Source organism: Leptosomus discolor, chromosome 7 (assembly GCF_034619465.1).
Source record: "Leptosomus discolor isolate bLepDis1 chromosome 7, bLepDis1.hap2, whole genome shotgun sequence".
NCBI lineage: Eukaryota > Metazoa > Chordata > Aves > Leptosomiformes > Leptosomidae > Leptosomus > Leptosomus discolor.
In genome coordinates this window covers 44,175,603-44,247,691 of record NC_141397.1, presented here as the reverse complement: position 1 = coordinate 44,247,691, position 72,089 = coordinate 44,175,603, and positions in this window count along the sequence as shown.

The window sequence follows — 72,089 nt, the reverse complement described above, 5'->3', positions numbered from 1 at the left end:
TAATCTTCTTGGGGATGTTTGGCCACCCCAGGTAAATGTATGGTGGGTTTGACAGTCTATCCTGAACCACAGGAAGGATTCAGCTGAGCAGTGGCTCAAGCAACATAAACTGCTTTTAAGTTTTGGGTGTAATACTTCCCTTCAGTCTGGTCAAAAGTAATTTTCTGCCCCTCAGCTCAGGCCAGTTTTCATCTGTCTTTTCCACAGCTGTATTTAACGTCTCTGCTCAGCTCCTTCTGGTGTTAACTACATTGTAGGGTAGTGGGAAACGGGGCAATTATTTTTGCATACTTTGTGTTATTGCTGTATTTTTCTGGCATGTCTGTAGGTATATGTATATATATATATATAGTCAGGAATCCAACTTGGGTTGTGGCTGGTGATGGCATCTTCAGACTTTTTTTCCTGAATTGAATCATGAGTTGCTGTTAAATAGTTCAAACCTTATTCACATTGATCCTTTTTAGCGTATGAGACCTAAAGAGTCTGAAGAGATCGTACAATATGGCAAGAGGCCATGAGCTCGTCAGTTACTACAGACGGGAGATACCCAGTGCTGGCACATGGTGTCAGCTGTAAAAAATTCTAATAACCCAGCACAGCCCACTCAGGCAGACTGAAATATTTGGGTTTCTCTTTTTCTTTCTTTTTTTTCTTATGGTGTCCTTTTCCAGTTTCACTTAAGAGGCTATGCTATGATAATTGTGTGTTATTGTCGTTTGCCTAATTACAATATTCTGTATTTGGCTTCATGTTTTACAACACCCTCTTCATAAATTATTATATCATGATTCATGTCCTGTTATGTCTGTTGCTTAATTAACTCCAAAGAGTGAAATATGGCTTATATTCAGCACTTTTTGCACAGAAAGTTTGTGAATGCACTGAGCTGCTTGTCTTGGAAGACTGCCTCCTGATGCTAGGTGGCTTGTGGTGTGCTCATTGCAGCTCTTCCAGCTGGGTGTTTCAGGTTTCTCATAATTTGGAGTAATAGGAAAGGTTAGAAAAATGTGGTTATTCTGTGATCTTACTTTCCCAGGTTTACTGTCATAAATCACCGTAAGGGGCCTGTAGCTGCTGCTGAAAAGGGCAATCCAATCTTTTCCTGTCATCACAAAAATGATTGTGCACTGCCTTCCCTGTCTTAGTGCTAGCAGTTGTGTGGCCATACAGGCAAGAGAAAAGGAAGAAAACAAATTAACTTTCAGCTGTATCAGCAAGTTGGTCTGACTTGCCGTATACCAATGATTGCTGGCGGTGACACAAAAAAAGGCAGGAGCATAGACATGAGTATGGGTTCAGATAGGTTTAAGTTGAAGATGAAACCACATCTTAAGAAGCAGCATAAAGGGAGGAAGCATTCATCTTTTGTGCAGATATACTCTATCTTGAAAGAGACTTCTGTGTTGCTTTCATCTTTCTAGTCTATGGACTATTGCATTCAGCCATCTGTTATCACCTTTCTGCATGCAATGTAACATCTTTTCCTTACTTTCCCGTTTTACTCTTTTTTTCCCCCAAGTTAGCTATTTGCAAATAAGAAACATTTTCTGAGATTTCATGTGCAGTTTTTAAAGCTTCCACTTGTGCTGCTTATCTCATATTCCTCAAAACAATGATTTACTCAGCAGAGGGAAGTGCACTAGCTGAGGAATCAGGAGATTGTATGTGAAATCCTTTCAGTTACACTACTATTTCATCCCAGTGTGTTTTTCTTTTTTTTTCTGATGTCTCTTGGTCTTACAAGGTAGGTAGACAGCTGTTAGTAGATTATGAGTAGTAGCCCATTATGTCTTTTTCAGGCTCTCCTCAATCAATTTTAGTGCAAGTACTTACTTACCTGTTAGCTTCATTTTGACTTTTTTTGCTTTACTTGAAGTTTGCTCTGTGTTTCAGGTATTTATAGAGTTATCTGTTTCAGAAAGCTTGTTTTGTTTTGGTTTTGTGGTTTGTTTGTTTGTGTTTGTTTGTTTGTGTGTGTTTATTTATTTTTTCCCCCACAGTGTTATTGGAAAGCAACTCAAGTTTTATGCAGTTATTCTTATTAGAGCTGTGTAGGACAGAATACATTTTGCACGTTTTCCTCAGTTGCAGACCCTTCCTCAGGAAGGTTTTATTTTCATTATTTTCTGAATATTCACTTGATATTGAATGCAGTGGGGGTTTGGGGTTTTTGTTTGTTTGGGGGTTTTTAACAATATCCATCTTACTGACAGACTGATTTATAGTCCTTCTGCTTTTAGGGCAACGTCCTATATAATCTAACAGAAAACCACAACCTTTCTGTGAATTTTCTTAAAGAAGCCTAAGGATTTTCTAATCCTTTCTTAAACATGGTGCATATTTGAGATACAGATGCAGAATCTTTACTAAATGCTTCTATATGAAATACTGTAAACAGCTAACGTGGCCAAGACACAGTATGGTACATCAGTAGGTGTTGTTCGATAAAAGATCGGTCTCCTAATGGGGATATTTTGTTTGAATGTTCAGGTGGTTTCTCTGATGATAAGGATTCAGTGAAAGGCCGCGTGGGTTTTCACTATGTTTATTTTTGGCTTTCTTTTCCTTACACTGACACTCAGCGGTCAGTAATGGTGTGTCATCAGGAGATTGTAGCTTCTGTTAGCTGAAAAATTGCTGTCCCAAATATTCCGCTCTTTGCTTTGGGAGTTCTTATTTCACAGTGGGATCACACTAGAACCAAGACTCAGTGTTCAGACTAAGTCTTGCTACATCGCCAGGTGAAATCTTGTTTAACCACAAAATTTTCCAGCAATGTGATTGATTCCCATGCCAAGAGCTTGCTGTTCTGCCATAGAGAAAAAAGACTGCACTTCCATTTAGAGAAATGAGAATCGTGTAAGACAAGAAAGTTTTGTTTTGTTTTTTATTTTTTTTCCCGTTCATGTCATGTATGCGTCTTAAGATTTTGTCTAACTTAGATGATTCATCTTTACAAAGGCCAGTAAAGAAATGGGAACATCTAGAGGGCAACTCATCCTAGCCTGAAGTCATTGCAGTGAGTTGAAAAAGAAGGGTGTTTGGGAGGGGATAGGAAACATTTTTCTTGTCCAAAAATATAGCAATGTAATTTAGAAATTTGAGGGTTTCAAATTTATAGGTATCTAATTATATTTAGAGAATTGAATACATTTAAATGCAAAGTATTGTTTTACAAGTAATCTAATTATGTCAATTGTAATGCTTTCTTAATTGTTTTAATCTTTTTATTAAACGTATTGCAAAATGGTGAATGTTTTTGATCAAGTAACCATCTGGAAAATTGTGCTCCTCTTTGTTTTCCAGAACCATTTCATCTGTGTGCATTTGGTGGACAGTAGACTCTTTCACAGGATGCTGCAAAACAGACGTAGCAATTCAGTTTTAAGGCAAAAATCACAAATGAGGACTGTTCATTCTTTTCTGGGAATGAGTGAAGAGATTGTAGTGTGGGATGTATCTGTGATCAGTGTTTGAACTGAATATGCCTGTGTGTTCTCTATTACTTTTCTATGATTATTTTTCAAGCTCTAAGCTGATCGAGACAGCTGCATTTTGTCATTTGGATTCCTTTCATAGGTGATCTACAGCTCATGAAATCATTTTCCAATCTCTGATTGCATAACAGTGGCATCTTCCACCATATAAGTTATTAGGTAGGTAACTTGGATATCAAGAGCATTCTGTTATAAAATGTTCCTGCAATTAAGGATGCTTGTGAAAATAAGCACTTGTAAGTGCAGGAGATTTGTCAGACTGGCACAAGAGTAGATCACACAGCATGCATAGTCATCAGTGAATTGTGCCAGGACCGAAATTTTGCTGGTATTTTTCAATTAGGAAAGTTTATAGATGCTTGGAGATGAGGAAATTTAATTTTTTTTATGATAAAAGGTGCAGAAATGTCAAAATTATTCTCTCCAGAGCTAAAGGGGCAGTTTGAATGCTTCTTTCTCGCTACACATCCTTTACGGGCTGTATTTGGCTGATGGAGTTTGCAGGGTGTTGATGTGAAAGGCTTAATAAACAGATATTTGGGGTGAAATCAGAAGATGACTTTCTGTCTGTGTCCTGACAGCTAGAAGCATCTGAGGCAAGAAAAGCAGCACAAAATTAAGGTAAATTCATCTCCTTTCTAGAAGGAGACAAATATTTGGGAAAGCATAGTAAAAGTGATGGACATGAAGAGCAATGATCACTGACTGTGACCTGGAAGAGAATACAGTTTGTTATAGAAAGATCTGATGTTGTTAGCTTTATTTAGAGGGTCATCACTAGAAAGTGGGATAAAAGGAAGAAGAAAGGAAGGTACATTGAATTGTACTGGCAGAGATGCAGAGCACAGAACAGAGGAGGCAGCTCTTCACAGTGCTGTGTGCTGGTTAGAACTGCTTTGGGCTGCTGCCATGCAGCGCTGGCTGTTTCACAACAGGAAGGATATTATCAGTGTGAGGCTGTGATGTTCAGCAGTTAGGATGAAACCCAGTCCCAAGACATCAAGTTAAAGGAATGTTTAAAAGAAATGTTGGGTTTTTTTTTTATCCCCCGCTAGACAATATTCTTCAGGGATAAACTGAAGGTTTATGTTTTGGAGGGAGGGGACAAAGCAGGTAAAAGCATAAGCCTTACAGTTGTTGCCAATAGAAATGTGAGAGCTGGAATTAAATAAAAAGCTTGGACTACATATTTCTATGCTGAAATAAATTAACTGAATAAGGCTGCAATTCAGCAAAAGCGTTTCAAAACCATCTCCAAATCCAGCCTTATTCAGCAGCAGCAAAATTTTTCACAAATGCCAACCTGCAAGTGAACACTTAGACTGCTAAATTACTTGAGTGCTCTTGAAAATGTCGTGCCGTAACATGGAAGTACTGATTCAGGAAGACATCCCTGGAAACAGTTTAAACAAGGGTTTATGTCCATTTCTGAATCGGGACTGTTAATGTTGCTTCCATGACAAATTGTTTTTCACAAAGCTTAAGAAAGACAATTAAATGGTCTCTTGAATTAGGGCCTAGCTTAGCAGGAGGAAATAGCTGAAGCAAGTATGATCAATTAATTGAAAATATCTAGAAATTGTTTTGGGAGGAACATGACTGAAATTTGGGGAGGTGGGTTTAAACTAAGCTGAAAAGGATTGTGATAGCAAGAAAATGTGTTAACCTTTTTTTCTTTACCATCTCTCATGTGTCATGAACAGCTGTAAAAAAAATGCCCAATTTTGCACCTATGAGATAGGAGATGCACAGGTTCTGAGGACAATGAGCAGTATGCAGCAGTCCTTGGAAAATAAACTTCTTGAAGCAGCAATAACTAACAGATATGAGTAACAGAGTGGTGGTGTTTAGTGTCTTATAATGCTGGTGGTGCTCTCCATTTAAAACTTTCTTGCCTATTAATCATCCAAATCAGTACAAGCTATCTTCTCTCAAATTTTAGGCTTTCACAGTTCATGAAAATGTGAAGTTAGTCAAGCAAAATAATTCTGTCACCACTCTGTAACAAATCTTTAAGGTTTATTGAACACATTTGAAAATAGTCCAGGAGAGCAGCTGCATAGGATTAATTGTTCTCAGGGCAAAAGCAGATTTTTCCAGACCTTTGCATATGCTTCATTCGCAGTCTCTCTTTCTCAGATGAAAAGCCTGTTCCTGTTAAAAAGCTGAAACAAACAAATCAACAATTAATTTTAACAGATTTGTCTTCTTGACAAAGCAATCAACTAACAAAAATCTCTGGCAACAAGCAACTAAATTATGACCCTTTTTAGTGTGGGCCTACATTAAATTCCAGCCCCATCACTGGGCCTTCTAATGGCTGTTCAGTCCTCATGAGAAATTAGGTCTTTATATGGCAGTTGGCATCTTCAAGCCTACATGGCTGGTTTTTTGTGTCATACCTGGTGGTAACCCCAGGCCTGAAGTGTGTTAGGACTGAAAAGGTCCCTGAAGAGGTCTGGAGCATGGTTTCCTGGGATTGTATAAGAAGCATATGTTGTCACTACTTACCTTATATCAACTGCATGAATGTAACAGATGTCTGCTGTTTCCTGGGTTACCAGCTATTTCCAAGTTGATACACATGCCAAACATAACAGAAGTTGTGATTATTTTTATTTCATCTGGTTTTGTTTTCTTTTTTTTTTTTTTTTCTTAAGTAAAAGGAAGCAAATAAGGAGCTTATTTATGACAGAAGAAAATAATTCCATGGTCTAACTTACCCTCTGGCTTTACTACCTCCACTCTAGGATGAGAGTTTTCTGTTGGCTCTTACCCTAACTGTAGCTGTATCAATATTAGTTAATAGGAATGCTGAAGTCTGTGAGGCAAGAGGTGCCATGCAGAGATAGGTCACTTCAGTGAAACAGCAGCCTTTGCTCTGTGGAAGCATTTTTGGAGCAAGTCAGCGATTTCTTCCTATGTATTAATATCAATTATCGTTTCCATTTAAAATCTGGAAAATTCATTACTTTTTCTCTTTGTAAGAATCAAAGAACCATAGAATGGTTTGGGTTGGAAGGGACCTTAAAGATCACCTAGTTCCAACCCCCCTGCCATAGGCAGGGAAACCTTCCACTTGACCAGGTTGCTCAAATCCCCATCCAGCCTGGCCTTGAAGACTGCCAGGGAGAGGGCAGCCACAGCTGCTCTGGGCAACCTGCTCCAGTGTAAGAATAGAGCTCCTAACTCTGATCTTGCATGTGACACTGATTTTTTGGGAATGACTCCAGAACTAAGTAGTATGAGTTTGAGCTGAGAACGCAGGGTGCTCTTGTACCGAAGTTCACTTGGTCTGTAACAATTTATGCTTTTGCAGTTAGCTGATCTCTGAAGATGCACAAGAGGTCACCAATTGGCAAGCTACTCTACTGAATTTTACATCAGTCAAGATAAGCAGCTTTTTTCCCCCTGAGAAACTGATGATGGGTGTGGTGCATCCATAAGTAGACATGATAGAGGAACATCAAAATCTTGTGATATTTGAGCTTTCTACTTGCATGAATTCTAATGTTTATTTCATGGAAGCATATTCTTTATGGAATATATTCATAAAGGCTATCTGTTGAGGTATACTGAATTTTCAACAGGTATGAGCTAGCAATCTGGTGATGAACAGAATGAACAGGCATTCAGTGGGACATATCTTACTGGCACTTTCTCTTCAGAAAGCTGAATTCTAAGTATCTGATGAAACCAAAAGCACAGTGGCTTCAACTAAGAACTGGTTGGCTCTTGCCAGACGAACACTTTTTGGTGTTTGCTGTAAATATATAGCTAAGCTGTTGGAGAGTTAAAAAGAACAAATCTCCTTGATCACCTGACAGTGACATGGGCTCACATTCTGTACTGTAATTAATTTTAAAGATACTAAAACTAGAAACTTCCCCCCCCCCCCCCCCCTTTTTTTTTTTCTTTTAATACAGGCCATAAGCCTGCAGTCCCTAGCTATATTCTTAACTGTTAAGAATTGGATGTGATGGATTTTTCCAGCTTATTTCAAGGACCAGTAAAAATTAAAGTAAGAAAGCAGTATGTGAGCATTGCTCAAACAAGCCTGCTAAACTTTTCCAACCAGAATCCAAGAACAGCAAGAGATCACATTGAAATAACCGAACATCCTGCGTGCCACCCCAGTGATTCTGGGATTCAGTAACCGCAGTGCACCTGTCGCCAGACAGTGTCTGCATTTTCAGAGTGTTTCTCTGGATGAGAATGATCCAGCTGTCAAACACTGAGTCTGGAGAACTAAAAAATGAGCATGATACAGGTGTACAAAACTTCTGTCAGATTATGTTTCCGAAAGAGCAAAGTTTAAAAGAATTAATCAAAAGAACCTGCTCTAATTTTTCAGTACAAAAATAAACATAAGCATTTTGGGGATAAATCAAATACTAAACAGGATACTACTGCATATTTTTAGGAGTAAGGAACTGAGCTAAACCAGGGTTGCATGAAGCCACACGCAAACACATGAATTAATAAACTGTGTTGCTGCTATTACTCGGATGCTCAGTAGGATGAATTAAAACTTGCCTGCAAAGAACTAGGCAGGAATGCTTTAGCCCTACCACTGCTGTTTATAAGCTGTGCTTAGTGCTTATGGCTTACATGTCTGGAAAAGGGATAGAGAGCTTTGTAGGAGCTGTTACATGAAATTTGCTTTAACTGGCAGTTGTTTAAATCAATGAAAACAAATTATACCACTATAATTGTTGTTCTTTTAAAATAATTTATTCCAATGTTTTATGAAAAGCAATGTTCTGCTTTCCAGCATCAAGCCCTTTATAGCCTGGATCTTGAACAGTGTTATCTCATTATTATATCCTCTGCAGCCCACTGTCAAAATGGTGCCAGTGAAGAGTCAGGATCTTTCACACAGGTTAATTCATGTGAAGGAGTGACAAATACTAATGTTCATTCTGATATAGTAATTTTTCATTTGTGGAAATTAAAGTACTTTTCATGGTAGTTACATTTATATTATGTAGTTTAGGATATTGAGGCTAGTTGTCTTCCCCAGGGTCACAGCAGCAGGGCCATCACAAGAACAAAAATCTCTCGATAGACAGCTGTTTCCATGCTGTACTTATAGCTGCACAGGGCACAGATCTCTGTGCCTGAAAGGGGTGTTTCATGAACAGTGGAGCACATTCATGTTCTTTTCAAAAACAATTTTATAGCTATAACAGTAAGACAAGAAGAGACCAAGAACTCTTAACATAATGTAGTTCATAGGCAGGTTTAAGTTATTTTCCATTCCTCACTTACTGTTTATTCAACTTACTGTTTATTCAACAATAAAATCTTTGGGATTTAAAATGAGTGAGAGCTGGAACCAAATTGAAGGGAATTTCGTATGAAAGAGCACAGAACAAAACATTTTTTAAAGGCTATACAGGTAGGCAAACTTTGCATTAATTTAAACTTCTAATACATACTAGTAAGTTTTAAATGTTCATGACTCAGAGATTGCCTTAGATAATTTAGACTAGTGTATGCTAATGGCTGTGCCAACCAGAATATAAATACATACAACATTTGATGCAGATGTAGTAACCTTCTTGTCTTACTATAAATCTATTTACATTCAAATAATTTATGAGTTGTGGTGTTCATAGCATGCCTATAGAATAGATTTTCAATACAAGGAGAGAAATAGCAGTGACAGTATGAAATGGCAGATTTTTGTGTTAACCTTTCATAGGTGCAATGTGTATCTCTGTATAACGGTGCCCTTATTCATCTATTTATATCTTGTTCCATTCCTTCACAAACCAACCCTGCCATTTGTGAAAATATGTTGAAGCTCTTTGCCTTGTTAGTTTGAAAGTGATGCCCATTTGTGAAAAACTGAAACTATGAACATCCCCACCAGTATGATCAAAAGCCTTGCTTTGCCTCTGAAATATAGTCATCTACTCAGTTTGAGTCCTCTAGACTTCTCTTTAATCAATGGAAAAAGAAAGGAAGTTTAACTGATGACCCCTTTCACATACCCTAGATACCTATGTTAAAATATGAATGTTAGATTATTTTGCGTTGTCTGACCCATATTAACAGGCTATGGAGCAAAATGGTTATTGTAGTTGAGTGGTTTCTACTTAAGTGAGTAATAAAATATGTTGCAGGATAGTTCCAATGTGTAGTATTTAGGTCTAGATCCTGTGCTTGGTTGTACCTTCTGTCCTCACACCTGAATTATACATTCAAATATTTGACTGCAGTCTAAGATTGAGCCTCTGCAATTTTAAGGATTCCTGTTGTGTCATTCAAGTTAATAGGAATTTCTTACCATCTTGTGACACCTGGACCAGATCCTTAATGGCCTAAGTCTGAAAGTGTGGTGCTTTTGCAAGCAGCCTGCTGCAAATTTATGATGTGGGGGCTGTATTTAAATCTGAGGCATTATATTTGACGGGTTTAAAGGTAGGTTTTAAAAAAAAAATTGTGTTTAGATGCAAATATATTTACTTTCCTTGTTGTAGTAAAGACTCTGATACGACAAAGCAAGTTTCTAATACAGATTTCAGTGGGTGTATAGTATACTCTGTGTGTTTAAGTTGTCCTGTGTAGAGTCTTTACAAACACAATTTGGTGGAAGAAGGTGAAGTAGAAAACCTATGTGATCCTATGTTTCTGTATAAATCCATTGTTACCACTCTTCTTCTTCCCCCCCACAGCCAGGACTGTTATTTGAATTGTCATTTTATGGTAGTTTTTATTTTCAGAAGGATGGGTAACTGCTAGAAGACAAAGCTGGATTCATAATACCCAACTTTGATTTCTCATTTTACCGAAGGTCTTCAATGCAACCTTGATTGAAGTGCACTTCAGATGTCCAAAGGTACTTCTGAGCACATGAGCAAATTAAGATCAGTCACGCTCTACTTCATCTTCCATCTTTCCCATTTATTCCAAGGAGATTCTGAAGATAAATAAACAAAATAAAGGCTTTGTGGTGCTTAGATATTACTGTGAGGGGAATTACAAGAGTACTTGAGACAGTGAAATTATGGTTCCTTTTTAGACAGTCCTTAACACAGTCCTCAACAGTTCACCTCACAATGTCATTGTGTGTAGCTAATGAGGCTCCCGTAATGCAGAGCAGTCTGCTTCATTGTTTAAAATTCAGGGACATTCTTCAGCTGTAGGAGCACCACAAGCCATGCGAGCTGTTATCAACATTAGCAAAATGCCACTTCCTTCACATCCAAAAAAAGACTCATTGGCCATTAGCAACAATCTGCCCACCTGCCAATGGATTTAGTGGATAATCTACGCAAATCACTCACTACACTTCCACATGATGATACAGCACTGCAGAGATGGCATCCAAGAAAACAGGATCCTTTGCCCAAGCTGTCAAGTGGAGGCTGGGTGTTTGTTATAGATTAAGAGGGGATGTGCCTATTTTTGTACCACATTCCTGAGTAAATTCTATGAATGAATTTGAATGATGGCTCACATGTTACTTCAAGCAAGCGCTCTCTTCTGTGTCAAAGAATGTTGTAAATCGAACCAGGTAAAAAATTCAAGAGCTCTTGAGAGCACTATACAACTAGTACAAAATAGAGTAGCAATAAGTAGAAGTCTTTACTACAAATTTTTTCTGGTACCAGAAAACGAATGTTTACATTGAAGGTACCACTAAAGTGGATTAGGCAGAACTCTCTCTGTTAAAGTTACAGTTAATGTGGTTGTTGGGTTCTATTTTATCCATTTATAACCATAAGTGAAACAGTTGCTAACCCCATCCTTTATAAGGCTGAGTATGGAAACCCTTACTAAACACAGGTGAGTAATGTTTATTATCCTACAGACCTGATAATTATAACCCAAAGGAACAGAGTACTGTAAGAAGAAAGGGGCAAATCAACAAGAGTTGAAGGAGGTGAAAGATATTGATAATTTTTAAAAATTTCTCTTTCCTTCACTTCATTACTTCCATTTCCCTATCATTACTATTCTTGTCTAATGTGGTAACAATTACCTGAGGGTATCTGAGAGTCATACTCATGAGGTTTTGGTAATATGTTAATTTCCATAGTAATGTGTTTAATTTTTCTTTCAATATTACAGAATTAAGTTTCTGGCAGTCTCTGGAGGACTTTCAGAAATAGGAGTTGGAAATGAATCAACACTACATGAGTCACGTTTTACACTCTTGTCATGACAGGACTGGGCTCCGGGTTCTAGTGCTATAGGTACTTGTCTTAACATATGTAGATAAATCACGTCAGCGTAATGTGGTTGCATGAGAACGTAAAGTCAAGCACCTTAACCTGAGTGCCTGAGATCTCTGATGTATTTGCAGGAAATGGCAAAAACATTAGCTGCACTAAGGTGTAGATTATGAAAGCAACAGTTTAGCTAAAGCATGATTTCTGTACGTGGCCTTCGCAGCATGATATTTTTTCTGTCAAATATGAACAAGTGAAAAGACTATGGTGTTGCCTGCTAAGCACTGCTGTTTGGTAGTGTTAGCCAATCAGCTCTACCACTAGTATTGCTTCTTTACTCATGCCAGTCTTTGCTGCTGTCGGACAAATATGCTGCACATTTAAATCTTCCTGGATCACGCAGATGTTGTATAGGCTCAACTCTTTATGAAAGAAAGTGAAGATTTCTTGTTTGTAATGAGCTCCCTGCAGCCAAACTTTCTCTCCTGAGTTTATCTGTGAAAGACTCCCATGTATGCTTACAATTGTTGTCTGTGATGACGGAACTGCTTGCTGTCTGATTCGTTATTTTTATGATACTGATGAATTCACAACTGTGTGACGTACCTGTGATTTTCCAAACAGCAAACATAGCACTTCATTTTGTAATAAATCATGATGAGCATGTAATTTGATGAAAATGGGTGCAATAGCAGCTACTATTCGGTACAAACATTTAGTTTCAAAGCAATACACAGATTTTGAACCACCAGTGATGTGTTCAAATGTACAATGGAGACATCTTGGGAATACTTATGAAGAGCTCAGTACAAACCTCATCTCACCACCCTCATTTGCAGTGGTGCTGGGGAAAAGAAATGAAATTTTTAACAAAAATTGTTGTATTTGTGCAGCATTACAGAAGGAAAGGACAAAACCAGTAAATATTACGATGCCATTATACAAATGAGTGGTATGTGACTTTCTGAAATATTGCATTTACTCCTGGTTTCAGTTACTTCAAGGTTGCAGTTAGGAATTTTATTTCTATGAGACTATGTTCCATGACAGTCCTGGTGAATAGCTGTACTACGCTGGCCAAAACATTAGCTGCCACATTTAAGAAAATGAACATGGGAAAGGGCATTGAACAGCAATCACTTTGGTCAGGCCTTGCTTGCTATTTGTTTAAATCCAGTATGTGTGTGCTTTACTGAATATTCATGCAGTCTATGTATGTTGTAAACACATAGTTTAGGGTTTGGTATTTTTTCAATATATGTTTAAAGGCAGCTAATCGAGATATTAAAAAATAAGAATGGTGTTAGTTTCTCTGGTTTTCGTCTCGTAGGTAGACTTGTTGCACAGTCTATGTAGGAAAGTCAGTGTTCCCCTTCATTACCTCCACGACAAACACAGAAAAATCTAGTTTATGACTTTGCTGCTTTTCCACGTGCACTGGTAGCTAGCAGCAGAAAGTATTTGGTTGTAAAAAATCAGTAGTTAGTACAGCAAGAGAAGTGTGGAAAGAGACTATGTGCCTGCCAAAAGATTGGTGGATCTTGCTTGTCTTTCAAGAAGCATGGACTTGGGCTTGCACCCAATGGAATCAGAGTTTGATTCCTGTTCTGCTCATCTGGTGGCTCAGAAGAAGAGAAATGAATTTTTTGATGTAACCGTTCTAAACCCCTTGGTGACTATATTGTTAATTTTTGGCATAATCTTCCATATGTATTTAACCTTTGCTATTTGTATGCTGTGTCTGCAGTTGACAGTCCAGCTCCTGTATCTCTAGCTAGGAAATCCGTACTGACCTCCACTAATAAAAATATACCATAAACAAGTTTTGATGCTCCTTTTCAGAACCTGTAATGAATCTGGGGCATGGATTTTCTCCCACAAGGAATCAAGCCAAGTAGGTTAGTGAGGTTGAGAAGAGCTTTGAAAGAAGCAGAAAAGTAAAAATAGAAACGTGCAGTTGTATGATGGGGTTGCTCAGAATTTAAATTTCAGGGGGCAATATGAGTATGTGTGAAAACTGGGAAGGCATTTATCTCTTCCTAAAAGTTTACCCAGTTATTTGATTGCTAAAATAAGATCAGAAGGAGGCATGATGTTGCACTAGAGGGATTGTTAATGGGTTCTAGAACCCCCACACCCCCAGCCTCCAAAAAGTGCAGTTCCTTAATTTGAGCTGGTTGTACGATTGCATTTATAATATGGTAATTATCCCTGCCAAAGAGAACTTGTGCTTTGTAAAAGTACACAAATAAGTCTCACTGCCTTCAGAGTGAGCAAGTTGCTAGCTTTAAACACCTGTCTGATCTAGTACAGGTCCTGTATGCTGCAGGGAAGCAATTTTAGTCACATACCCCTGGCAGGAGAGGCATGAAAGTGTCAGCCACAGGTTGGCCATGGTGATCAAACACATCTCATGCCTACAGTACCCAGTACAGGCAGGTCATTAAGACCTCTCCTCTCCCAGCCATACTAGTCTGTTGAGGAGACGGGGGGAGCACTGTCCCCAGCCCCCAGGCTTGAGTGCTTTTCAGTAAAAGCAGTGTTTGTCACTACTGCCTGCAAGACCCACAGCCTACTGGACCCAGTATAGCTCTCTCCATTTCAGGGTCAAACTCATAGTTTCAAGGTAATGCTTTGGACAAGCAATTGTTCATGCCCTGGGGAGCTGTGGGAAGTGTGTCGCTGTGCCAGCATCATTCCCTTTGGGTGTGAGCCTTTGCGGTGGTCTGGTTTAGCAAAAGTGACAATTGAATAGTCCTTCTTGTACATTTATGCTCTCTGGGCTAGTCATTCAGCTCTGGTTTTTGCAGTTCTTTCTGCATATGCTGGAGGGTTTTTTGTTGATGTTTTGTTAATTACAGAATGTGTATTTTGTAAAGGTTCGCAGCTGCTGCTGCCATCTGTCCTCTACTATACCACATAAAACAATTTTTTTAATCAGCATTTGGTCTCTGTGACCGCAGGAGCCAGTGTGATGCAGATTCAGCACTGCTAGGGACAGGCAGCCCAGCAATGGGTAGAATGAGATCTTTTTAATGATTATTGTGGGACTGCATTCAGGATGTGGGCTATGTCTCTGTCAATCTTAAATCGGGTTCCTCTGTATCAGAGATTTGGAATGGGCTATTGGTAATAAAGGAGCACACATGAGTGAGCCTGGGAGCTAGCCATGCATTGTTAGAAATAAATGGTGTTTGACATTCTTTGTAAAGATTTCCTACTTGAGCTGTACTTCCTCTTGTTCTAAGGGACCCCATCTGTACACATCATTGCCTTTTACAATACTAAACTTAATTCACACCATGATATAAATGCCCCTGGAAACAGTTGTCCCCGATGACTCCTTGCCCCAAGTGACCTCTTCATCTGTCAGTAAATTTAGTTTTCTCTTCAGTACTTCTAATCTTTAGAGTGAGACAGAAATGAATGCTTCAGAGCACACAAAAAGATAAAAATCTGTTAGATCAAGTGGGATAGTCCCTCATGTCACAGTACCCAGTAGATAAGTATGGTGCGGATTTATCAGATCTCTCTTCACTCTATTTTGAGTTGTACCTTCTTTTTTTTGAACTTTGATGAGAATAGCACTGTCCTGTGCTTACCTCAGGTGCAGAGCATGGACTACCTGATACAGCAGTTTCCAAACAGATGGCTGATTTCCTCCTGTGAAATTTCTTTTAATTTTTCATTGATATTGTAGCATAAGGGAGATCTCTACTGAAAGTTCATAAAATTCTCATTGACTTCTATTGCTATAATATCCTAGGGGTCACTTTGTGATTTCTAACGTTATTCCTCTGGGCTTTCTACTATCTTAGCCAAATTCTCGACCAAATTCTTGAAGCTTTCTTGCAGCTATGCTTTTAACTGAAATATGTTGCTCTGAATAAGCTTGTTTTAAAAATATTCAGTCATTGCAGTGGCCCAGTGGCCACTGTGGCTCATTACTCTCAGTTAAGCAATTATGTATATTGCCACTGATTCCAGGTTGTTTCAGAATTAGAAAACCCTGATTCCAAGATAAAAAATATCCTTTCAAGAAGATAAAAGCTGAATCAAATTGTACAAAAGAGCTTCATGAAGTAGTGAGTAAAATGTGCATAACTTGATTTAACTAAATCTAAGAATAATAGGTCTCTGGCTGGTTTAGCTTCCCCTTAATTAACAGAACTATATAGAATAAATCGTACATCAATTTTGAGCTGAGCTGCTCCAGAGCAAAAGCTTGCAGTGAGCGGTTGAAGAGGAAGAGATAGAAGTGTGAACTGCAGATAGATGATCATTATTAAAAACTTATGATGTTTGGAGAGAGAAATAATTAAATAAGGAGGGATGGAGAAATTGCATAACTCCTTTAACATTATAATATAAAGATTTCCTAAAGATCTCCACTACAATTTACATTGCCAGGCAGCTGGGCTAAGCATGTAACTGGGAAGCAGAAGGGATGAAAGGAGTGTGTCCTGGAATCTCATGGGGACTGCACGAAATCTATCAATCCTGTGGATTGTTGAAAAGGGACTTATCAAATCGATCTACATTTTTAACCCCCTGCCAACTAACAGAGCCTCCATTTAGGATGTTGCCAAAGTAGCTTTTCAGGTTTATAGAAGGGTAGAAGTGATTGTGCAGTAAAGCCACTGATTTCCCTTCCTTTACCCAGTGGTAATTCCAGTTCTTCTAGAGGGACACTCAGTCTTAGAAACTATTTCTTTAATGTTTCTACTTCCACCCAGATTTTTAACAGATGTCTAAAGCTGCAGCCACTTTGAGGGGTGAATGAGACCATGACTGTTGGTTGATTGGACTTCTTATGTATTCCGTATGGAAGTAAGAAAAACATTTAAACAACAGTATTTTAGTGCTGACAACTGTGTCAACAAGAGCTTAGCTAGCAAGAAAAGCAGGAATGATCTGTATGAACTCCTTGGAGGCCTGCAGTTCTGTCCTCATGGAAAACAAAGGAAACAAACAAAAACCTTTTGAAGAAAAATAACTTTGCTATATTCTTTGTAATTTCGTTAGTTCTGTTGTGCATGAGCTGAAGAATGTGGGAAAGCGGGGAGATGATGGGTTAAGACAGACTTGTGAGATAAGCGGCAAAGAGTTGACTATAGTCATACTTTAATCCCACCATATGTATCTTTGTCACTGGGAAGATTGTGGCTCTGGCACCTTGTACCTCACCTCGAGTTGGCAGCCTGCCAGCCAAACTGGGAAAGAGTGCTGGACAGCAAAAGGAATGAGGTGGGTTTTCTGTATAACACATGAGATTGGAAAAAGAAGAAAATCAGAGAACATGGCTAGTTCAAGTGTTTTTCCCAACCCTACAGTTTTATTGCAGTCTTTACAGGTCAGGTATACACCCAAACTCAGTCACAGCTGAATTTCTGTTTCAGAAGCTACTGTATTGTTTCACCTGAATCACTGAGAAACACTGTTGTATGGTACATGTTCGTGTGGATGTTCAGTAAAGTGAAGTGACCTTTCATATTCACTGCTGATTAAAGGAATTATTTATATTTATTTCTAAATCTGGATCGTAATGGCCATCATGTTTCTCTGGCTTGTTTGATTTTTGTGACATAAGATGGAAGGAGAAAGCTGAATTATTTCTATGCAATGTTATTTTCTTCTGTCTTTGAGTTGGCTAGATATAGGGCTGCTGTACCGTTTTATTCAGAAGCTTCTGTAAATTACTCATTTCACACTTTGTTGTCAAATCCCTGCATTATTTACTTGATATGTTTCCACTTCTGATTTGTACCAGTATAAGTTAAATCAGAATCAGGTGCCTGTCCACACCTTTCCCTTTTCCTTTGCAGAGGGTGCTGCTGGGAAAGCCCCACTTTATTAGAGGTTCTCAAATGTTCTGTATCAATTTAGTTTACATTCATGGATAGATAAAGTTGTCTTTAATTTTTCCATGCTCAATTTTAATGCTATATCAGATAAAATATAAACATATTAGAGAACAGCAAAAACTTTCTTGTACAATGATTCTGTATCTGGGATACTGCTATCATTTTATCTTTCTGCTTCTGTCTCTGTAGTGAAAAGAGGTCAAATCAAATTAAATAGGGTTGCATATTCTGTTACCTTAGTACTTTCTTTTTGTTATTTTGTTACTTTTTTTGGTGGTCTAACTGAAGAATTTTGATCTCAAAGGGTATTTTAACATGTATTCTCAGTAAATTTATGATTAAAATAACCAATCAGTAGTTTCCTAAAATCAACATATATTTTTAAAATTTTGTATCAATAATAAGACCCTGGAGGAATTCTCAGCATCACAAAAACATTTTGTCACAGCTGTGTTTGACATCAAACTGTGTTGATAAGGGCTACTGCACTGTTATTTTGAAGCTTCATATCCACACGTACATTTGTGGGTAGGGTCACAGGATGTCATAGCAGGGATCATAGGTTCACGTGACCTGGAGAGAATCACTGTCTTCTCATCAGTGAAAAAACAAAATTAAATAAAACTTTCAACAAAATCAGAGCTTCACTGTAAAAAAATATCAGTTTTGCAGAAACTGCCGTGAAACTTAGTGATATTGCACTCTAGAAATACTCTTTTCTGCAGTTTTTTCTTACAGAAAACTCCTGATTTACATTGCCCAGACTGAGTTTGTGATTGAAAACTGATCTTCTGATCTGGGAGGCAGAGTCCACGTGGTCTCTGGAGACGGGTCCTACATGGATGTAATATGTCATCTTCTAAAGCTGCAAGCGTTTCACCCCCAAAGCTCCCTGGAGGTATTTTGCCTCATGAGTATTAGTCTATATGATTTCTAATCCAAGGTGTAACATAAAAATATAATTAACAAGTATGATACAATTAATCAGCCAAATGCCCTTTTGAGTCTTGAGAAGGAGATTTCCTTCCCACTACTTCCCAGTTCAGTTCTGTCATCCTTTTTTTTTTATGCAGTGCCTTACCACGCAGGCATTCCTGTGAAGGAGTAGGGCTGGGTACATCAAAGAGAGTACTCAGGGGTGTACACTCAAGGGTGACAGAATCAGGCGTTCTATGAGTCACTCCAGTCACAACCAATTAATCCTTGTTAAATACATTTGTAACTATAGAGGGAATGAGGAATTCTGTGGGAATCAAAACTTTCATCAGTGCCTCAGTTCCTGCAGAGAGCAGAGTTTAATGCTTTCAGTGGGAAGGTCACCCACTGTATGTCCCCAGGTGTGCACATCAGCTCATTGTGAAGCTAACACATCTGAAATTGTTAGTAATTGTCCTCCTTGCAGGATTTGCTCTTATACAGAACTCAGTGTGTGTTTCAGTTTGATTTAATTAGTTCATGCTCATTCTGTGTCCAACTTATCAGTCTGGTAAATTACACAGCACTGATTCATTAAAGTCATAATCGGTTATCATATTTATTTAACTACTAAGTTATTTTCCATATTGAGTGAATATACTTAGCCAGTATTAGGAGACAATTTGTTAATCTAATTAAAAATTACACACATATGAGGCTTATAGACTTATTAGGAATTCATAACAGGTTAAGTAGTAAGCTCTTTTAAAGCATCATATTGTGAACCTTGACCACAGTGTCTTTCCTACAGTGTGATCTCTTTTTGACCAAATGAAAATGTCAAAAAAGAGCATATCCACAGATCAGGGGCCCCTTGTTGAGGCAAACTACAGCTAACTTTGTTTTAACATAGATGGGGAAAAAAAAATTAATTGTTTTATCTCAGCATTTCCAGTAGACTGTTTATCCCTGCTTTTGATTTATCAGAATAGCATTTCCCCTGCTTATTTCTCATGTAGTATCAGAATTTACTGTCACTTGCCATGAAGAAAGATTATTTTTATTTATTGAGTACTTTATGTATAAACAGAATATCTATACTTATTTAACTAAACCATATCTATACCTGTAGAAATAAAATACATGCCATGTATGATTACAGTCACTATTTAGATGTGTTTGATATGCACAAAGTGTATTACCTTTGTAACACTGGAGTTTCATACAACTAAGAAAGAAGCGTTTGGGAACTTAATTTTTTTTCTACAGTTTACACTTTAATGATGCTGTAATGATTTTGCTCTCTTCAGAAATAAAGCAAGTGTTGGGGATCTGACGACATGGTTCTTCAAAGCCTGCCATAATTGCAATACTCATTTTATTTTGTTCCAGTGCCACAGTAGGAAAATGTTTCAAAGAAAAAGGGGCCTAGGGTTTTTTCATCAGAAAGCACCATCTAGTGTTAGTTTTTAAAACTTTGGCCGAAAATATAAGGAACAATGCAAGAAAATAAATAAATCTCAGGACTTCACTGTAAAATAAATGAAAAGTCTCAAAAGGAGAAGTGATACTGGCTGCACAGTGTTGGTTCATGGTATAGTGAAAAGGTTTGCTTGGCAGTCTGAGTAGTAAGGTCATTCTAGGGTCATTCCAAAATGTTTGAAATCATCTCTCAGCATCAAGTATTTTTGATCTCTTGTATTCCAACCTGAGATACAGGGCAGAAACATGTCCTTGTAACCTAGATGCTCGTAAAATGGCTATATTTCATACAAAATTTAGGAGAGAAATGGCTTCATTCACTGAGCAGGACGCTGTAGTAAAATCTGGTTTGTTTTTTTTTTTTTTTTCCCTAGGTATGCTGATTCTTGTCACAACATTAAAGCTTTTTTTTTTTTCCTTCTAGTTTATGTATTTTATTGTTTAGGCTTCAATCTAAATCAATTCACCTGTCATGCAGCACTCAGCAGAGCAACTATGTTTACACCAAGCCTAATATAGGTAATATAATAGGGTATTCAGAAGAAAGCCTAAGTTTTGGTGGGATGAAAATGGGCAGGACTAGCTGTAGAAAGAGGATGCTTCTTTCCTTAAAGCTCCTGTGCTTGTGGTTAGGACTGCATAAAGGGATACCTGGACTCTCTCCACTGCCCCAATGAGCATTTTATCCATGTTCCAACAAAGCATTCCATACAGAGTGTAAGAGTTTCAACAGAAACTGCTGAGAAAGACTTGGCATTGTATTCCCTGTAGCCCAGGGGTTAGAAGAGCCTCACTGATGTAGGTGAAAGCTGTTTATCATGTTATCATGTTTTAGCTAGTAAGGAAAGCAGCCAGCTTTCTGCCTGACAGGACGAGAAGATCATGTGAATGATTCCTGAAGCTGCAGAGTACTCAGAGTCCTCTTTTCTCAATGGAAGTTCTAAATGTAAAATCTCTCCATGAATTGCTAATATATAAAGTACGTACTGGTGACTGCTGTAAGGAAAATGTTTAGGACATGGTATGGCGAACGTGGCATACAGCTATCCCCTTTGGGAATATGACAGAATTAAATTTGAGGTGTGGCTGGAAGAAGGATGGAGCAGTATTTAGCTTGCCTGATGTCTTTTGAATCTATAGTGTTTAGCAGAATTTTAAATTCCAGTCCCTGGATACCACACGCCATGCATAATAATTTTTATCAAGAATTTGATCTAAAACCCACTGGAGTCTAGGAAACATTTTCAGTAACTCCAGTGAGAATTTTGAATCTGTTCAGAAGTAATCTGTTTGATTAAAAAAAGTAAAGCAAAGCATGTTCTGAAGAAATCAGAGGCTCATAAATAAAGAACTGGCTAATAGCTAGGGCAGCCTTAGCAGAATTCCTCAGTGAATTAATATTTTTTAAAGTTGAAATAAGTTTTAGAGAACCATTTTTCAAATGTGGCAAGATGTTGATTGCGGAGGAATAGAATGAAACAAACTGACGGATGTCCTATGGGTCCCTAAAACAATTCCAACAACAAAAAAAACAAGGGCTAGAAAGAAATGAAATGAAATGGTTTGAGAACTGGAGGCAGTAAAGAAGCTGTAGAAATCATCTGAATCACGGCGAAAAGTCTGTACAGTGACAAGTTTGGAATTTAATGGGAGCAGGGAAATTCAAAATCACTACAGACACTAGTAGTAGATCAATTGCTGTTGCTACCTTTAATGTGGTAGCTGTTGCTTTAGAATAATATAGTTTTTACTCCAGACCAAAGCTGTGGAAAAACTTCAGGTGCATCAAACATGTAAAAAACAGTTGAAAAAATACGTGAAATCAACTTGTATTGTTTTAGACCAAACCAAAACTGAACTACAACATTAAAACATAATGTTTCAGAATATTTGGGTGTTTTTAGGTGAAATATTATCTTTTGGGGAAGAGGTGAATGTTCTTCTTTAGGGAAATCTTGTTATTTATCCAAATAAAGACACTGAAATTAAGTGGAGAGGGTATTAGAACACTAAAAGGAGCTGCTTACCAAAGACAGACAGCTTGCGTTCCAGGAAGGACAGAAGAAGGTTGACTATTCTCAAGTCAGACTGTATTTGCAAATAAACAAATACAAAGGGAGTGTTCATAGTCAGAGCTGGGTTTCTGCATGAGCAGAATCTTATGTAGTAGTTGACAGAGATCTGACTCACGTAACTCTGTTGTCCCTTCCGTTTCTGCTAGTAAAATGACGAGGAAAAAGGTCAGAGTAAATTACAATGCATTAAAATACTCTCTGATCATTATTCTAGCATGCTTCCTAACGAAAAGGTGAAGCATGGATGCACTGCCAGAGAAAAAAAATGGATGAAATTTGGAATTGCAACCTGATTATAAGAGCATGCAATTTATCGAACATAATCTGCAGTAATCCACATTTTTGTTAAAATTGAAAGATTTATTAAATACCTCAGGTTTTGGAGCTATTCCTGAAAAATTAAACTTGAGAAATACAACATGACCGTTTGCAAAATTGGTGAGCTGATCCAGCTCTCCCAATACAAACCAACTTTCTTAATGCTCCAGCTTCATAAATCAACAGGCTATATTTGAATCATAGATGTCTTTTTGAATTTTACGTTAAATTTTCGACGTAGTGGAAAGTCCTTAAAAAATATGGACTTCATATATTTAGAACTTGAAAGATACCTGAAATACATGCCAAAAGATCTCATTCTATTTAAGAAAATTTTTGTAGCTAGATTGTTATTGGAGTATGGGGGAGTTGATGTGTGCAAAGGAAAATAGAATAAATAGTCTGTGTTACACCTTGTTTTCTGCCTCATTCTTGGCTTTTATCTTGAGGCTACAGGTAAATTTTACATATACAGTGACTTCCTGCACATATACACATGCTATGTGTATGTGCCTCTATGTATGTGCATATGGATATGTATATAGTGATTATCAGTGTTTTTTAATGTTTTGACCTGTAAAATTTTCGCAGAGGAATGGACCACTGAATTGAAAAATTAAGTCTGCTGAAAGTGAATGTAATCTATAATTAGATTTTGCAGTCCACCTAAAAGTAGTCAATGAATTTACAGACACTTGGAAGCCTGGATTGACAACTAGTTTTAAATAAATATAAATACATGCAGTTACGTGCTGTGAGCACCAGATGGCAATAGAAGGACGTTGGAAACATGTCAGTGCTATTCTGCTTTTAATTCACTGTAATGAGAAAATGAAGTACAATAAAACTGCTTTCACCCTGTTGTTTGAAAATATTGACTAGTAGGAATAGATATTCTGCCCAATGAGGCATGATTTTCTATTGAGGAGTGCTTGGGATTTCACAGACAATAGGTTTTGAGAAGAGATCAATTAGAAATTGCCTCAGATGTTGGTTTGTTTAATTCTGAAAATGCAAAATTAAACTCTGTAGTGCATTAGTAGCTGTATTAATATTAGTGGGAGCTTACAGCCCTTTCTTGTTAGCCACAGTCTCAGGAAAATATGAAACAATGACAAATACATCAACTTTGTTCATGAGAGTAAAGTGAACTGGCACTGCCCGGGCTGTGCAAGAAAAGCAGCCCAGCACGTAAAAGGGCAACTGGTCAGTTGTGGAAGCAGCAGATATTAGCGTGGGAGCGTCACTAATTTCACTAGTACATTTCTGGTTGCACAGTGTAGGTGTACCCAGTGGTGAGGAAATTCATTTGTCTCATCAGCCAAGGTATGACTATGCTTTGCAGAGGTGCTCGTGCAGAGGCTCCTGCAATACAGGACACACAGGCATACCTGTCCCTGGCATTGCAATCCTATCCTAGAAAAGCTTGTTGTCTAGAAAGAGTACTAAGTGTGAACTGGCTAATGACCACAGACATTAAAATCACTGTTGGTAGATATTAAAAGAGGGTCCATGTGTAACTGAGATTTGGGTTAAATCTGCAGTTTTGATTGGATATGTCCTACTGCCTGGACCCTTATGGATTTTTATATCTGGAGCGGCGCAGTGTTCACAAATATGAGAGGTGGTGGCTCCAGCAATGAGCATATAGTTCTGAAAGTGGCTGTTTTTTTAAAAAAATACCATCCCGTGTTGAACCTTCTCCCCAGGGTAGCCTCAGAGTTAGTTATCACAACAATTATTTATAGCCATTTTATCAGATAAAATGCCAATTATAGCTTTGTTCTGAACCAGTAGAAAGGAGATTAACTCTACTTTTACATGAGATTTTTTTTTGTCTGTGTGTGCTTATGCTGGGGGACTTTGGTGACTCTAGCAGCCATCTGAAGGAATTGGATTCAGCAAGATGTTTTCTGACTGTGAGGGTCTGAAAAAGCCAAAGTGACACTTTCTCTGTTTGAAAACCATTTGCTTTGGTTGAAAACCGTTTTCTCATTCAATACTGTTCATTTTTTCTTGCAAGGGATAATTCCTTGTGTTACTTAAAGGAGCACAAAGAGGTTGACAACCTCATTTAATTTTTGTCTCAGCTAAAATGGTTTTTCCCCCACAGAGAGCTATGGGGGAATCTCAATTTCAATGTGAAGAAATGTGAAGTTTTTCTGTTTATCAAATTGTGTTGCAGCTGCAAGTTTTAGTCACAGCCAGATTAGCCTGTTGTCGCGTTTAATGTTGGAAAAGTAACCAGATAGCTCCCAGGCCTATGAGCTAAGAGCATAATGAAGGTTTTGAATGTGCTGAATTTTGGCCGTGAATCAGTACAATATTTTTCAACAGACACAGTCATACATTGATGTGTGTGTTTGTATGCATGGAAGTAAACACACCCATACACATCTCAATGTGGACAGTAATGATCCATTAGTAAGTAACATGAAAAAGTCTGCAGTCTGCAGTGTGCTAAAACAGAAATGGTAGCAAGTTAATTGGTAACAGCTTTTCAAAGGAGACATCTGGGTGCAGTAGAAAGTTACCTTGAATCTGTAGCAGCATTTAAGATCTCTGGTTTAGTTAACAGATGGCTGGTAGGAAGCTGTAAAAGAGTAAGACTGAATTAAAATGCCTATAACCCATTTTGTTTCTTCTAATAATCTGGAAGACCTTGGTAGAGGTCTGAAAGCTCATTTGATTGCAATAGGACTAGGTGATATCTTCTCTAAGGTACAATAGGGAAGACGTTTTTAAGTATGTCACAATAGTCATACTAAGCAGCAAATAACAAGGCAAACTGACTTTAGCTACTGGTGTACAGTTTATGTACACTCTCCACTTTTCACAAAGCTCTTTTTCCTGGACTAACCTCAAACCGTGGGGAATTGAGGTTTACTAGCTGTACTACTACTTAACTGCATTGAGATAATGAGAAAGTGAAATCCTTTTCCTTCCATTCCATTATACTGAATATCCTGTTTACCCAGAGGATGGAATCACTTGCCATCTGATCTCCAGTGAGCCATTCCTTTTCGTTGATTTAGTTTTCTCGTTAAACTGTGAGATTTAGTGCATAAGGAATAAGAAAAACTAGAGGGGAAGAACCCCTTAGCTTTTTTTTTTTTTTTTTAAATCAAGACCTCCTTGTTAGTTTTGCATGGAAACTGATCTACGTTCATTGTTCTGAATTTTCTTCCTGACATTAATTTTTCTAGATCATTCTGGCAAATGAACTACATCAGCAGGTAAACTGCACTTCCAGCTTACACGCTAATGGATTTTCTTTCCTTAAAGACATAAGAAAATTGTACCAAAAAGAGGAGTGGGTGTCAGCAGTGTTTCTAACTGAAAACTATCTGATCTGCTTTTGTCCATTTACATATCTATAAAAACTCTATTTGACCACAATGGATTTGGCATTGAGGCACATAAAGACTGAATGGGGAGAAGGAGGAGGGTCAAATTTGCTGCTCAATTCTCTGTTTCCATTTTGATTTATCACATCATTTTCACTCTTTCTAGTACAGGCAAAGCTGGGCCTATAGATTGATTATGGTCAAAGGCTTATTATTTTCTGACCCCACTGTTACTAGAAACATGTATCATCTTTGTGGCAGTCTGAAAAATGTATGCTATAGATTTTTGGTAATCTTTTTCTATATGTGATAAACTGACTTCAATTAGGAAAGCAGAAAGGGAATCCCATTATTATGGGATCATTCCATGGCTAGTGCTATGGCTTCAACAGTTAGAGAAGTTGTGCTGCTGTTTAGGATATATCATTTGACTTTAAAAACGAATCTTCTGTTTTGCCAAAAAAGAGCTATTCCTGCAGTGTTCTACTCAGCAGCTTCCCAAATTCATGCCTCTCATCACTGCCTCTTGTCATCTTTCTTTATCTTCATTGTGTATAGACAATATGGAACAATAAGTGTCATTTTGTGCCTCATCTATATTTTTATTCTCTCTTTCATATTCTGAGTTCTGCATTAACATGTCTACAGTTCTGGGCAATTTCATGGACTTGCTAGATGATAAGAAGGGACATCAACACAAAAGAGCTGTAACAAATAAGACAATTCAGTATAAAGCCCAATGAGAAGAGAAGAAACAGAGATGGACAAATAATCACTACATATAACAGGATTACTTACGTTTTTGCATCAGATCAACCTTCTCTCTGGTCTGCTTTTGAGTTTGTTTAACTCCACATTGTATCTGTACAGTATAATTAAGACAAGCTAACATGCTTACAAAAGCAAGCTAGCCAAAGTACTCTATACCACAGCAGACTCTAATTTTTACTTTGTTAAATGTGGTTGAATTTCCATGCAATCTGAATTTGCAGGGTTCTTTTTTTTTTTTTTTTTTTTTTTTTAATTTAGAAGATTACCTTGGCATTATTCTGTCAATATGTCAATCTGAAAAGCTTCTGTAAATATTTGCTGGTCAAATAGTGGTCACCTTTAATGATAGATACTACTTTCATTTTACACAGGGTTAAACAGCTTTCCTAAGATTGCATCATACATCGTCAAGCTGGGCCAAAATGTTACGTACCTAAAGCAAATAGCTTTTTATGCGTGTGATAGCTGTTCATGTCTCACAGTATGTATCTCATTCTCACATATGTATCTCACTTCCAACGAGACCAAGAGCTTGACATTATAATTAAGAAGTTATGTAAGAACCCCCAAAATCTCATCATATTGGTTTACAGTATCCTCTTGGATTCAAGGACAAAGATGGAATTACAGTACTACACAGAAAGTTTGCTAGGTTTGCTGTTTTCCTCTGCTGTTCTGTGTAGCTTTAAAATTTGGTGCAAAAAAAAAATCATTTTATAACAGCTGTACCCAGGATCATAATGAATCATGGTATTTATGAATCACAGCAGTATGGCTCTGTATTTTCCACTCTCAGCCTTGTTAGTCTGAGTGTAATAGTTTCAAGTAAAAAGTTCTTTGCATAACTGTTTTTTTGGTAAAATATCTAAAAACAAAGGTGTAAAGGAATATAAAACATATAAGATATAGTTGAATTAGTCATCCATGAAAAAGAAAGCTAAAAAGAAACCCTATTTATTTTATTCAGGTCCTTGAAGAGAGTGTTATTACTGCTTAACCAGTTAAAATGAATAATTATTTTGCAAAATTTAAGGGTATTGTATTAACAGAACATATGTTCAGCGTTTGAAGTAGGTAATGACAGATTCACATAAGATGTGAAAATTCTAATTACTTGCTTCTGAAGCAGCACAGTTTACCAGACAAATAGGTGAAGGGAGATCAACCTTTTGATATCTGGAAAAACTCCAGGTTTTCCTCAATATTTTTCTTGCTGATTCCCCTATATACATTTAGAATATGTTGAGAACAATTCGGGATTGTAATACCCAAAATAAGTATGTCCTTATTTATACAAAACTAAAGAAGCTGGGAAAAAATGTAATTAACTTTTCCTTCAAACTGCCACCCAGTTAAGGTTCTGTAAGCCACTGATCTAAGTTAAGGCAGGAGTATTGACCCGTAAGGGTATATTATAGGAGCATAGAGACTATAGAGAGCGCCAGCCTCAGGTAACACAGAAAAAACAAGATGATATTGATGAGGAAGGTGAATTGTGGCAAAACTTAACGAATTTAGTCTACACTGCTTTCTTAGAGCATATCAAAATAAAGCAAGGTGGACAGGTATCTTTCAGTGGGACTTGAGGTCTTTGAAGCCCCCTGCCAAGCTGGGTATGGTAAAACCTGGAGCAGACCTTTGTAGGGGAATCCCCCTAATAAGATCAGGCCAATGTCTCTCCTGCAAGGAGAGAATGTCTGAGAGGTACCGTTTGATCCTCAGCAATGCCTGAAGTGTCACTATGAAATGCAGCCTGAGGTTAGCTCTGCACTTGAGAGATAAACTTTGAATTTTCTGGTAGAGGGGCAAGCCATAGCACATCTTCCTTGTGAAAATGTGTGTTCCTCTTTTTAACCTGCTTTCATGCCTTCACATGCCATGGGCTCCAATTGCATGACGCTTTAAGAGTCAGTTCTTCCCCCCCCCCCCCTTTTTTTTTTTTGGTGGGGGGGGCAGTGAGGTGGTGGGATATTAGTCATAAGCACATTGGTTTTCTGATACTAGGTCAGTCTTAGATACTTGACACACTTATGCCAAGCTCAGTTAAAAAAGGAGTGTATTTAGAGCCTTGGACAGGGAAGCAGGTATTGCTACCAACTGGAATGGATCAAAAATTACTTGAAAGGATGGTTTTGCTTCTGTTTGCATTAAAATCTAAAGATGTGAGAATTATGCATCACCTCCATCATAGAAATACATGGAGCGTGCATGTATATCTTTACCATGTTAGGGAGAGTAATATAATACAACATTTCTGAATGACTGACAGTGAAAGAGCTACTCTAGCTATTGTGACTTTATTTTTTTTAAATTTCAGCCGTTACAAATGGGGAAACTGATCCTGAGTTTTCTGAGTGTCCCTGTTATACTTAAGCATTTGTTGATAAATGAAGGAAATGTGGACAGGTTGTTTTGAGTGTTTGATATTTAGTTTTTCAGGTGTTTTTCATTCCAGAAGCTTCCTGGTCTATTATCTGCCTGCCTTTGGGAACTCTGAGGTGTTTAGAAAGGAAGTAACAAATGATGCAATTTCTAACTCAAATGTTTTTATGGAGAACGTTAAATGTCTGAGCAACATTTTCAGTTTTCAGGTGTTAATAACATGCTCATTCTCATTGTATTACACGATCAATGACATCACACCACACTTAACAGTGAAATTAATTTGCAGTTTTCATTGATGAGAAATTTGCCAATCTAGCTTTTTCTTTGACCAGGAAAGGAAAAAGGAAAAGAAGAAAACCACCCCATTAAAAATTCTGTATTTTGTAGGTGCTGTCTTTGATATGTACCACAGGATTAATTGTACAGTTAGATGAAAAGCAAATTGAAAAATGAGTGAGAAGAATATATTAAGAAAGAGATAGTCAGGCTAATGTACCCTGGAGCTAAATTTACAGTGTAAAACCAATACTGTACATTGATAGCACCTGAGAGTAATGCATGTGCTAGAGAAATTTATATTGCAATATGCCTTGATTACCATCTGCTTGATTTTAATTAATTTTCTTAATTGGAGAACAATACATTTTCTAATTACACATGAAAACACTACTAGCTATTGCAGAGTCTTTATCTGCTGCACAAACTCTCCTGGTAGACCCGCTGCCTGTCTAATTTATAAAGCCTCATCTCAGTGAACACGGACTGTTTGGCAGTCTTGACAATTACTCAAATTAATCACACATGAAGCAACATTCCAAACTTGTAATTTAGGTGCAATAAAATTCTAACTGTGGATAACTCAGCTCCTACAGATACCAGGGTGAGACCTCCACCAAATGTAATTAGAAAACAATACAGTTGAAGCTAGAATCAAATTTAAAGTGAAATGTACCATCTGAATAAATGCTTTGGAGATAATGGCTTTGACCACAAGAATGGAAATTAGCCTTCTTACTTTAGAGCAAAAATGCAGTGTAATATAAAATTAACTTATCAGGTAAATAAAATATTTAAGCCAATCAAAACATCAATCCCAGAGGACAAATTTGTTCTACTTGTAGCTCTATTGAGATCTAGCTTATTTTCAGCCAAAATAAAATTGGCTCAGTGATTTAAACTAGAATTTCTTCACATTAATGTCCCCCTTTTCTGCAGACTAATGGAATAAATACATCAAAGTATGCCTATCTTGTGACTTATTTTGGATACAGTCCGTCGCAGTTCAGCAGGGTACATTTTCATAGATTTCCATTTCTCTGTCTGAAGCTTGAGAGTGTCCTAAATAAGTAAGGAGTCTTGCCTCTTATCTGATTTATCACCTGCCTCGTTTTTGCAAGATTAATTCTATGCCACCTATTTGAGTTTTTATAAAATGGGATCACATTTAGCTTTATTACTTGATCCTGTCTTCAAGGGCAAGCTAAAAACTGGACAGTGCTGAGTTTGGGAAGAGGAAACAGTGGTTCAAAGGTGAACTGCAAGGCGAACCTTGGTGGAAAGTAGTTTGCAACACTGCAGCAAAATACTGCCCTTACGAACATATGGTATCTAGTTACTTGTTGTAACACATCCTCTCTATGTTCTTTGAGGTCAAATTTGCCAACATATTTCTGAAAGTCTGAAATGCGAAAAGAGAAAAAGGAACACGAGTCCATATTCTTAGTTTGCAGAGTAGAATATCTGTTGGTACGTGATTAAAAAGGTCAGTCTGGCTCAGAACTCAACACAACTTTTTCGGTGCATTTGACTGTTCTTTACTGGACACAAGTTCAAGTTTCCATGCATGATTTTGGTGAATCAATTTCTTTCAGTTCTTAATAAAATACAGGGTGTGATTTTTACATCTATGACAGGCATTGTCAGTCTCTGAATGAGGCTGGAGAACACCTGTATTTTTACATCAAGCTTTGCCTCAAGTCAATAGAGCTGTACTGCTAGGGATCGTGACCCTTCCTTTTTTAATACTATGATAAGATTAACAAAACTTGCACAGAATAGGGTTAACTCGGGTAAGAAATAGAGGAAAAATAGATCAAGTGGCTGAAAGAGGTATCAGACAAGCAAATTCAGGAAAATAGTCAGCCAGAGGGAGGCTAAAAAAGGCTCAATTTCTAAGGAGAGCCTGAACAAGGAACTTGGGAGGAACTGCACATCTGGTGAATGCTTGCCACACACCAAGAGGGAAGGAGTAGAATAGGTTGCAGTTGTGTCCCTGGCTGAGATGGAAATTGTTGGAAGAGCTGACCTGTTATGTGGTTGCAGTGTTTAAACAGGAAAGTATGTACTAAGTATTCTTTTTTGCATATGTTTGTTATTAAAAGAGAAAAAAAATCACAACAGAAAAAAATATCTCCAATGCATTCTTAGGATCACAGTCTACTGTTGTTTTGGCACAATGTGTTTGGAGGGTTTTCATATAATTCCTGTAGGTTTGAATTTCTCTGCAGGTATTCTAATGTCTTCACTTTATTAGGTCTATACCTTTATTTTAAAGCAAGTTTAATTAAAGAAAAGTGATGCTTATTTTGACTCTTGATTGTTTTTTATACTGCTTTCGGATTGTAAAACATCTCATTAATCTGCTGTGTATCTGTTTGTCAGTGGCTCTAATAACTGAGTGTCATTCCTTTTAGGAGCTCTTTGAATGTGTTAAAATGTTTTCAATAACTCAGTATCAGGAAAGCTACAAGGACATATGAAATTGATATTTGGAAACAATTTATCTGAGTCAGGGAGAACCACCAATTTGTCTCAGAACTAGCCAGCCAGGTTGGGGTTTTGTGATGTTCTCTGATAATCCAGTTACACAATTTGACAGTCTTGTCTGTGATCTGATGAAATTTTTAACCTCTGTTATCATGCTTAAATGCCAAGACTGAGCCTGGACCCTCAGCTTAGAGGGCTGTTGTCACCTGAGGCAAAAAAGCAAGGTCTCCCAGGGAACAGACACTGTAAAGCGATAGTGTTGGCACTTATTGTTTCTCTCTTTATCTAAGTAGAGGAGATCACCTTGCTGAATTTAGCTCCATGTAATCATTTTGCTGTAATTCATGCACAAGAATTCTGTCATCTATGGATCGCAAGTCCAGGAGCACTGGGAGCAACACGTAGATAGGACATGGAAGAAAATGATGTAAACTGTATGAACCTATGCGGCCATGTGTAAAAACAGATACTGATATGCTAATGGGTTTGCTGAGAAGACCTAATGTGTAGACATAACGATGGAATGAAATTTTCCACGTAACTTCTAAAATGAAAACCATAACATTTGTTTCCAAAGAATGTCTTCAGGAAAACAATTCAGTGTCTCTTGTACCTTCATTTTCCAGGATAATATTGACACTTGCTAAAGCAGTAACAACCAAAACAAGAAAATTTTGAATGAGTAAACACATGCAATAAATAGTTTAGGCATAATTTCAGAGGCAGATACTAGAATAGGCTGTGGGACTCTGACTTGTAGTCAAGGTCAGACCTGCAGCTGGGAAGATTTGCACAACTATCTAGCAGACCAGGTCTCTGCTAATCTGAGCTTGGTAAGGAGGGTGGGGAAGGTAACAAGGTTGTGTCATACCCATGAGTGTGCTGGTATCTTGGATATCTGATGTAAAAAACCTCTTGTGGCTTGTTGTTTCAAGTCTCAGGTTAATAACACAGTCACAGCCAAACCTTGTCATAGGATATCCACCCTTGTGCAGATATAGATACTATACAATAACAATGTCTTCTTTAAGTAGCTGTGCCTTATTTTGGCTTTTTAAGGGAAGTATGTATGGCTTTGGCACACATTTTAACATTTCCCAGCAGAGAATTGCAGTCAACATAAATATTTTGCTTGAAGATGTGAAGATGAAAATAAAGCTATTGGAAAGCTACATAACATTGATAAACTTCACACTTCTAAGAAGACAGTTGCTAGTTAATTAACATGCAATAACTTTCATTAAATATATAATAGTACATCTAGATCTAGTTGCAGTGTTTATTGTGCTTCTTTAAAACCAAACAGATCAATAGCCATTTTTTTCAATTTCTTAGCTGCATGGGAAGATATGAATCTGAAATGTGGCATCACTAAATGCTTTTAATTAATCATTAATACTTGTTATTAAAAGACCCTAATCACATCACAAACTTTAGCATAAACCCTTTTTAGAGACACCAGCCTGGGTTTACTCCATGTTTCTGCTGTGTTCATTACTGAACTCAATCAAGTTGCTTAATATCAACTTCAGTATTGTATAACAGCTGCATTGTAAAGTATGTCCAGGTTTTCCCTTTGTGGCTGTTCACAAAGATTGTGCTTGAAGGCTTACTGGCAGATAATCACTTTTTTTTTATGTGAAGTTTTTAACTTTTAGTTAGTGACTAGAAACTCATTGCATACTTCCAGGGTTCTCTCGCAGCTGTTACCAGTCCTCCTTATTCTCCTTCCATCCCATAAATGTTCAATTTTAGCACTGTTGTTCACACAAATAATGGTGACATACTTTTTTAAAGTGGGAGACCTGACTCCCTGTTAGAAATACTTAAAATGGTCAAACAATAATAGTAAAAACTCTTTTATGTAATTGTTCTGTATCTGAAGTACAGAAAACAGCTCAGGAGAATTTTACTGTCTAGGTTTTAATCATGTGCCTCATACACCATCAAGAACTAGGAAGATAGTTGATCTATCTTTTCTCCTATATTGACTATAAAGATTTCAGTCCAAATGTGTTACATACAGATTTCAGGAGGGCTTTACTGGGACTCTTAGCTGATTTAAATGTTTTAGTCACAGTAAACATCACATTTCATTTGACTACTACTGATAATGTATCTTGCAATTATTTGGTAACATTTAAACAAGAATTTAAAATATTTGAGAAATGGATCATTCCTCAAGTTTAGTCTCAAACGGTCTGTCTCCTCCACAGAGAGAAGAGCTTCTTGGGACATTCCCTGTCATTCTCTGAGCATGTGCTCTTGCAGATTCCAGCTTCTGAACCAGCATGTCACAGCAACTGCTGGGCATAGTGGGAGTCCTGCCTCACATATTCTCTGTGTTTTTCCACTGTCTTGGTAAACACATGAATGCTGAGGTTCTCCAGTTCTGTCATCAGAGAGACTGTCAGAGGTCTGTTACTCCAGCTCCCGTAGTTGCTCTGTGCTTCCTAAGCCTACGCGGGACAGTGGAGTGAGTGCTTGATGACATTGTGTCTGGCACTAGTAGTCAGAGACTCACATTTTCCTATACTGGTGTGATATCCTATGTACGTAGGAACAGAAGGAAAGCTTTTAACCTAACCTAGACTACATTAGTTAGCAGAAACCTCTCCTCCAACTACTGAAGTAATTCTGCACTATGAATAGGTGCCAAGCCTGGATATCCACTTCAGGAAAAGTTTTCTTTGAGAAGGCAGGAAAACCTCAATGGATGTTTTATACAGCCTGTGATCAGATTTCTGTTCTGAGGCATTCTTGCACTCCTCTTATCAGCGTGTGGTAATGAGTTATGTAGCTTTCAAATCAAAGCCTCCTATACCAAACTATAAATAAAACGCGCAGAAAGTTGTGCTTTTTATATGAGATTACACATTTATAGCAGTATTCATCAGAAAAATGGGAATAATTGCATTTAAGGGAGTAGAAGTTTGTTTAAGTTAGTTTAGGTTAGCATGCTGGGTGTAAGATATTATGTCTGCTTTCAGTTGACTGATTTTTTGATTTAGAAATGTAACCAGTGAGCTGGCTGTATCTGACAAACCAGTCAAGTCCTTGCTACGTTATGAATAAATGCTCAGAATGAGACCGGACGCTTTTCTGGAGCTAAAGAAGGAGGTAGAAGGAGAATCCAACAGCGATGATGTGTATCATGCAGGAAATTGCCCTAATTTCTTAGGAAAGTTACATAGAGGTACTTGGCATACCAACGCACGGTAGCATTAGGAAATATATTTAACATCTGTACTTAAGATTAAATCTCTGTAAGAATATTTGAGGACTGCCCTTCCCGATAGGACACTTTTGACAGTGTTTGGAATATGCAAATTTTCTACCTTCAGGTGACGAATGTCTTGATGCTTTTTTGACAGAATCCTGCTAATGACCAGTGGGAAGCCAGATACGTGTACTACAGCAGGAGGTTAGTGCTGACCTATTTCCTGGGTGGTGCTGAAACAACAATCTGCAAGTCAGAGCAGTGCTGGTTAGGGCTGTTATACTTTCAATGATCTGTGGACTATGGTGGGTGAATTTCTTACTGGATGGGTTTGCACAATTACCAACATCATGCTAACTTTGACAGCAAAATTATAAATAAATGTCTCTACGCTCTTCTTTTGATATGTGCATATAAATCCTGCCAGCAGTAATGACGCAGTAATGCTGACTTAACAATTCATCTTCAGGAGAACTGATCTCTTGAGATTTAAACTGAAAAGGATGATTACAGAGCAGCTGTATTTTAAGTGGTGTCATTCAAAATTATCTTCCAGCAGCTTTTCAAGAGTGGTTTTGCAACAATCAGAATATTGTGTATTCACTTTTTTCTCTGATAGTGCCTTGGGTTTTGTTTCTAAGGTCAGTGTCTTTCAAAGATTTGCTGCCAAACTATTAAACTTTTTGACTCATTTCTCTCTGAAGGAACAAAAGATAAAATTCAAGGGTAGACTGTAGAAGGGCTAAATTGCCGGAGAGCAAGGAGTAATGATGAATTGCGTGCGAAATGGCAATTGTACTCCTGCACCCTCGGCAATTTCACTCAACTGTCCGGAGGTTACATCAGTTGCCTGAAACTATCCCAATATCAAAAATGAGGAAACCTTTCCAGCCTAGAGGTATATGATATTTCATGTCAACAGTAGAAGAAAATGGATTGACATGATTAGCTACATTTTGTATCCAACAAGAGTTTGCCAGGATGATAAAGAATGTTATTGATGACCAATTAATCTTTTCTTTTTGAAAGCCTAGGATGGGAAAAGTCTCTTTAGGGTTGATTTGCAGGAACGTATAGGCACTAAATCTTCTTTTAGATGCCAGTATTTAGATGTCACCAGCATTCACAAAAATCTCTACACAGCTCTTGACTAACCATGTAGGCAGCTGTCTCTCAACAGTGAAGTTTTTGCTGGTGAAGCCCCTATAAATTTTCTTCTGCTGGATATATCTGTAATTATTTGATGACACTGCCATAGTTCATGCGTGAGATGTGGCAGGATTCACCAGCAACCTCATATCTATATCTGCAGACTCTTTCTAACGGTGGTGCAATTCCTGCCTCATATATAGTAGTGCATCTGTAAAACAGATGAGAACAGTCCTGCCTTTGACTAATTTGGAGTAGGCATTTGAGTGTGGATTTTCCTCTTCTCCTGACAGTTTCTTATGTCTGATGCCGTGAATGTTCTGGAAATAATCCCAGTTCTCAATCCTTCCCCTTCCCCTTGTTCCAGTTTACGTATAAAATTAAACAATTCTTAAAGTGTGCTTCTAGTTGAAGTAATCATCAAATTCTAGTCACTCTCAATTTGCCATTGGCCCAAAATGTGCTTAGGAAAGACAGATAAAATCTACACCTTTTAACAGCACAGACTGGGTGGGATCAACCAGTCACATCACTGGTTTTGTCAAAGAAATTCAGAGACACACATAATAATTTAGTGTCCATCTTCTATTGAGCCAATTTAGTTGACACTGAAATTGTTTCCAATTTACTTATCCCAAACAAGCTCGTTTTTAACAACATTTTCCATAGTATTTTCATATACTTTTAGTCTTATGAAAATAATTTATTAACTACAGTTTATATACTAAACACTTCCTAAATAATTTAAAGAAAGTTGAACAATATGATGGAAAATACAGTAAAAACATGTAAATGATGTTTGAATTTTCACTTTGAGAAAAATCTGTATTTATATGTGAAAACATTTTGGTTAGCTCTAAAGACTGATATGAACAATGTACATCCGCGGTTTTTGACGGAGCGTACTTGTGCTTCCAGATGATGGCTAGAATTCATAAACTATTCAAGATAAAATTGAGGGTAGGACACAAACCTCGAGCTGTAGTTCAAGGAAAGGATCCTAACACTTGTATCTGCTACTAGTGCTGTCACTGAGAAAGAACTACTGTGATTACTCATACAAATACTGTTATTTTTCTAACTAGGGTTCTCTGGCCTATATTTTGAGGTAGACTTACATGCAACTTTCTGCCTACTTTATTTGGAAGTCAGATATTTAAATAGATGGTGGTTTGGGGTTTTTTTGGTTGGTAATTCTGATGGTATAACAGAAATTGCTCTGTTCAGCAGCTGCCATCAGTATGCTGGTTTTTTACAACTGTAAACTTGTATTTTTCACATGGACAGTCTGTATGGCAAAGAGCCTCTTCCTTTCTATGAAAAATCACACCTGCATTAATAAGTTTTGTGGCTGAGTTACAGATGCAGTAGAAATTGTAACTTTTTTAGAAATCTCATTTGTTCTACATATTTGTGAACAAGAATTTTAAGAAAAAATAATTTCCGTGATATAAAAAGATAGTAAAGTGCACAAAAAGATTTGTACGTTAAGACTTAGATAATTCAACTATAGTTCCTTTCAGTCTGTCCAGCTACTCTTAGAGGCTTCTCCAAGAGTGTTTTTATCTCCTGGGAGTGATTCTGAAACAAATAGTTGGTTGTTTAATATAGTCATTACTTCTAATGTCAATCCTTCCTAAAAGACAAAAATGTGCAGAAGATGCAGTAGTGCCAAGGAGCAGGTAAAAATCTCCAATCTGAAGGTTAATGCTATTGGTAAAACACTATACTTTAGTACTCTGTGATGCAAATTTAAGTAAAAGATTAGGCTTTACTTATCTCTCACTAATGTTTCATGTTTTATTGTGAAAAAATGCATTTCCTTTATGAGAAGTACAGATGGCATTGTTGAATAAATTACTGGAGCTGTACCTCCACAGAGAAAGTGACAATTTATAATCTGAAGCTCAGTGACTGTCTTGCTTATTGTTCAACCAGGTCAGTGACCGCCTCATTGTATTGCCTTAAATAATTAAGAGGGTAAAGCTTCTGCTAATACTGGAAAACAGCAAGGATTTTGTATCCTGTATAAATTGAGCATGAGTGAAGTGCTTGCCAGGTAGTTAATCAAAGCAAAGGGCTGCATTTTGAATCTAGTTTTTTCAGTTAATCTAAAATGGTGTAGTTCTGTTGAATGCGTTGAAATTATACAGATGACATCATCTGGGAATTAATATTTTTAATTTCTCCCTCAAATGGAAATCTCTTCTTTTTTAAACTGAATTATTTCATCATTAGCTATTACTTGAGTTTAAAACCATTCAAGGCACTAGCTAGATTCCCAGGTTAAAATTAGGGGCTGACACTGCAATCCTGGGTGCTACGGGCACGAGAAATGTCATTGGCTCTGAGGATGGAGGAGACTGCAAGTGAGTAGCAATCCATCTACGTGATGGTCATAGCTCAAGTTTCAATAGCCATGGCCACTGAGAGCCCCGAAAAATGATAGGATGAGTCCTACAGAAGGTTCTGCTCCAGGTTCAAAAGCTGTTATCAATGCTGCAGAATGAGGGTGTCTGGTTTCTTCTAGATTTGGGCATTGTAGCTGACTGCCTGTCATGTTAAAGAAGCCCTGACTGAACTCTATGCCAAAGTAAAGATATACATGAAGTGCTTTATTTTGTGCGGGTTCTCTGGCGTCTAGCATGGCATATTTTTAAGTCTTCTAACATGTGGCTGAGTTTCAGGGAAACTGGCCAATGAATTTATAAGCCACAGGCTGACAAGCTTTCCTACACACAGTAGGAAAGACCCAGTTTCCAAAGAAGGAAACTGTAAGTATGTGGGTGAAAAGGAGTGCTCAGAGTATGAGAGGGATCAGAACTGTAACAGCTCTAGTGCAGCTGCATGCCTTCTGCTTCAGTGGTAACAGTCAGAGGTGTAAGAAGTCTAATGGAGGGACAGACAAGGTTTAAAACTAACATCAACCAGAAAGCAGGGGCTTACCTTCAGGTAGTTGAGGATTATCATCTCTGTCATCACTAGGTACATTTTATGCTTTGCAGCATCATTCTGTGGAAATTCCTCCTTGTGTATTTTGTCTCTCTTCGTGTCACATACGCACAGACACATAGACAAGAGGCTGTGTAAACTAGCCAATAGGGAATGCTACGTATGTGTTTCCATTGCCTCTCTTCTTTCTATGCACTTTGTTCAGTATGACTGAGATGCCTGCACTTCATTTAATTTTTGCAGCTCCAAATACTCACCCTTCTTCATGAACCAAGGGAACTTTAGGCCTTTCTCTTAAAACTATGTGGTGCTATGGTGTTTCTCATTTACTCAGTAGCTTAGTACTTAGTGCATGAAAGATTGCTAATTTCTGGGATGGGATAGTGATGTCAGAAAGAAGGCAGTGAACAAGAGCAAGCATGACTTTCCTAGGAAGAGGTCCACCAGGGTTTCAGTGAGTTCCAATGAATTTTCTACATTAAACATGGGCCGGCTGCTCAGAAATTTTGAAGAACTGATTTTTTTTTCCTAAATCTCAAACTGTGTCATAAATCTGGGGCTAGATCTCTTTAAGCTTACCTAGATTTTGCAGCTGTACAGGTATTGTACTTTCCATCTTTTCATGATGGGACTGAAATAGATATTAAAACTTTTTTTGGGATCAGATCCGTGTGAAATGTTAACCAAAAGTAATTTCTATGAAAGCTTGTTGTTTGATGAAAAAACATTACCCAGGTTGTGTGTAAAATATTTTTCACGATAAGGCTGCCAAAGGCTGATGGCATTTTCCAGTTCGCAGCATGGTCTGTTTAAGTTTTGCTTTTAGAACTGTTTTGACAAAATGTACTTCAGACAGTAATAAAATCCATTAGAACTAGAGGTACAACACTACTACATTAGTTGAAAGTATATTGTATTTCTGTTTTTTCTACATAGTGTATATTCTCAACAATATGGTGTTAAAGTCCTAATCAGGTTTCTTTGTACCACTCTTTAGCCTAGCATCTGCATTTGATACTAACACTGTAGGATTTTCTTTCCCAGTAAAGAAGATTACATTATTACTCCATTTATGCAATAACAAATGGATGTCTGAAAAAATTAAGACCGACAGTATGTATTATTTTTGATGTTAATAGAACCAACACAGAACTGAAAATACCTGCTCCTGAACATTGTAGGGAACAGCTCTGCTTTGTCTCGGTTCTAGCCTGAGTATCCAGTTCTTCTCCTGTATCTGATGTTGCATATTCAGAATACCAGGACTGAATCTTATGGCTATCAACCTACTTCTAAATGCTATGTTTCCCTGGCTCCTTGCCCTTTTCCTGCCGTGTCATCATGTGTCCCAGGGAGACACTGTGCCCAGGAGCAGGCTGCATGTCTTATGTAACAGTCGATAAGAGAACAGAAAAAGTAATTAGTAATTTAGCCTTTTTCATTGTATAACTAAGTTTGTCTGTGTGGGCACAGTTCATTCTTGCTGAGTAAAAATGGAGTTCTCTGAGACTTTATCTTCCAGCTGTTTTGGTTATGTCCAAGTTCATAGGTTTGGTTTGTTTTTTAAAATAAAATTTGTGCTAGTCATATGGAAGTAGTTTTCTGGAAGAAAAATGAGAATTATAGTCCTTATACAAAGGTGACAGTTCTATACTCAATTTGAATCCCTCTTTCAAAGCCTCAGATTAGTATGATAGAAAATTATAATAATTGAATAACTTTTTCAGCATAAACAAAATAATATATTTTTCTCTAATTTTGTCTTCAAATTCAGCTGAACCAGTTATGCTGAGGTATTTCAGGTATTGCCAAATTGTTAATTTTGAAATGGAGTCAGAATTTATCTGACAATTTAATGCAGGAACGTACTAGTTGATTTTTAACGTAACAACACCATTTGCATGTCTGAGAAATTAGTCTAGGCATTTAAAAAAGAAAAACTGTATCAGTTAAAGGAAAATAGATAAAAGCTTCAGAAATGTCAAATCCTGAACTGCTGTGAATCAATGGTTTTACCCTGTGAAATCTATAGTCAGACTGGAAGTTTGTTAATCCTCACAGAAATGTAATACTCTAGCTTCTCTTCTTCATTTCATTTATCATCTCACACTTCTCAGCCTATTTTTATCTGAAGTGTCTGATGAATTGTGCTAGTGTCTCATCCACAGATGAAGTCAACAAAAAGCACACAATCCCATCTCTTTGTCAGGGTATGCTGAGCTCATTGCACTCACTCTGTGCTTCCAAGGAAAAGAGCAGGAAAATGAGCAAAGGCAGCAGAGTTATGAAAAAAAGTGATTGGCTTTTAGTTCTCCTATTATATGAAAGGTAAGCAGGCAGGATAAAGAAAAGCTGAATATTTTCTGTTTACATGATTCACTACTGGTAAGATATAAGCCTTTAGATTACTTACCTGTGTCCTGTGGAGTACCTGATGACTAGGAGGACACGCACAGAAGAACAAAGTGCTGTGATGTTTTTCGTATGCGATGTTTTCCTAGACATAGTTCTTGTTTTCCTTTATAATTGCATTTGTTGGATAACACAGTCATGAGTGTGCCGGCTCACTTGTAAATGCAATCACTGTCACTATTACAGTTATATAAAAAGCAAAGGGCTTTATTCACATCTACATCAAAGCTTCTGTAGTCTTCTCTGCTGTTTTAAAGTTACAATAAATATTCTTCAAGTTTCTTTACACTGCCAGAGTGGGATAAAGATCTTTCTGCATATGAGAATCTGGCTGATAGTATCCGTCCCCTCAAATGCTCACACCTGGGGACAAGTCACATTATGCAGACCAAAAAATATAATCTAATAAGGACAGTATTTTGTTTGTCTATATAGCGATCTTTACTTTCATGTTTTATATGTAAATGCTACCTTTTTCTTTCAGCTCCTCAGACAGTAAATTTTTGGTGATTTTTTTTTTTTTTTAATACTAAGCCATTGTAAGAGAAAAATATGTAGACTGGCTTGTGAAAAATCAGTCAGTTCGGAGCTCATTCTTTGTGTAAGTGGCTGAAGGGAAGGCATGCATGCATGAGAAGCTGACAAATGGGCAGATGAAGCTGGAAGCTATGCCCTTAAAAGTAATCTAGAAAAGATGCACATGTTCAAGGAGGTGCTCTGGGAACTGTGAGTGTGTACTGCTTAATTTATTCCTGGAAATTAAAATGGAGAAGATGGTGCTATGAGCAGCTCAATATGATTATGATTTGTGATATGCTGCAGAACTTAAGATCGCTGGTGACTGTGGTCTTAACTGCTAATGAGTAAATGCTTCCCTTGGTTACACCTGTGCTGCTCTACTGACTCCATGGATCTGTTACGGCAAACCAGGAGTGAAATTGGAATAAAGCGGTTAAAATTCACTGCTGTAACTGAAACGCTGATCACAACAGTAAGCATTTTTGGAGAAGAAATTGTAAGAAACAGGCACCTATATTTTGTTTGTATTGCTGTTTTACAGCCCATTTTTCTTTCTCCTGTGAATAAACTGTAAAACTATCAAACACAGACTGGATCTTAACAAAATCGTTTGTAAACTAGACAATCAATTTTGTTCCTTTCTCAAAAATTCAAACAAGAGTGTGCAAGTACCGCTCTGCTATATGCATGCATTTGTGTACACACATAGGAAGTGTGTGTACTCTGGACCACACTGAGATCATACTTTGGCTCAGAAGCTCACATTATGGGATTTAAAATATTTGAATCTGTGGCTATGGCGATTTCCTCCATTAACATGGCTTTGTGAGTTATAGCTCTATGATGTCCTGTTTAATCTTAATTTCTTTCAAGAAGCCCTCATTAAAATTCTTGCCAGCTCTGACAATAAGAAAGAAGCACTCTAGTGAATGGCATCTTTTAAATGAAACCTACCTTCTTACGTCACTTAATAGCAAGCTTTATGCCTGACATTAACTAATTTTTCCACCTTCTATATATCTTATGTGTATTTTGGTTCGCTTAAGTCATTCATCTGACCTGAGGTCAGAGACATTTGCAAACGTTCTGCCTTAAACCACTCCAATGAATTCTCAGAGTAAGCATTGCAGTAACTTAGCTGTGTGAATGCTGAGCTATCAGTTCTTTCAGGGGAATAATACTTAGTCACTGGGACTGCTAAATTAAGGCAGACACGTAAGAAGAATCTGTTTTAATTGTGGTGTTACAATAATTCACAATTATCTGCACACAGTGGTTGGTGCAGACATGTGGGGACAGGATGTCCTGAGATACTGATAATAATATCCCACATAGATTACACAGCTGAATTTATCCCAATTTCAAAATAGCTGAAGTTGTTTGATATCTGCTCCTTGATCTCTGCAGTATAAGATGGTTTCCAGTGCTAAATATCCGAAAATCTTGATCATTAGTCATAACCACTGTGGTAGCAGTAGGGTTGTTGTAACAAGTTAAGAAGAAATACAGTGGTAATGAGAGCGTCATATTTAATTAGATATGAATTAGTGTGTGCATAAAAGGCTATTCCCAACCCTGGAAGCAGCCATTCCAGAGCTGGACTGAAGCACAGCAGTACACAGAACCTGATGTTACTCTTTTCCATTCTGCTGATAAAAGAGGGACTTGGATTCCAGTATCTTCAGTCTGGCATTTTTCACAAGAATGAACAAAACAAACTTGGCACAAAGAATGTAGCATATTGAAAGGTGTTGATTGTATAATGCATTTTATATACTCGGTGTTGTGGTTGATAGGAGAGTTACTTGCTGAGTTAATGCACTGTGAACCTATCCTGGACTACTGCTAAGTCCATTTGATCTCCTATATCCCCTTATCAGATAATTCCCCACTGAATCAAGTATATATTCTGTCAAATCCTGGCTTTAAGATAATGAATCAAAGTTTATTACAATTAAATGTATCCTGATTAGATCAAATGGTTTGATGGGCAGTGTAATTTTTTTGATAGATGTATTATTTATAAAGTAAAACACACCTGTTTGTGACACCCTGGCTGTTTCCATCTGGGATGAGTGCCAAGGGGACTTATTTTCCCTAGGCAGCACAAAGCTGAACTGCCTGAGGTTATGGACTCTCATCTACTCTGAGTGTCACTACCACATTTACATTTTCTATGCTGCTCTTTGGTTAATACTGCAGGAACTGAACCCATTTCTGGGAAAAAATGTGTATGGTAACAGGAGTTAACAATTGCACTGCTGAAACTTGTGTGCACAAATGTTGATAAAGAAGCAATACTGCATTTCCTGACCCTAGACGCTTCACCAAATTTGCAGCTTTAGCCCAAGCAATCTTAGCATAGGAAAGTTTTCAACTCAGGCGTCTCTGTGACAGGTAGATTGTTGCAACCAAAATGCCTAGAGATTTATTTCTATATGGAGTTCTGCAGCAGTAGCAGCCTCAAGTGCAGGTGCAAGATGCAGTAACTATCTTGTGCAAGGCAGAGTATGAAGAGCTTTCCTGAGTTCTGAAAGCAGCAGCACTGTCTCTAATACAACTTCCTTTACAATGTCTTGTAAGCAAAGGGATTGTTTGGGTGCGGAAATCTTCCAAGGACATAGTCAAAGGAAGGAATTCAAAGGGAGTCAGTCAAGTACCATGATTGAGGCTATCAAGTTCTTTTATACACAGAGTAATAATAACTACAGATTCCAACTTTTTTTAATCCTCTGTGTTTTTAAAATGGTTACTAAAAAAATACAGGTAGCAGGCAGGATTCTCAAAGTTCCTCGAGCAAACTCAGTGCTCAGTTGTCATTAGCAAAGACCAGGCTTCCATCTGCAATCGGCTCTTTGTAAGATTTTTTTCACAGCTAGAGACTGAAAAAGAATTATGCAGAAAATACACTAGAAAGCTAAGAACCTTTAACCCTCACAACATTTTATAGCACTTGATCAAGGATTATAGTGACTGATTGAAGATGTTAAATGCTAAGGCATTAGCACACTATAAGCAAGATTTTGGGTGTGACTTGAAGTTTTTATAATAATAGTTGCTTGCTGAAATGGTTTCCTCAGTGCCTGTATTTGACTTCTGTTTTTGTCTCACTTCCCATAGAACTAATACTCTGAAATTAATTGTCTGAAATTTAACTTCAGAGTTACTCTTACTGTTTGTCCCCACAGAAAGAGTGCTATTTTACTGTTGATCATGAAATAAGTTTGCCAAAGATGAATTACTAGATTGGCATTGTCCTGAAATGCTCAGATATTTTCTTTACAAGTTGTTGGGTAGAAGTTTATTACTTCTGAATTGAATTAATTTCATTTTATAGCTAGAACATCTTGGATGCATGTTAATTGCTCTATATCAAATGAGACTTCTATGAATGTGTTAAAATAAAAATATATTCAAGAAATAAAATGCCTTATGTCCCTCTGCCTTCATTGTAATGCCTGCAATTCCCTAATATTTTATCATTGTTTCAGCAAAATTTTCCAAAATTACTATAGATAATGCTGGTGATAAAAGGCAACTTCTTTTACTACATTTTTCCTAGTGCCTGGGATGGTAGTTCATTTGAGTTTAAATTACACAGTTTTAGCATGTGAAAGAGAACCCGGTGACCTTTCTGTATTCTTATGACTTACACACTTTTCTGATTAAAAATTAAATTCACCTGATGATTAGTGCCCAGTTTAATTCAATTGCTTCTGGTATTTGGACTAAAATGTTAAATTGATCTCACCTAGAAACCTCAGCAGACATGAAGCTGAAATTAGTACCAGCTCCCAGAGGAAACAGGGACAGATGAGCTTCTTAAGAAGAGGAGGCATTGTAAAGGAGAACTACTAGGATCAGTCTGCAAAATACAATGGAAGTCTTGCCACATGCCTTGTCATCTCACTGATGTGAAATATTTCATTTTCCTTCTTTAGGATGTTTGTTGTAACTAGAATGAGGAGAAAAGCATAATCAAGTCTCTCGCTCCTAGCTGATGTCTCGAGTACACTTGAGACAAGGATGGAACAGGTGGTGGATTCAAGAACAACTTGGTCAGTGATATTTTTTGGATGTTTTAAAACCTATATCTTTCTGGTTGCTTTAAGTCCCTCAAGGGTATATCTACACACAACAAAGAGCTATCTGAGCTCACTTTAAACAAGGTGATTTCAATAAAGGGAGTGTTGTAACTTTTTTATTATATCATTATATGGCTTTTATAATGTATTGTGAAATTAAGCGACTTCAAAGAGGTTATCACTAGAAAAACCATATTATTGTACAGTTCTTTAAAAGAAGTAATAATACACCTATGCACAAACATAGGTTTTTGGTTTTGTTTTTGTTTATTTTAATACCAGAGCCCCCAGCACAAAAGCAATCTTTTACAACTTCTTTCTATATACATATGCCTCTTCAAGTCTCCTTTTTGCTTTTCAAGTTATAGCCTTTTTGCCTATCTTTCTATTTTTCTTTAGTTATCAGGTATGTTTCTGAACACCAGTGTTGGCCATATTCTAGGAGCTTATCAACAGTTAAAAATTTAATTTGGAATAGATAATATGTAAGAAATGAAGAATTTAACTTTGGACAAAAGTCAGTAATCGTTATTTGGCTTATGTATAAATTGGTAATTTAAAAAAAACTTTTTACAAAAATGCAAAAAAAATAGGAAATGTGCTATCTCTAATAGTTTTTGTATATCATAGTTGTAGTATTAATTCTATTATTTTCATGATGTTCACCCTTCATTTAATGTTGATTAGGGGACTGGCAAGAGGGCCTCTAATCATCCAGACTGCTTTTTCACTGCCTACTGAGAAAAGCCCTCCTTCCATTGTAGGTAACATTATTCAAACTCATTGATTCAAGTACTATTATTATGTACTTATTTGAAGTATTAAATTATTATCTGCTTGAAAACATCAGTGATGGTAGTGAAAGTATTATAAGTAGTCAAGTTATTATAATTGAACAGGTCTGTTCCTTAGGTAAAGTTCTGCTTTCACTTGCTGTGATGATACCTTTGGATTTAACCAAAATCAAGACTTTACCTGAGAAATCCTATTTTTACTGTTCTGTTTTTGTGGTAAAATACTGTTTTCCATTAACTCAGAACATCATCAGGCCACAGAGGTATTAATTAGTTTCTTGGTATCATTATTGCTACTGAACTATTGAAGAATAAGATAAAAGGTAAGACTATGGTGCATTTGCCTTGGCTGGCTGCCAGATGCCTACCCAGCTGCACTCTCACACCCCATCCTCAGCAGGACAGGGAAGAAAATGAGGAAAAAACTCGTGGGTCAAGTTAAAAATGGGGAGATCACTTATCAATCACCATGATGGGTGAAACACTGTCTTCTTGTGGAAAAATTTACTGTAACTTATTGCCAACTAAAACAGATTTGGATAATAGGAAACAAAAATAAATTAAAAAACCTTGCCTGCTATCTTTCCCCAAGCCTCAGCTTCACTCTTTCATTCTAGATTCCTCTACGTTCTCCCTTCTTCATCCCTGCCCCAAGCAGCACAGGGAGATGGGGAATAGGGGGCTGTGGTCAGTCCGTCACACTTCTCTGCTGCTTCTTCCTCCTCATGCCTTTCCCCTGCTCCAGCGTGGGGCCTTTCCACAGGCTGTGGTTCCTGCAGGATAAACCTGCTCCAACAGGGACTCGCCCCAGGCCACAGCTCCTTCAGGGAACACCTCGTGCTCTGGTATGGACTCTGCGTGGGCTGCAGTGAAATCTCTGCCCTGGCACGTGGAGCACCCCTTCCTCCTCTCCTCTCTCCTGTGCTGTGTCCACCTTGGGGCAGCGCTGGCCTATCCTCACGGCAGCCTCTGCTGCCAGCAGCAGGGCACAGGCACCCAAAACAAAAGCATAGAAATGACTTCTCAGGGCTAGCTTAGGCAATGTAAAGGCAGGGGGTATAGCACCTGTAAGCCTGGATCTGCCCATCAGTTACCTCCCAAGGACTCTCCTGCGTTTTGAAGCTGACTGCTGTTGTAGCACACTGGATTTCTGGAAATGAAATCATTTTGCCACCTATTGAAGGTTAGTTTTGTGGGACATCCTCCTGCACCCATAGTTGTTTTCTGCTCCATTCCAGGCAGGATGGAGGCACACCTTGTCCCCTCAGAAGATAACTGTAAGGTCTGTCATCTTCTTAAAAGAGCTTGTGCTGTGACAGAAGTTGTGGCATTTCCCTGTGGAACATTAACTTACCTTGTCTCGAGGTGAAGCCTTTGAAGTGTTGGAGTGCAGGGGAAGCACCCAACACATGTGCTCAAGTTCTTAAGTACCAGCTGTGATGTTTTAAGATTGTTTGAGACCGACTTTCTAGGATGAATAACTTATTGTAAATCATAGATGCATATCCTATCAGCCTGAGGAGGGGGTGTAGCGCACCTGAAAAACCTCTAATTCAGCATTTAAGATACTCTTGTATCCTGAGTTTTCTGTTTCAATTCACATGTTTGCAGGAGAAGAGGGTAAGGAAAGGGATTTCTTTAAGCCTTTAGCAGAGCATAATTTACCGTATAACTGGTTAATTGTCCTTAACTTTTACAGTATACTAGCAATTAGCGTTTGAGACGGTATTGTTAGGAATATCAGTGTTTAGATATTAAAAAGGAGATCAACAGCTTCCTTCAGATTAAATTTTAGCTTTTTTTTAAGGAACAATAAAATAATTAAAAAAGGATTCCTGTATATGCTTAAGTTTTATACCATTTTAGTATGCGATTGCCCTCCTTAGATGTTAATCATCTTTGTCTTTAATGCAATTACTTACAGTGGTGGTTTGTTAGAAGAGGTGAGATGGACCATTTTGGTAGATTGCACAATTCCACCTTTTTTCTTTTTGACATGTGGTCAAAAATCCCAAACTGACAAATTTCAGGAAGGGTAAGTGTGCATTGATCAGATTTGTAATGCTTAGGAAGAAAGAGCAGAAATATAACTGTTATTTAAATGTATGATGGAAAGCTGAACAGACCAATGATGTATTTAGAAACACATTTGGTTTTTGTGGCAACATGATCAAAGGAACATGTGAGGGATTCTGTGGAATAATAAGTGAAAGCACAGAGAAGAAAAACTTTAGTTTGTTTTTCATACAGATACTGCATCAAGTATTTCACCTTCTTTGGCATTTTTGCGGATAGTGACAGGATGGAATGGGTATTTATACCAGGTAGACTACTGATTAGGACTGTGGAAAAGACCAGTATGTTTTGTCAGGGTATTAACACAGCTCAGGGTCTTTCATTGCAAGTGTTTATGGTGATGAGACAAATATAGAACAATTACCATTTACTGGGTAATAATTCGGCAACATTGAGAAAGTGGTAAACAGAGGTGACTGGAGTAATATATGAGTTGGGGCACCATCCCAAAACCCAATCAACAGTAGTTACAGATTTGTTGCACCAGGTGATCATTCAGCAAACATTTGCAACTCTCATGCTTTGTTTGTTTCCATGAGATGCAGTCCTCAGCATGGGACCATAGCTCTTCCCTGCCAGTCTCTCATACTGTGCTTTCACTACTTCCTTTTGCACATGGGTTTGTCTCTGAAGGACAAAATATTTGAGAATTGTCTGGCCTTGTAGAAGGTCATTTGCACCTCATCAGGTGTCTTTCAAGGATGAAAATATTTCTGTTGATAATTGATATATATGTTTGTGTTTCTAATAAGGACAATAAGGAATGGTTTTAGTAGGGAATTGTACACAGGACACTCGAGATCTGTTTGTAGTTCTGCCAGACTTTCTGTGTCAATGCTAGTTATCTGTTCATGGTTAAATCTTCCACTTCTGAAGAGGAAGAACGTTATGAGGGTAGCGAATGTGCTTGTGACTGAAGTCAGACACCTCATTAATAAAGTGCATACAAATACCTAGAACAGCCATGACATTTTCAGACTATACTGGTCAGGGTTGTGCTTAAAGACTGGTTTATTTGTCAATCAATATACCACAGTACATAAGTACACTGACATGCATATATTCTTAATGAATGACTGTGGGAGCCGGAACAGAACCCCAACAAAACAAAACCTAAAAAACACAACCAAAAAACTTCAATGAGAATCCTAAAAAAAGATAAACTAAAAATAAATAAATAAATGCACTAAGCTATTGAGTAGGGCAGTTCTTAGACCAAACCTCTAAAGCAAAAGCTTTCCAGAGGAACTTGTTGCTCACAGCCTCTCCCATCCAGGAAAACTCTTACGGGCACAAGTAAGTTTGAACACACCAGCAGTCCCACTGAAATCAGTGAGGATCTGCATCCACTTATCTACACAGGTTGGAGCTGTGCTGAAGTGGAGACGCAATTAATACTACTCCTGTTTTTTTTTTTTTCTCCTGGTTTGCTGGTATCTTGAAACATTTTTACACAACATTCACTCCCTTATGAAATAGGGAGTGTAGTGGCAATATTGTAACTACTTCAGATTTATGTTCTTACGTGTGATTTTAAAATGTGGCTATTGTGAAAGGAGCCTTCAAAGGGTGGAAAAGATGTACTGCAAGCTGGATCTTTCTTTGATTGGGATTTATTTTCAAAAATATTTCTTTTGAATGACTGTGTTACTGTGTGTACTGATTTCTGAAGGTGAGGTTACGTACCTTGGTACGTTTTTTTCTTAAATTATAGATGTAATGATGCTAGTGGGAATACTAGTGCTTTCTTGAAGGAGATAAAGTACTACTCTGGCATGTTTCAGTTCAAGTCTTGCATGAAACCAGTCTGGTGGTCTGAGCTCTGACTAATGACAGGCCTCCAGTGTGACACTTCTCCTGTTTTGTGATCCAAGGCCAGTCTTTCCATCTAACAAACGCCACAGACACTTGTTTCTAGGTTGTCCCCTGAGCTGCGGCTTTTCTACATTACTGGAACAGTCTCTGTAAGAATGTGGTCTAACTGATCTCGTGAGATATGATTTGCACCATCTCAACTTTCTTATCAAGCCCAGTCCTGAACAATGAAGTCTCTAGCACTTGTCTGCACACTTTACCTAGGAAGTTGACGCTGCAAAGAAACGCTATAACATCAAGTACTGGGGTATGGCTTGATACTAAATCTGCTAGGAGAGCTAGCAGATTCTTGCTGAAGCGGAAAAAAACCCCATAACTAGTAACACGCTCTCATAAGTCCATACATTTTTTTCATTTATAAAGTAGGTAGATTTTTCAGGGTTAAAGAGTATTAGCTGGATGGCCCCTAGATGCTTCTCACATTGGTGTTAGATGAGTCCCTGAAGGTTTGGGACTGATTCAACAAAGTGGCAAGGATTTCAATTTATCTTAAATATTTGAAGAATCCTTTCCTTGAAACTGAAATTAGAGCCAGGATAGTAGCCCAGTTAGTTGCCTTCTTAGGGTAGTTGAGGATGCTAAAGCATTTGACCTTAACTTCACATTGCAAACTGCTAATGTTGTCTCTCTACAGTTTTTGCAGGCAGTCTGTATTTACCTTTCCTTCTGGGATTAACTAACTCACTAATTGTGATATCAAGGTTATTTTTGTGTTAATTTTAATGTTCTCAAATAAGTTGCAATCTAAACAGTTGAAAATAGGCTGGTTGTTTAAAACCCAAACAAATTACTAAGTATTGTGATTAGGGGTGCAGTCATTTTTTGTGAAATCAGATGACTTTATTTGTCTTGAACTTTAAGACCTATAGTAGCCCACAAAGTGGTGGAGAGATTTACTGAGTAAAAAAATATTTGCCCTGTTGGTCTGGGTCCTTGCGATTAATCTGACCCTTGTTTAAATCATTGGCTTTGTTACATGTGTAAAAAGCAACAGACCTGTAAGTGCCTGAAATCTCTGCTAATGAGTAGTACAGAGCATATTTCTGCCTGGAAAAACTAGAGGTAACCATGCATTCCCAAAACGTCCCCTTTTTTTTTTTTTTTTTTCAGATCGCAGGAAATTCAGTATGTTTCCATAGGTAGGTATTGGTTTGGACAAGTCCACCTCTTTTTCTTAATAATCCCTGCCATGTTCTGTATTTTGATGGAAATTCATCTTCTAAACTCAAGTTGTTTGTTGGACCCTTCTGGCTGTTACCTCTGGGTGATCAGAATTGTTGAATGTTATCAAAATATACATAGTAAGTGGAAACTGGCAGTGTCTGTAGAGGAATTTCTACTTTGGGAGGTCTCTGAACTGGATTAGAGCTGTTGCTCTGAATGTGCTCATGAGGGCAGAAGACAACAGTGGTAGAGAGGTCTGCAGCCAAGGTTGTCGCCAAAGACTACTTCAGAATTATTATCTCTTGTGGTTTTTCAAAATGAACATAGGAGTTTTGAAGTCTGGGATAAGAGTTTAAGTATCCTCCAAGAAGAAGTCCTGGAGGAAAGCAAAGAGGGTGAATATTGTTTGGTTTTAAAGAAGTGAGAATGTGAAGAGAGAGGAGAAAGTGCAGCATTCAGAGAAACCAGGAGTCTCTTAGGGTCCCTTTAAGCAGAAGCTCGGAAGTTTTCTTTTGATACACCTTGCTGATTTTGTTATATTTGCATTGTAATTCAAAGTCATCCCACATATAGCCTGGTGTTGCTGTGTTAATTGAAGTTTTAGCCATCCAGTAGATTAGCCCTGCATACTCCTTGAAAATTGCATGTCATGTCATTAAACTGGAGTAAATGCTGGACAGTTTGTTGCAGAAAGTTAATTATTTGGGCCTTCCTCAGATCCTTGGGGAGCCATGAAGCAAATTATACTCCTTTATCTGTTATTCAGACTGTAGTCTGCATTTTATTTTTCTGGTGCTGGTGAGTATGCATTTAATTCTGATGGTATTACCTTTTTGCTTCTGAAACTTTGAGCATCACAAAATATGCAGCATCAAAATTCATCAAGAACCAAAGCTGCTAGATTCAGTAAGAGCCCTGTATTGTATTAGCAGAAACTTGCTATTAACATTTTATAAGAGGAGATTAATAAAACATTACACAATTAAATATTTCATAGTATCAATTGCAGCTGATTAGCAAGCTCATGAATAGTATGGAAAAATACGATAGGTTTAACAATCTTCAGTATTATATGTGATACCGGAAGCCAACCTATTACTTTATTAAGTCATAGTGGATTTGGTGCAAATCACACATTCATTTAACAAATTTATTCTTTTAACCAAACTAAACATAAATAATTCTAATGGCACTACTTGTCAGTAAGGTTTTAATTAATTTAGTTTAGACTTTAACTGATGTGCAGAAAAATTAATTTTTCAATATGTTTACTCCTGCATTATTTGTTTGGATAATTTTCATTAAATAATACTCAAACTGACTTGAAGGGAATTTGTCTGCAGGAGGACAGTATTTATTACATGTGGAAAGACTTTTTTTCATATATTCCGGCTTCAGAAGACCTGTTTCAGAAGAAGCCTATTTTTATAAAGTTGTCCTGGGTTACAGTGTAAAATGTGCCAAAAGGAAAAAAAAAAAAAAAATTCTATTACCATCTTCAGGAGCTGTTGAGACCAGGTGGGGCCGTGCTCCCTGCCTCCCGCCTCTGCACTATCTCCTGTTAATGGGCACAACAATGCCTTATCGGCTGACCCATCGATAACTTGCTCCTGGACTATCTCCTGTTAATGGCCCATCAAGGAACTGCCTCACGACTCCCCATCCCATTGTGAGATGCTCCGCCCGGGGGGCGGGGAGGGGGGGGGAAGGAGCCAAGCAGTCCATGCCAAATAAAAACGGAGATTTTGAACACCCTAGCAGCCTTCTTCCACTGGATTCCCAGAGGAGCTTTTCCCCCCCCTGGAGTTCCAGAGGACAAGAGCTACCTACCTACCACTGGATCTTCGGAGGAAGACCAGACTCTTTTACCTGATTGCTGCTTCCACAGAACTACATCCATCGCTTCAGGAGGACTGCAGCCATCATCTTATCGGACTGCTACTGCCACCCTAACAGGGTGTCAGGTTGTATTCCCGACTCTGTCAGTGTAAACCAGTGGGTTGTTTGGTTTTTCCCTGCCTTGTGTTATATATATATATATATATATATATATATATATATTAGTAAAGAATTGTTATTCCTATTCCCCATATCTTTGCCTGAAGGCCCGTTAATTTCAAAATTATAATAATTTGGAGGGAAGGGGGTTGCACTTTCCATTTCAAGGGAGGCTCCTGCCTTCCTCCACAGACACCTGTCTTTCAAACCAAGACAAAAGTATTTATGTGTCAATTACATAGAATTTCTTTATGCCCTTTTGCACCAAAGTAGGCCAGTTTGTAAAAGTCCTGCTTGGGCTGCTGAGGAACACTTTGCAAGAGCGGATTTAGCAAGGACAATCTGACACCACTAATGTAACTTCAAAAAACTCCTATCCACCAGTGATGGAGCTTTTTCTCCCCTCAGTATGTTTTTCCTCTTCTCCATTTTTAAAGGCAGTATTTTGGCACTGGAAAAACAGTAATAGCCATACTAATTAAAGCACAAACTCCTCTGAATCACGTTTCCCCCCATCTTTAGCACTGAAATAATGAGTAAATCTCCCTGGTTCAGTGTTCTCTCTTCCCTACTTGCTTTGAGTTTTTGCTGCTCAAAAAGTAGGTATTTAGTAGATCATGTATTAAAACTTATCTGTTATGAATTTAAAAGCTTTCAGTCTTCTCTGGTGTGCTCAGTCTAAGGAAAGAATCTAGGTCCTCTTACAGCTTGGCTGACTTGTGAATTCAGCCACATTTGTAGGGTTTTATATGGTCTCATGTGGTATCTGGTGACAATTCTTTAAACAGCAATCTACACTGTCTTCCTTTTCTTTTCCCTGAAGCTAGTCTGTTTGTCCTAAAATGCTATTTGCCCTCTTTGTTGCGGAAGTTTTCAGCTTTTCTGAGAAAGGGACTGGTGAAAAAGCTCTTTCTAGAAATTATTATTCTGTTGACAATCCTGCAACAAGCACAGGGCACAATAGCAGTCTGGGAATCAGTGTGAGGGCTTAGGTGGGGGAAAGCATCTTCAATACAACTCAGGGTAACTTAGGTTCTGACCTTCTTGCTACCACATAGTGTTTCTGTAGTGGTGAGCAATACTGCTACAGTTTGTGCTGAGTGGCCTCAAAAGCAGTCATGTGAAATATTTGAAATAAGGCTAACAAGGGAAAGATGAAACTCCATGACTTTTCTTTCATCTACTTTTTTTTTTTTAAAATAAATTACTTTAAACCTCGATAGGTGTAGAGCCATTTAGAGTAAGTGGTGAGGCTTAAATAAGATCCATGAAATAATTTAATTTTCTTTACAACATCTTTCAGCCTACTGCTATGATGTTAAACTTTTATCACAATTATAATCACCATCCAAATCTGAAATTCAGTACAGATGTTAATTCCCCTTGTTTAATAAACTGTGAAAACTGCAGTTGATGAGAGCGTAAGAAGGAAAACACCTAAAGGCAGTTCTTTCAAAAGCAATCATTTGGGAATATCTGAACCGAAGGACTTGTTTGAAAGGCAGGATGAGCAAATATTTACATATGAAATGTAAAGTTCATTCACAGTAAGAGTGCCCACAGAAAGAGGGCTCATCTGCATTTAGGAGATTACAAGAGAAGAGAAGTAATATTTTACATAGATGAACTACAGTAAGTGCAAACAAAGGACAGAATTTACTGAACTCGGGAGACAGGAAAGGAGAGAGGAAAACCTAATCAGCAGCGAAACTTGGCAACAAGTTTGAAAAGAGCCAGGATTTTTCTCACTGTGACCTGTGGGAGTAAGCATTGAACTGAGAACCAGAACTTGTGTATATGTGTATATGCAATAAATACATTCTTAAGATCCTGTCCTCACTTTTAAACCTGCATAGTGTTTCTCACCAGCTGCACAGAACCGTTAAAAGGTCCTATTCATATAAAGTTCAATTATGTGATCTAATTTATAAGGTTAGTTTTTTGTGTGGTTTTTTTTTCTAATGCTGGGCAATAGACAAACATTTTACAGGTGTCTATCTGTCTCACTCCATGACACAAGTGCCTTACAGAGAGACTTCTTCCATTTTTTTAATGTCACACAGAGTATGGGCACTAAGTCTGATTTTCCTTGGAGTTCTGAAATTGCTAGGAATCTTGACTGAATAATTTGGCTTAAAATGAGAATTCTGCATGCAGATCTGTGTTCATACCTAGCTAGCTAAACCCCATACAAATATGAGAAACTTTATTAAGAAATGTTGGACCTTGATGTGTCATAAGGGTATTGTTTGGTTATCAGTGTTTGGGGAACTCATGGGCTGCCTATTTTTTATTTGGCATTCAAAGGTGGATCTTCCACAGGTGTTGGAAAAAGCTGGTAGCATTTAGTTGGGAGAATAGAGGTAGCTATATACCAATCTGAAGTGTGAGCAGCTGGTAAAAATACTGTTCAAGGTGTGGTGAGTCCCATTTCAGGGGCTGTTCTGAATGAAGTGAGCAGTAGTTCTGAGGCTTCACATTAGCAATTTGCTATAGGGATATAAGGAAGCAGAAGAAGAAAGAAAACTGGTATTTGCCTGGAATTTACTTTAAAATAAAGCTCTGCTGTAAAATTCATACAGTGCCTACCCAGACAAGAGATGTAGGTGCTTATTCTTCCTTCCTTGGGCATCAAAATCTGAAATACAGTGCCTTTGGCCTCCAAGCGTGTATTTGCACATCTGCAATCCCCTCCCTCCAGATGTACGCTGCTACCTAAATTTTTATAGGTATGACTGAGGGGAATTTAGAACTGTTTCCACAAGATGTATTGCAGTGTTCAGCATATTCTCCTTGAAACAACTTTGTAGTAATACAACATTGTGGACACCTAAGCTTCCTCTAGGTGCAGACGTAGGCATCCCAAAACAGGATGCACACTAACTGATACCTTGCAATGGAACTGAATGAAACAAGAGATCATTTGGTCTACTGTGAGATCCATTGCTGTAAGTAGTGCCCAATGTTTTGGAATAGAGATTGCTCCTTTTACTTTCAAGTTGCCACCTACTTATAATTAATATAAAAATATTTCAAAACACAAAACACGAGCGTTGCCTCTTTTTAATCAGTGGCTTGGTCCTTATAACACCCACCAGAGATGTGTGAGGGAGACAGATAGACAGGCTATTCCCTGTCATCACACCTGTTGTACCTTGCATGAAACAGTCCAAGATTCACTGCTTGAGAGTGATCAAGCAAGTGTGAACAGGACTCACCAAGCCAATGGTTAGAAGGCAGAGACGTTCTGGTACCAGAACAAAGGCCCTACAGAATTTTATCCTTACAAGAGGAGTCCATGATGGTTGCCTAATCCAGAAGTCTCTCACTTCTGCTTGAGAAATCTACATGTACCTGAGCACCATGTGTTCAGAAAGGCTGATATATCTGAATGGTTTTGCACCTACTAAGCATAGTCTACAAACTTGGCCACACATCTCGAATACAGAAAGGAAAAGAATCTGTGTTTCACATATGATTTAAAAAGTAAGAAGACAGTCACCTTTCCTGTACTATCATTTTCTTCAGTGGACAGCATGTTAAGTGTGCTATAAGGAAAACTAAAGGGTGAGATAGTTACAGAAATGTTTTAGTTTATGTGTCACTTGGTACCATCCACAGTAGAAATGCATCTAGGCTTATGCAGGCACTTGAGAGCCCTTGTAAGTATATACACATAGAAATATTCATAGTTACACTCGTATTTTTTATATATACATATGTATATATGAAGGAGTCTGCAGGTTTAGGAGACCATTTCAAGGAAAGTTTAGAAATTAACAAGTTCAGATTTAGGCCTAAAATACAAATTTGTGAAGATTTAGATCCTTTCATTATCTTGGGCTTTCAGTCCCATGTAAACAATTTGAATGACAAGATAATACTGTGTAGATATTTCTTTCTCTGGCTGTAGTGCAGGAAAGCACTTAAATATGTGTGTAAGTTCCAGGAACTTCAATGCGACTTACATACGTCAGTGCTTTTCTGCAATAAGAATAGTTACTTCAGTCAGGATTTCTGAATGCTTTGGCTCTCTGATTTACAGTTATGACTTTTTTTACTGTTTATTTTCAGTAAATAGTTCAAATGTAAAACAAATCTTAACAAGGTAAATTGTTTTCCTATGGAATAAAAGTGGTGTTTTTCAACTACCTCTGATTTTGAATTTTCAAATAAGTAATAGGAAACTGTAAAGTACCTATAAATAATAAACCTTGCTGAAGATTTTAAAATTAAAAATGTAAGTATTTGTCCAATTTTTTGAAGAATTTAAGAAATATTTCAGAGCCTGAAAACATTTTGAAACTAATCTAAAAATATTTGGTTACTTTCCCCTCAAACATATTTTTTTAATCAGGATTTAATTAATTTGGAGTGATCCTGTGTAAAACACACATTTTTCTTCTATATTGAAAGGCAGTCATTAGAGCTGGTTAGAATTTTCCCATATTCGAGTTCTCTACAATATTTATTTTATATCCAGGACTGTACTTAAACTTTTTCTGTTTAATTCTTATAAGAACTAGAGAAAGGTCTTCATATGGTTATAAAGCATTAATCATTCTCGTACACTGGCAACCTGGTTCAGATTCATGTCGCTGACTTACAGCTGAATGACACCATATCCAGCACAGCTGGCTAAATATCTGCAAAAATATTAATCATACAAATGATTGATGAATTTTTTTATGCTTCATTGAATAATTAATTTTAATTACTAGTATTCAATAAACTCTACAGCTAGCCTTAAGCCTGCTCTAATAACTAGATACCATCTGTCACCTGCCAGTGACCCATGCAGCTCCCCTGTCGTTTGGGTCCTATAGTTCTCCATTTAAGAGGAAAAAATGGTAAGTATGCTTACCTTTTCTTCAATCTTTAAAACTTTTTTTGAAGTTAAAAAATTGGATGCTTATATTAACCTTTCTGACAAGTTCTTAGAGTCTTTGCAACAGGTTGCATAATTCTGCTTCAGTGGAGATGTGGCTGTCACATTACTTGACAATATTGCTTATCACCAGCTGTCAGTAGATGGTGCTGCTTTGAGACAGAGCACGGCAAGGATGTTGTGACTCAGTCCACCTGTAAGCTCAATTACAAGACTCTATAGGTCTAATTACCTACTGCCTTCCTCAGAAAGCTGTATCCTGCTTCTTCTGTAGGATCTCCCTCCTAGCCCTGTGCCTGAAAACAAGTGAAAGTGATCTGCAATTCTCCTATCTGACTTCCAGAATGAATATGTTTTTTGCAGATGTCAATGCTAAACCTCATTTAGGCATTCCTTTTTCTGATATTTTTAGTCACACTTGTGTTCTCCTGTAGAAATTTAGGAAGAAACAGTTTTGAGGGTGACAACTTTTACCCAAATTCATGACTGCTTCAGTTTGTGCTAGTTACAGATTCAAATATTGTTGACATCCAGGAAGATTCTGACAGATCTAGTACAGTTCTTCATGACAGTAAAAAATTTTGGTTTATTTCATTTATAAGAAAAAAAAATGAAATAAATTATAGTCTTTAATTTTGGTTCCTTTACATAACTGTCTCAAATAGCTGATGAGCCAGCTGTCAAAGATATGCAAATAGTTTTTCCATGCTATGTATTATTATCAGTTACTCAAGACCTGAGTCATCAGCTGGAGAAATAGTATCAGATTTACTGTCTGAATGCATGCTTATTTTTTGATTTTAACTAAAATTTATTTAGTCAAAATTGTGTTCATAGAGATATACTGAGAAAGTTAACTTAGATATGTATATATCAAGAATAGACAAGTGGTTCCATAACAATAAGATAAGGTCATTCAAAGAGATATCTTTTCTTGTTATGTGTGTTAAGTTACACAGGTAGGATAGTTATATATCGCTGTGAGAGAACAATTTAAAAGCAATGAGTGACTTACAATTATTGGCACGAGCAACTTTTTGAATAATTTTGAGATGCAAGCATGTTTGTGAAAAGAATCATCAGCTCTTAAGGTTTCTTTGAGTTGCCCTTTTTCATGGGAAGAGAGGAGAGATGGGCAAAGTGGCAAAGCCATCATTACATCCCTGCACAGGTGGAGATAGGAATAAATTTGATAGCATAATTTAACAATGCTGGTGATAACAACTGTAAGAGAATTGTTCCCAGAATGCGAACTGCTGTTGCAGGCCCATATCCATTTTTATGATCGTGTTCTTCCTGCATTGGATCAAGAATACTAAGCAATGTAAGTGATGGGACCCAAAGTTCAGTGTCTATCTCAGCAACTGTGTACAGTTTGTAGATCTACATTTAATGAAGTGGTTAACTGTGAGTTAACCTCTTCTGTAATTTCTTTTCTTCTCTATGTAATAACAAACATGGGTTTTGAGTGTTGTCTGATGGGCAAAAGATTCAGACTCCAAACCTAATTCAACCAAATGAAGTTTAAGAACTTAATCGTTTTTTATATAGTAGCCATTCCAGTTTGTGGCCCTGTTCCCACCTCTTGCACATTCTTTCTGAAATAGTTTTTGACAAATCTCTTCCATCTTCCTAATTAAATGTGCAATAGCTTCCTTTATGTAACTGAAAACACTTTAAACCTTATTCTTTATTGCTGATGGATTGTTTCTGTGCCTTTAAGATATATTGTGATTTATAGTTTTATTACTTCTGCACTTGAATAATGCAGTTTTCTCCTGTCTGATCTGCTAGACCCATCAATGAAAATATCTCAGGTAATGGAAAATGCCACTGCTGTATTTATAACTTGCTTGAAAAGCTGAAGTTCCGAAAGCTTTTATAATGACTTCCGGGTCAAGCTTTTTTCATTTTAAGACTTCACTTGACTTACAAAAGACACCTTGTTGGACCTTGAAGTGCCATATTTGCATGATTTGTCCGTACTTTTTTGCGGTTTGTTCTCAGCTTTGCTTCTGTGTTTTCCACTGGTGTGCAGTTCTGACTTGATGTGATCAGTTCAGTATGAGATCTGCATTTAGCTTATGCTTCAGGTTTAGAACTATCTTTAATGCAAAGCAGGCTATATTGTCATTTCAATTATAGCAGGGCCAATCCAGTGTAATTTCACTAGTTTTTATGTTGCCTGGGCCTGTTTTTCATTTGGTTATATATCAAATTGATGATCTGGAATGGGTTTATCATTTTTATTGCTATTGCATTTGTATATTGATTTATTCCTCTAAAGTGGTGTGTTTGTCATGAAATGTGCAATATCCCCCATACCGTGGAAGGTCATAAACATTTGTAAACTGCCTAGACTAAATGTAGCTAATCTTGGGAGTATATCATAGTTCTTTATCTCAATACAAAACCAATTTGATTTCATTTTGCACAACTGAGCTTTGTGAAGGCCGTGAAGTGTTGGTTATACACAGGCTCTTCCTGTTCAATCTGTGGACAGCTGGCTTGCTAATATGGGGATGGCACTTTTCAGCAATAGCCTGCTGAATGGCCCTGAAGTGGCTGCAAGTTTGTGGAATGTTTACTCATATTATTTTGTCATGGGAATATTTGCTTGACTTCACAGGTGGAAAAGAAGAAATAAATTCTTGAGCCTGCAAAAGCTTTGTGAAGGGTGGTTCTTCCATGGTGCTTCAGTGCTCAAGATAATAGCACTGAGCGTTGCTTGGCTTAATGGTGATTCTCTTTAGCACTAATTGAAAGGCCTAAACAAGAAAATTGATTTCATACCTCAGAAAAAAACTAAAATAAAAATTTCAACACATTTTCATTCTCTAGTTTTCTGAAAAGTCAAATAATTTCTTTTTATCAAATAAAAATCCAGCAATCTCTTAGGCATTCAAGTGTTTGTTCTCAGATATGGAAAACAGGAATTTTACAGATCAGTAGAAACACAATAAAATCCCCATCAGTCAGATATAAGGAGTTAGGTGAGTCTCCTGGCCTACCTGGTATGCGTGTGAGGCACAGATTTAATGGGAGGAAAGAGCTAAAAGGGCTGCTGCCCTTCATTTGTAAGTACCACCTTGTTTGTTCCTCCAGATCATGTAACACTGGAGTAATTGTGTGTTCAATGCATCCAGAGCAGAGCTGGATTTGACCTCTAGGAACTCTAAGTTACCCTTAACAATATCTGGCACTGACAGCTCTAAGAAGAAACTCAGTGCAGCATTGTCATAAATATTAATATGAAATTAAATAGGAGAGTACGTAACAAAACACAGTGTTCTGTGAGCTGTTTATACCAACTTCACTCTCTCTGTTATTCACGGTATTCAAATATCACTTACCAAAGTCTTCATCAAAAGTAATTCTATATTTATCTTAGGCTTTGCTTAATAAAGCAGTCATACCATTTAATACATATTCTTATTTAAGCACTACCAAATTCTTTCTTCTCATTTGTTTCACATTTACTACATTAGGGGGAAATGCTGTTTTCTATAAATAGAATAGGTTTCCTGTACTTCTTCATGTTTTGGACAAATCTGAAGAAAAAACTTAAATGGAATATTGACTGCTTTCATAAGCTTTAAGTACTACTCAAATTTGCTTTCCAGGGTTCTCTCAAACATAAAAAGGATACTTATCACAATGCTTTGAGTTATTCAAACAGTCAGAGAGACCAAATATGTGATACTGTATGATTTCATATTACTCTCGCAAACCCAATGCTTTGAATATGTCTCCAGTCTCAGTCAGAACACCTTCCTTGTTTTTAGTGCTTTTCTCATTCTGTCTGTACAGGAGTCATATGATTCATCTCTGTCACCTTCAAGAGGTTTTCAGCCTAACGAAGAGTTTCACTCAGAGAAATGGTCAAAGCCTCAAAGATAATTAAGTTTTACAGATACTATAAATGCAGCTAGATAGACAGAGGTAATACATATCATTTCAACATCAAAAAATTCTACAGGAACAGTACTATATATTCATACCTCACCATATATTCATACCTTAACTGTTGGAAATACTTCAGTGAGAGCTCACGCTTTGTTAGGAAAAGAGAATCTCAACTGGACATCAATAGTGACAGGATTTTCAAAAAGAGGTCTTAGATATTTCTATTACTGATTCATCTTAACACTCAGAATTGAGGGCAAAATGTTAATAGAATAATTTAAGATGGAAGGGACATCTTGAGGTCATTTGGTTCAACCACTCTCAGAGCAGGGTCAATTTTTAAGTTTAGTAAGTGATAAGAGACATAAAAAAGTGATTCTAATGTGATTGTATATTAGCAGGGCTCATGCAGATTAGATATAGTGCTTCTCTTTGTAAAATGTTTGATGTGGATGATCATGGCATTGGCTTCTCTGACTGAGGATCGTGAGACTTAGACAGGTAAGCTTTTGTATTGGTCTTGGTATGATAGAGTTGTGTAAAACTATGAAGGTTTGAAGCAAGTAAATAGAGAATGAGTATTCGCTGTTCCTAATTATTCTAGTGCTAAGGAGCACCTGATAAAATTACTAAGCAAGTGTAAACCAAAGAAAAAATTTTTTTTTTTTTTTTTTTCTTTTACTTGTGTGTCCAAGTTTGGGATAAACTGTGGAAGCTGACATACAAATGACCTTCAAAAAGGTTAGACATCTCTTTTGGTAGTTATCAAACACAATACAATCTCCACCCCGTAAAATCTTAATATATTTAAACATTTTTATTTTGATGAACTTTGGAAGCAGAAGGGGCTAAATTAGCTAAGTAAAGTTTACTTAGTTTCCTATACTTTCCTCCAGTCATGTGTTACTGGCCACTACGCCTTAGCCCACTTCTAGTGTTTTGTATATATTTAAGACAGCAGACTTCTTAGTTCTGCTAATTACAGAACTACTTTTCTGTTAATATTTCTTCTTTAGAGGGTGAGCGTAAAGACTGTTGTATCTGTCAAGATGATAAAAATGCCAGTTAAACATTTGAAAGAGAACAAAACTGTTCTGAATGATTACATCAGAAAATGAAAGGGCCAGATGCCAAATGACAGCAATGAAAAAGGTAGTGTGTTACTTCTAGATGTCAGAGAATGAAAAATTCACTATTTCTTCTACCCAATTATAAACTCCTTTTCTGATGACACTCTAGTTGAAATTTCAAGAAAGGACTGAAGGAAAAAGATTTTAATCTTTGAAAGTAACTGTATACAAAAAAAAAAAAAAAGCTTATCTGCACTTGAACTTCAGCTAGCATTGTACCCAAGTGTGCATAGCTCTTTGCCAAATCAGCTTAGTTTCTTGCAATAGGCTTATCTTGCTTTGGTCTCCACTAGCTCCTCAAATTCACATGACTGCGATCATGGCCATTTGTAGCAGAATGGTCTATGGTATTAACCAGATGCTTTTTGTTTAAAATGCAGTTTGCATCTTGTATGTGAGTAGGATGTGTATCACAAGTTCTGAGAAGACCTTGTCTTCAGGTATCAGACGGATGAAGATCAGAAAAGGTTGCACCACTGTCACGTGCCCAGAGTTTGGCTACACAGGCTCTGATTGTCAAATGCAATGTATATTTTTCCTCGATATATGTGTTTTTAATGGCTTAATCTCGTGGTTTCACACCGTTTAATCATATCATATTCCAAATACAATGTAATGCAATTCACTTTTTTTTCTATCTCTGACTAAATTAACAGTGAAGAAGAGGTGTGGAAAATGCTCTACAGAATAACTTATCCACCTTCTCCTTAGTTTGTTTGATTTATTTTAATTTTGTAATATTACTTTTGGCTTTCCTTAACTGAACAGCTTGCTCCCTTGAGCCATTTCCTTGGGGAGTTTTCTGTCTTTTTGCCTTGCCATTTATCATTATTACTTTCTTCATTTGCACAGTTTCTTTTGCAATTTCTTTTTCTGTTCCATTTGTTTTGTATCTCTTTGGTTTAGGGTGTTTCTTTTCATTTTCAATTTATTCTTATTTAGAGTTAGACCTTGTAGCTTCAATTATCTTTGCCAGGCATAACAATATTTTATGATAATCACTCTTATTTTCTTCCCGAAGATTATTCACATTAATCCCCATGGTTCCAATCTCAAGTAACTAATGTTTTAATCACTTATTTATTCTGGTTTTATTTTATATTTCACTGTCTGTATCATTCTGTTTTGATCAGTTTCTCTGTATATCTTTGTTTTGTTACCTCCTTCTGTGGCTGTGCAGTCTATACTCCTCTTGCATGCTCAGTCATCTCTTAAAAATTCATGAAGAAAAATTACTGGTCTGTAGGTTTTAAAAAAAACATATCCCAGATGGCAACCAATTATAAACTCTGAAGTTGGCAGCTGCTGACAAGACCAAAATGCCTTCTGCTGTTGTCTGCAGTTTGACACCTCTAAGTGCACACCAATTTGTCAAACAAACAGGTCAGTTTAATGAAAATACTGCTTAAAGATTTTTCTGTCTCTAAAACATAAAAACTTTCTGGGCATCTGAGGGACAAATTTTGAAATATTGAATAATAGAATAGTTTTTGTGAAGATCTTTATTGATGCTATCACATGTTATTATATTCATATCAACAAGGACCTCCAAATACATAAGAAGTAGTCAAGCACTTACTGAGACTTGGTGAGTTTTGTAGCCTTTTCTCATACTGGTCCTGCAGTAGCTTTGCCATTATGAGTAACTGCACTAAGCAGTTTTTAAATGTTTGGTTCAGGCACTGCAGAGCTCGTCATACAGGAATTGCCATTTGCTTTGTCTTTCATTTGTACTTTTTGGGTTTTTGGGGTGGGGGGAACTGAATAATTCAGAAGTGTCTGGGTTAAGACACTTGATAATTGGTTCTAAAAGAATCCAGATTTGTGCCAGAATAACTTGCATTCCCTTAATTTTGCTGATATAGCTCACAGAATTGTTCCCTCTTTTTTGGCTGGGTTGCTCATTTCCTCTTAATTTCTCTTCAAATTACACACATAGTCATCTATATAGTTTTTACTTCTAGCCAAACCGGATATGATTGCAATCAATGTAATTTTATGGTTGTTTTTTTAATTTTCCCTGTACTTTAGCAGAATTTCACTGTTGCATTAGATGCAGGAATCCAGCACATTTGGAAATAGCCCTGTGCATTTTCTCCCTGACTGACTGAAGGTCCTGTTTTGAATTTGATTAGAAAAGATTAATAAATGGGGAAAAACGGGAGTTGAATTTGTTAGTGACAGAAGCAGAAGAGTTTGATGAAAGATGACAAGTGGTTTATTTTAATTTTCTTTAAATGAAGGTTAGGTGACAAACCACTTTGATTTGTACTAGAATCTGCAGTTACTTTATTCTCTGCCAGTAAATGATATTTTTAGAACTGTGTATGACCAGTGTTATCATAAACCCTAAGAAATGTTACATTGTGGTAAGAATTGTAGTGGTTGACATGCAGTTGACGTATTCTGAAGGAGTTATTAAACTGTAAAACAAGTTCTTTATGCAGTACTGTGATTATTACACCAAAGCTTCTTAGTATGAAAGCATGTCGTCAAAGTTTTATGTCTGTACTCAGATAGCAAAACGAATAGTCTGACTTTCAGAGGCATCCACAGTCTTTCCCACTTGTTTCATCAAGGTAATAAACAATATTTAACTTCAAGCATGTGAATGCTGTTAACATTGGTTGTCTTCCAAGTCAGTAGGAACTATCCACGTGCTTCAATTTCTTGCTTGACAAGGACTGTATGTTTAGAGTCTCAAAAAAGTATTTAAGTATTTACGGTTGGGTGTCTAGACCTGACCCCTGACCTATGTTTGCTTATCATGGATGTATTTTGGTTGATTGTGATCACTAGAGATAATCTCTTTCAAGGTAAGTGTCATATACTTCTAAAAGGCTTGTTTCCTTCTTTGATTATATGTTGTGCAACACAATTGAAAACAGGATCATTTATTCATGTGAAGTCTTCAGTTCACATTGCTGAACGTATTTACAAGTGCTCAGTGGCACAAGGCCTCTAAAATTGGGCAGATGCTGTAGTAAAAGTGGATTGTTGATCAGGAATCAAATGTAATGTACGTTCTTTGTGATGATTCCTCCAAATTCCAAAATTTCTCATTTTAGGGTTCAGTTACCTGAACCTGGGACAAATAATCGATTCATTTCCGTTTTAGTGGTTTCAATTTCTTTTGTATCAAGCTTTCTGCTTTGTCTAGTAATTAAGAAGTAAATGGATGATTTTCATACAACCGCGTACAATGCCTAATTACCCAACTGCTCTTAATAATTCTGATTTGTTGTGAGGACTTTTGTGAAAAAGAAATCCATAAATGTCGTATACACAATAACTAAGAAAATGATTCTTCAGCTTTCCCTCTTTCTGACTGTTATAGCTTGAACAGTGAGGATAGGATTCTGGTTGCTTATCCAGCCATAATATCTGTAAGGCAAAATTTCTAAAGCTTTAAGACTGCAATACTGATACTTCAGGTTAGGGATAACTTTCTCTTTAAGTTTGCTTTTTAAAACCTAGTTGTCTTCTTTGGTCAGAAGAGTATTGTTAAAGTCAATTTGAAAAAGTAATCTGTTGCTTACGACTGCTTATTTTTTCCTGGAAATAATGGATTACTGGTTACTTTTATATTACTTTTGAATCATGCACTCCTTGAAATACAACTGACAGAACTAGCGCCTCTAGTTTTGATTTAATGCAGCCTCCAACCTTTAGAGAGAGATTGGTCGTCCTTCTTGAACTAGTCTGTGTTGCTCAGCCCTGGCACAATTCCCAATCTGCGAGCTCCACCCTCACTGCGTAGATGAAAATTTTTCAAGAGATGTTACAGGAATTAAATGCCAACTTCCTCCTTCCATTGAATTACACTGTTATGTACTTTATGCTTCTTTGAAAATAAATTTATGTTAATACTGATTTCTGTAACATCATTTTTCATCCTTGAGATAAATGTGACTGTGTAGTTCACATCAGAACCTAGGGTTTAATTTTTACCCCAGCTAGCATTAAATCTCAAAATTCCTGTCTGAGATGTTCTTCCCTGGCCTTAGATTTTAAAAGCCCTCGTTTCCTAGCTCAGGTTTGTTATCCTTTTTCTTACAGAGTTAGAGTAGTCTAGCGGGGGACTGATCTACATCAAGCACGCCTGTTCTCTTGCACTTGCTAAGCAAACCTTTTTGACCTTGCTTAGATTTAGTGTGTTGATGAAGATTTAGCAACTAACAGCACATAAAAGATCCCTGCAGACATTATTTTGAACAAGGGAAATCATGACTCTCTAAAGAAAAGTGATTTTTCCTTCAGTCTGTTCCTTTTGTAATGCCCGTTTGTTTTAATGAGTTAGACATTTAGTGTTGTATTGGATCTGTCTGAGATGGAGTTATTTTCCCCATAGCAGCCCTCGTTGTCCTGTGCTTTGTAGTGGTAGCTAGAAAGGTGTTGATAATACACCAGTGTTTCAGCTACTGCTGAGCAGGGCTCACACAGCATGAAGGCTGTCTCCCCAACATTCCGTGCCCCATCAGTAGGCCAAGGGTGGGCAAGATCTTGGGAGGAACACAGCCAGGACAGCTGACCTAAACTGACCAAAGGGATATTCCATACCATATGATGTCTGTTCAGCAATATAAGCTAGGTGACAAGAGGAGGAAGGGGGAGCATTTGTTTTTATGGTTGTCTTTTGCAGCAACCGCTACGCATACTGAAGCCCTACTTCACGGAAGTGGCTGGACATTGCCTGCTGATGAGAGGTAGAGAATAAAATCTTTGTTTTCCTTTGAGTCTGCTGTGCAGCCTTTGCTTTTGCTTTATTAAACTGTCTTTATCTTGAGCCATGTCCCTGTTGTTATATTTTTTCTCACCTGTCTAGCTGACGAGAGGGAGTGATAGAGCATCAAGCCATGGTCACCCCATCACAAGTGTCTAACTAGGAACTGACATGACAGTTACACAAGGGGTTTTTCCAAAGTCCATACTCAGCTTATGCTGCAACCAGGGACTAGTGTCTGGATCATAAATATGATTCATACAGTTTTAACATTATGTCTTATCTTTTAAAGTCCAAATTTAAAAGAAGATTCTGTTTATTATATCCTTTTCAGATCGATTTTTTTTTTCTTGTTTGAACTTCTCTTCTTTCAATTAGACATTGCTTCTGTAGTTTTCTCATGAATATTTAAATGTCTTTGGAGACTTTGCTAATGTGTACATCGTAGTCAAGTACCTTCACAAAAGGTGCTCAAGCATATAAATGTGTGTCTCTCTCTCTCTCTCCCTTGTTTTAATGTGAGTGCAATTAGAAAACCTTCATATTGCTGACCTGTTTCACTTTGTTCTTGACACAGATCTAGCCCTGCAGATAATTGGTTTATATCTTTCTGGGCAAGTAAGGAATTCTTCAAGATGACAAAAAAGTTTAGACCCTAAAAAAAAGGAGCTTCAGGAACATTTCCCAGAATGTCTTTATGTGCTTCATAGTATCAGTATAAAATTCAAATAATTTGAGGCATTCTTATGGTTGGTTTGATATGGTCAGAAAACTATAACAATAAAACCAAGGATGAAAAGAATCAGGACAGTAATAAGATAAAACTATTGGGAAAGATTGAAAGCCATGTTTCTAATTAGCTTGCCTTCCTACAGATAAAAACAGAAAGAAATTAACTATGATCAGAACAGAATTAAAAATTAAGAACTATACCCCAATTTTCAAATAATTATTTGCAATTGAACATACTGTATTGTGCACCCTTTCACCTCAGTAACTTACAGAAGCTGCATATAAAAAAAGTGGTAGCAAAAGGGATTCTTTTCTTGTGGCAATTTTGCAGAACCTATCTGCTTTAATGCATCTGGGCCTGTTTCAGTGGTACCTTTTTTGTCCATTGTAAAGCATTTTCAGTAAGACTGATGCATTGTGTCCATCCAAGATAGCATGACACAAACTTTAGCTTCAGGATTTGGCATGAGCACGCAACACAATTACTGATGATCAGCTTTCAGCAACTAAAGCCATACCACCGCCTCCAGCAAGTACCATGATGTACTCTGGTTTTTCCCCTTATTAATGCAGTGTTAATGAGCAGCCTTACCCTTCGGCTGTCTTCTCAGATGCACAGGCATAGGTGAAATACTTTGATTTTTTTTATTTCCTGGTTAGCCAAAACGTAGGGATTTACTGAAAACTCTGAATGACTATTTATCATCTTTGTTTTGCATCTGTCACTTGTGTCTAGGTTTAAAGGCCCCATATCGGTTCCAACAGTGTTAGAAACTTTTCTGATGCTTTTAAAATTTAAGTTTGTAATTTGCTCAATCGCTTTTAGGGTTTCTTTGTTGAGAGAAATGAAACAAAGTATTTTGTTTACCCATCCAAATATTTTGCTTCCAACTGCTGCAAAACTGTGCTGCAAAATTTCCTTACATTCTCCATGAGCTGAGCTGCCTGTGGACAGCCTGCGCTTCCCCACGCGGGGCAGGCACAACAATTAGTGCTGCCCAACAAGGGGCACGTGTGGCAGCAGGCACACCTGGGTGGGGTGGTGGCGGTGGCGGCAGCAGCCGCCGCAGCGGTGATGGGAGATCCACATCCAGGAGAAAGTCAGAGGAAAGGTGCTCTTGCAGAGAGCTGCTTGGAAACAAAGAAGGTAGGGAACAAGTCAACAAAATGTAACAAAATATGTTGGGGGGAATATTATGATACAGATGCTTTATTTAGATTGAAAGGGTTTACAATATAAATTTCTTCAGAAAAATGGTGGTCACAATGAGTACAAGAAAACTTTGGTGATCTAGGAACAACTGAGAGAGGAAGATATTTGTTTTCTATGTGGTAAGGTAGCACTGATAATTGTACAGTTATTCATCAATTGCTTGCACTGTTTGTGTTCATTTTCAGGTTTCACTGTTGCCATATTGAGAAATAACAGTAGTTTCTCACTTTGTTAGATGGAAATATGTGAGAAATAAAAGCAAGGTACCTGAATGGGAATTGTCCTCTACTAACTTGTACTCCAGACTCTTCTGTTACTCAATGTTATACTTTATAAATCATCTAACTTATTTATAAATCAGCGGCATCAGTTCGGAAAATGTTGAGTAATATATATTTTGTGAATGACTAATAAGTGCATTATTTGACCAATAGATTACTGCTATGATTTAAAATCAGTTCTGTGTTACAAAAATAAAATCTTTATGTGTAGTAGGTGCTTAAAAGTTATTTATAAATCAGAGTATGATACATTGAGGCACATGAAAAGAAACCGTTGCATATAAATAGCTCGCTGTCTTCATTTAATACTATGCTGAATTGTAGAAAGGAAAGATGGTTGTTAATGCAGTGAAAAAAGTATGCTGAAGATAGAATAAAAAATGTTAGTGGTTTCTGTAGACTGGTTAGTGGTATATATTTAATGTTCAAATAGGTGCGTGAAGCACACATAACCTATTGTAATTAATTTGCCATTTTTTTCTTCAACTGTTCACATTTTTCATTTAAGCATGTTATATCTGCATTAAGTTTTGGCATATGTCTCCTTTCTTTTTCTGATAATGTTTATTGCTTGCAGTGTCTTATTGACACCATCATACTTACTTTTCTTCTTGTTTCTTGAGTTGTTCTGACTGTGATGTTTTCCATTACAAAGCACTTTATCAGCCTTTCACAGATCATAGATTTTTCTATTAAAATATTCAGTGCTCTTAGTGCCCAAGGCCCTGGCAGTAGCACATGGCTTCCTGAGTTACTAACACATGGTGCATGCTCAGCTGCTTTACACTTTATAGCTCCGGAGGGTACAGTGTAACTGTCATATGGAAATTTGAAAACATATTGGTTAGTGCCATAGTAACATGGCAGACTACTGGCAAGCAAGAAGTACACTTAGGGAAAGGATTGAGGTATGAAATGTCTCACCAGCCAGGACATAGATAGCCTTTTCCTGGTTTGTTTGCAGAAGGCACTTGAACTCTGCCTGGCTTTGGATGCACCATTTAAGGTGTGGGTGAGGCAGCTGAGGGTGATGGGAGTTACTCTTGTCTAATACTCCCACACATTCACTGAGCTATGGTAACTGTGTTTGTGCTTGTAGCCTGTATTAATTACGAGAATAGAGGAGAGTATAAGCAGCTTCAACAAGCTTTACGTTAATCCTATGCAAATTTCACGATAAATTAAATGAATGCATTTCATTTGACAATTACATGCATAAAACAAGCATTTACTGAAAATAATAGAAACGAAAGTGTTTCCTGGCTGCTGTAACCAATGAGATCTTCTTCACCTAGTTTAGATTAAAATCCTAAATTTGAGGCAATTAAACTATTTGTCTGTACTTGGTGGTGAGGGACACTTGGGT